We start from the raw sequence: 72,089 nt of genomic DNA, 5'->3' as shown, positions 1-72,089 counted from the left end.
CAATGAGCAATGATTGTATGTATTAATTAAATAATTGATAAATGTACAAAAGTTGATGTCATTCTTGCTCCTTAGTGAGTCACATTTAGGGGTTAATGGGATCAAGGAAAAATAAGTTGTATTTATCATGAATTATTGACACAGCCAGTGGGTGCATCAGTTGTATTATTCATTTATGCAAAAGATATCCGATAAAATAACATGTTTTTATTATTTCAAAAAATAATAATTGATCCAAATAGTGGGAACTATCTCAATATTCCCAGATTTTTAATTAGAATCCTTCCTGGGACAATAATCAATGAGATCCATCCGTCACAATAATTGTGATCATCCCCAAAATAAAAATATCATAATGTAGTATCCCCATAATCATCAACAAGACATCAAATTATACCCATTATATTACCTTTCTAAAAATTATAGGACAAAATATTTGAAAAAATTATCCAACAGAACACCACATCACTCATTCCCTTTAACCACCTTAACCGCTTCGATCTCACCCCTCATCAAACCCCTCGGCCCTCTCCCAATATCACCTCTTACCTCACTATGCTCATTCTCTCAACTACCTTACCCTCAACCCATAAGTAAGTTCTCTACATTCAATTTGGATGCTAAATAAAAAATAGAGGACAAATTCTCAAGGTAAATTCTTTTATATTCAAAACCTGTAGTCCTAAACATTATAAGAAACATCTCATATTAAGTAGACTTTTATTCCACCTTGGTAATATGATGCAACACATCTAGGGAAGACTTTCTTCTCGTTTTAGGAACAAAAAGTCAAGAAATAAATATTCATACATTTTCTCCTACCAGATTACCCATTGATGAAAATGATGAGAGAAAATTTTAGGTATGTCCAGGTTCTTGTGGTCTCCATTAGATCTAGCATAGCACTAGTTTTGTGCTTGAATCTATCGGAGAGTCTTTACAAGTGATTTTGGGATTCCTTGTGTCATTCTCTTGTTCTCTTGGACTTTTTTATCAAATACTTGGACCTTATATTATCTGCAGTGGATTTTTTTGAATCTCTGGTTGTTTGTTGACTGGGATTTGAGCAGCTAAGCTCATCTTGGTATCTATATGGCCATGTGTTATTATTGAAGTTGTGAGTTACAAAGCTCACCTTGAACAATTCATATATTGTGCCTGCCGTATTATTCTCTTAATGGTAGAAAACTTTAAAAAGAAACATATGAAAGGAATAATGTGATACATAAATGTGGTATCGAAGAAAAAATGATTTTCTGAGGGTAAATAAAATAACTTCTGTAGTGGCAGAAAGAAAATAACATCATGATTTTTTTTAAAACGCCTCTCAAAGCATATAGAAAATTACTTTAAAGTCAAGTAACGTCCAAGGAAATTTTGAAACTGAAGATATATTATTAACTTGTAGAAAGACAAATTTTAAATACTAAGGTGGGTGGATGAGTGAGGGACTGAGATGGGGACGCTGCCCCCAGTGTCACAAAATAATGGATTTGGCTTTGTAATGAAACGAATGATATCAAGTTTGTGATGAAATTAATTATCCACACATTCTCCTTGTCAAAATCATCTTAAGAGATGTGCTCAGCTATTACCATTGACTTTAATTTCCAATAAATCATTTAATGTTAACAGGAAACCAAATGTAGACTTGCTATCAACTGGATCGAATTGAAAACCCTTAAGCTTCATTTATTAGACCGCATAAACTAGAAAGATATCATAACAATCCCTCTCATATGTTTCTCTAATTATTCTTCTGCATCAGCATGGAATATGCTCATAACACAAACAACATAAGCTGTTTCAAACCTTGTACCAAGCATGATGTACATGATGGACCTGTTTGTCGAGGCATAGGGTATTATTCTTATACTTGCTTTATTTTAATGATTTTATGGATAATTCCATGTCTCATTGATATGAAACCTCGGAGTTTTTCTAGTCTACTCATTTGATGAAGATGTCTATGTACATGGGCTGGGAAATCCAACTGACTCCTTGTCCATCTCAATGTATTTGTAATCCTAAATATGTGGGTTTGATTATCCTGAACACTTGATGGGGATGGTTCTTTGACAGCCATGCATTTATTGAAGATAACATACCCAAAGGTGCCACACCCTCCGAAGGATCTACAATTTTTTGTGTGTGTATTTGAGCAGGTTTAGTAATGGGATTCCTTATCCAATTAGATTGTTCTTATATCAAGTTTAAGTATTCCTTCCAATATATTTGATTCCACTCTTTGATCATACAAGGTACTCAACTTTCAACAAGCTATCCCTGTTTTCTAGGTAACATGTCTACTTTACTTGCACCTTCTTCATATGTATATCTCCAAAGGAAAGCTATCAATCTTGAGAAGCTTATCATGGATCAATCCAAGTCTATCAAGGTGTCGTTCCTCCTCCCTAATATGTCATTCATCTAAGGTGTATATGGATGGGACAATTGAGTTAGGACATCATTATCCTTCACACATTTAGTGAATTTTTTACTTAGGTATTCACCTCAAGCTGATTGAGAAGTGTAAATACTCTTTCTGGTCAGTTTCACTACCCCATTCTTAAAATATTTGATTTATCAAAGACTTCATATTTTTACTTCATTGAGTACACCAATCCAAATAGAAAAAAATATTAATAAATGAATAAAGTATGAATAGCCTAATACATCATAACATACCAGCTACAGTATGACCCATGCACAATAACCATTTCCAAAACATGAATTCTTGAGTATTTTATCCACAATGAAACATTTATTAGTTTCATATGATTCAAATAAAATATACCAAGGTAGGTACATTATAAAACATTAATTCTCCATTACCAATATCCCTGTCTATATTCACAAAATAATTTTTCTTCTTAAAAATAAAAATCAATTTGGATACTTTATCTAGGAAAATACGATGGATATTGTCCATTGACATTTTTTGTTAAAGCAACCAATGTATTTTGAAAATAAATAGAAAATTGATTGTTGACAACAATCAATGATTAAACTTTTCAAATATTTCCGAGCCTAAACTCTGCATTATATTTTTCTCAAAATTGGCGGACTTAACAACAACTGAAAGATCTCCATGAAGTCCTTGCTTTGAGATATCTAATCGGGTAAATTATTGTTGTTCCTCTTCCATTGAACTTTTCAACCGAGGTGAAAACATTCATCTTTGGCGCATCTGACCTTTGGCATTTGAGAAACCTTAACATGCTTCGTCATCTTGTCCCTTTTAAGGATTAGGGACACACTTTTCTTCTCATTGGTCCTATAAACTAAGAGTACTTCGTGTCTTACCTCAGGATTCTTCACAATGGTCTTGAGCATGTTAAGTGGCCTAGCAAGAGAGACTTAATTTTTTTTATGAGGAGATTAATAATGAACTATGGATATGAGTTAAGAATGACTGAATGATGAGGTTACTACTTGTTTTAGTGGAGAATATATTTCAAAGCATATGAGACACCCACATACATTCAATCATCTTCATAACATTATCCTGTACTAATTATCCTTTTACCATATAAATCATTAAATATAATCTATTTATCATATGCCTTTGTTGTATGGTGTCTCATGGCCTCAGGTTCCATCTATTCACATAACCTCAAAAGCTTCTGAATCATCAATGTCAGTGTGTAAAATTCAACCTCTCATATTCATCCTTTAACTTCTGGTTTTTCATCATAGCCCATCAGTGACTTCCAATGACAACTCTACACGAATATTGCTTTCAAAGACATGTTACTTGATCAGACATTTGTGACTATCTTACCTTTTTAAGCTATTCATAAATGATTGGGATTGTAAATAAATTTCATCTGATATGATATACATGGGGTTACTCGCCAACTTTTTTCTTGTAATATATTATATCTCTTGCAACCCAGGATCTTCAATATGTTCTATTCATGCAAAGGGTATCCGACTGAACTTTGATAGCATATAAAACCCTAAGATTTATAGAAATAGATCAACCGACAACTTCCCAGTGGGGATAAGACTCTCTAAAACTTATTCTGCAAGTTTATAGTAGCACTCATCTAATGGGATTTTTTAGATCTTTCAATATCAAATCATATCTTGGCACCCAAAACTCTAATGGCCTTCAGGTAGAACAATAAACCGAAAGTTTATTCTTAACATTACCCTCCAGTACTGGATGGCGATATAGTCAAATGTAACTCTTGTGGAATTACAAAAAACCTGCACCATTCCTCTCACAGACCTTGTGCATCTCATACACTAGTATTAATTCTTCCTTCAAAATAGTAGGGAATTTTGGTATCACAACAAACCCTATTATGGTTTTGATGTTTTATTGGTAACAATAGAGGACGACACCTTGAATTTGTAGCTGATGTTCTATGACTCAGAGGCCATATGGGGGTTTTTATTTCAATTTGGGCTCCATTTTAGTGATAGGCACTATCAATATCCTCTACTTGTATCTAAATGATTTTGGCTAAAAGCCGATTTTAACTTTGTGTTGGTCAACTATGGATTGTTGCACCTACATTAGGAGATCAATATTTTTACAGTTCTTTTCATTAAATACAGCATTCCTCAGAATATTTTTACAATATATAAATATAAAAAATATTTTCAACATAAAAATGCTTAAAATCCATAAATATTCATTTCAACATTTTATAATTATATACAAATATTTACTAAATTGAAGAAGTTAAATCTTGAAATTATTGAACTCTATAATTCCATAGTATATATATCATGATATTTTAAGATTTATTTGATATTAAATAATTTAAAATATAAATTATTTAATATCAAACTTATCGGGGGATCACAGAACTTATTGGGGGATTTACATTCAAGCATAAAGAGGAAAAATGAATACATGTAAGATAAATTGGTTTACTTAGTTTGGTTTAATATTTTTAATGAAAGATATGGTTAAGTGTAATATATATTAGAAATGAGAAATAGATATAGAGTTTTAGTATATGTTATCAGCCAGTTTAAAGATAATAATGAATATAAAATATTAATAATACTTACTACTACATTTTCAACTTCTGTAATACTATAATTAAATGAATTAAGTAATTATTAACTGATCAGCAATGTCGTAGGTGTCAGGTGGGGACATCGGGGGTGTGCTCAGTGCATGGGTTTGTGGGAGACGGGGTTAGTTGATTTGGGGATCATAGAACTTATTGACATGATCAATGACAAGAAGGAATCAAAAGATGAGAATGAGAAGATATATTGTATAAAAATAAGAAATATGGTTAGATGAGAAAGATGATAATTAATTTTATAAAAATATAAAACTTAATTTTAATATTGTTTTGAAAAAAATGGGATAAGTTGGAACAATGAATAATGGTGGCAGGTAAATTAAATAGTGATGGATGATACATACGGATCACAAATATATATGTGAATGGGTGGATGCTGATGGATAAATATGGATGATAAAAATGGAATTTTCAAGAAGATGAAAAATTAAATTCATCAAGACTCACCATATATCCATATATTCTACCTGAATCAGGCATTTTGTGATAGTGGGAGGGCATCTCAACTTCTCTTTTGTCTTCCAAGTTCAATCAACAATTGGAACCAAGGAAACTTGATGGATATTAAATTCATTTATTTCAATCTGTATATTTATATAGTAGAGTGTGGATGGACAGAGGATAGAGAAAATATACTCAAATTTTCAGGTCAAAATTCCTAATGTATCTTTAGTTATCATGATTTGAAGTTGAATCATTCTCCAAGGTTAGATTTTTTCTGTGTATTGATCCACATGCCGGATTCCCAACACTTAGAAAATCAATGAAATTTGTAGAACCCTTAATTAATTCCAAAATTATATTTCAATTCATAAAATTCCTAAGAATACATATTAGGACTTCAAATAAATCTCCAAATATAAAGCCATAAAATTATACAAAAAATTCTGACTTCAAAAATTATTTTATTACAGATTTAATTGCATAAAGTCAATATATATTTTCTTGTAAAATTATTTTCTTAATGAGTTCCATGTGAAAAATTTTCATAAAAATAACAAAAAATTCACAAAAGTTCTAATATAATTATTAAAATAGATTAATCATTTTAGGCTTGATATATTACATACAACCATTTTAAATAAAATAGTCATGATAAAAATATGATATTATTATAATAATTACATATGATTAGGGTGTTATCATAAAAAAATATAAGAAATAGGGTCGGGGGGAGAAAATCAAGGTATTATTAAATGAATTTAAGAAAGAAAAATTAGAAATAAATTGTGGTTCTAGATAAAGAAAATGTCAACATCTGGAGAGTTAAAGTGTAAAAGAAGGCGATAGAAAGAAAAAGTGGTAAGCAGGTGGATAGAGAGAGAAAGTGAGGACAATGAGAGGAAATATGGAGGGAGTAGATAAAGATGATGTATAAAATGTAGATTTAAGTTCCTAAAATGGTGATGATCGTTACCTGAGGTCCCAATGCCTCTTACTGAACTTGGATCCTTGTACTTATCTTGGATCGAGTGTTTTTCTCTGCAAGAAGATGATGAACAGAAGATAAAAACTTCAAAATTCCTTAGAGCCTTTTCCTACTAAAAATCACTGCTATAGCAAGTCCAGAGTGGAATAGAGAGAGAGAGAAAGAGAAAATTATTCACATGCATGACTAATAAAATGCCCTTCCATGATTTCCCAATTTCACTTGATGCCTAATTCTTCCACTTTTCTGATTGATTCAAGGCCCCTCAGCATATATTCGTGTTATTCTTGAAGCAGGAAGTTTGAGAAGTTAACTCATGGATGCATGAAATATTGAATTTGAGGCATGCATTCAAGCTCATTAGATGTATTTATATGCATGTCTTAGATTCAAAAAATGATTAAATTTCTTGAAGTCATTGTGTATGCCTGAATCAAAAATTTTTTGAAAAAACAACCCTCTTCAATTGGCAGCACATTCTCTGGTTTACATTTTAATTTAAATTTAATCGGGTTCAAGTGTTATACAAACTCTTAGATATTGGTATTTTGTGATATGGGAATAACCTCTTCGTATCTTGGGGGATGTCACTTTAGGTTGAAATGAAGGAAAGAGAGTGTCCTTCAATTTGATGACTCAATTGAAATAAAAAGGGTAATGGTCGACTTAGGGGTAATTTTCCCCTAGGCCTGCCTCATAACACTCTGTAAAAAATCATGAAATAATCCTGTCCATCCAATCTTCTTTAAAAGTACTTGATTTTGTGATTAAAACAACTTGTTATTTTCTTTTCCAGTCAACAAATCAGAGGTAGGGCCACAGGATGACTGGGCTTACGGTCTACCGATCAAACTAGGGGTTCATAGCTGATTGAACTATGGACCATTTAACTACCAGCATGAAGATTGAACAACCTCAAGTAAGGTTGACATGAATCCTTCTCTAGCCCTGGTTTCGATGGCAACTTTCAGCAACGACAAGGAAGAACATGGATTCTTCTCTGATAACAAGTAAACAAAATTGAGCTAATTCTATGCAATTTGCATGTTTGTATGCCTTAAAATGATTTGACATGCTCATAATCAAGATAACAATGACTAAAACTATTTATAGAGTGATTTTTTTTGTATTTCTAAGGAATTTTTAGACATTATATTTATCATCCTAATTTATGTGATGTGCATTTTTTGACAACATATCAGGAATGTATCAATTTTATAAGTATCTTAATCTAGAATCTATATATTATTTCATATCTAATATATGAATTATATTTTATTTAAATGAAATTTATTTAAAAATTTTAAATCTTAAAATTAACATGTCGCCATTAAATTCGATTGGATGGTGACCAATCGCAAGTTTTTCACAATTATTAGTGCAGCCAATTTTTCGTGAAAAAGTTGCTACTATGAGCCATTGATTAGCTCAGGCCTTTATATTTTTTAAGATCTTCAGATGGCATGGACCAATAGAAAAATTAAGCAATTTAACAGATTTTTGAAAGTGGAATAGTCAGTAAGAAATATCATGAATATATGGGGACACAAGATTTGCAGATAAATCATTAAAGAAGAGAAGACTATGACATCTAGTGAATCTGTATGGACAAATCATTCCTTAGATTCATTTGTGAATGAATTTATAAAAAATAGGAAATGTGTATGCATCGCACATGGCAATGCAGCACCATCACACAATGATTATGATTCAATTGGCTTTTTCTAATGATAATGTCACACAACAGTATGTAATTTAGAAAATGTATCTTTATCTTCCTCTTCCATGCAGGACACATGACGCTCTTTGAGCTGCCAATCACAAAGGCCAAGGAGATCATGTCAATCATAAAAGAGAAATATTTTGGGATTTCAACCAGGAGATTGCACTGCGGACGAGAAGAGAGAAAAATCAACAAACAGGATTTCTCTAACATTAGAGCTCAATACCTGACAATCCATAAAGCCTGTTGAGCTGAACTTTGAGGGTAGCTTTTCTTTACCCCATTTTTCAATCTGAGCCTTTTGATCTATAAATTGAAATGTGGATATTTGTGAAAATCATCCTTAAACTTGCCACTGTATCTATGTATGAGAAGAAAAAAGTCTTACTTGATGTCTTGGGTGTTTGAGAAGTGGAAACATAGAAGAGGGGGAGCTTACTCCCACTTGCTAATTTTTATGAGCCTAGCGGAAGGTAAGGATCCACAGTAAGCCCCCTCACCATACAATGGTTATTTTCATCATCGTTTTTATCTTAGATCTATCTAGTCATTGTATCTTATCCTGATGTCACATCTTCACACCAATCAATCATGTCTCATGTCTTTCATGTCCCCATGTCTTCATCACCTTACAGTCATACCCCTTACATGAATCATTCTTTTCATCACATGACCACTATCTACTTTCTTATTGTGTTATTGTCACTCTCTTTGCGTTAACATCCTCATTATGACTAACCACTATAATGATCTTAATCTTATTAATAATTATCATTTTCTCACATTATATTTTCATCATCTCTTGACCCCTTAGTTTTTATCTCCAGTCCTCTCATTAGTTTTTATTTAAAGAATATTAAAGATTAATGTGTGTTCCTAGTGGAGATGATCCATATTTATCACTAACTATATTTTTGAATTATGTGGATAAAATAAAAAAAGCACGAACGATGAATTAAAACCATAATTTTAAGTTTATCATCCTCCACAATAAACGGGCTTTATTTGTCATATTTTTCTCTTCCTTACATATGCTTAAATCTGTTTCTTGAAGTAAAAATTATGCTCGAGAAAAGAAAATTTGATGAATTAAACTGAAACATATTGAGGAATAATTCTCTTGATTTCCAGATTTCTCAACAGTCAATCAAAGAGGGATTTAGCCAATCCTTTAGTGAGACTATATGCCACCTTATTAGCTGATTTTACATGCTTTACCTGAACGTGCCCTTGATCAATCTTCTATGTGATTCATTGCTTGTTCAGTTCTATATGGTTTGGTCTGTCATGTAGGATAGGATTATGAGCTACATCAATTGCTGCTTTATTGCAACAATACATAACTGTGGGATTTTTTCTGGCATAATCCCAGTTTTGCCATAATACTGATTATCTACAGAATCTCGTTGATGCCTTTGACAAGATCCCTGTATTTGGCTTCAGAACTAGATAATGTAATTGCTGGCTGTTTCTCACTCCTCCATGTAATCACATTCCCTCAAAGAAATGAGCAATAACCAGTTGTAGACTATCTATCGACCACTGACCCTCCTAAGTCTGCATTTTTATACTTCTCAACATTTGTGCCACCTCTTGACTAAAGACAATACCATGGCATGCTGACCCTTCCAGTTATGCCAATACACGATATGCTGATTGCAAATGGGATTGTCTGGGACTCAGTAATCAAACTACAAAGGATATATCCAGTCACACATGGTTCAAATAGATTAGTTTCCCTATCCACCTCTGGTATTTCCCTTTGTCCACTCAAGGATATATTTATGTTCCAATATAAATATTCCAAGGGAGAGTAAGTTACTTCAATCCCCATGAAATATATTAGTCTTCCAAAAAATTTAACCTCAATTGTCTCAGATAAGTTGACACTTAAATTGTAGTTCCCCTCCTCATCATCGCTTGTAGTAATAATTTTATCTACACATATCAACAAGAATGATAACTTGTCGAAATTGGAGTGTTTTACAAAGAGTGAATGGTCACCATTACTATGAAAGTAGCCAATATTCCTCATACTACATGAGAACTTCACAAATCATGCTCTAGGGTATTTGCTTAAGTCCATAAAGAGATTTCCTCAGTTTCAAAATTGTCTTTCTTGATTCCTCATAATACATGGGGGCAACTTCATATATATTTACTTTCTTAGATCTGTATGAAGGCATTCTTCACATCATACTGTGATAGTGGCCAGCCTATACTTGAAGCTAGAGAAATGATTATCTGTATTGTATTAAGTTTCACAACAGGCACGAAGATTTATCCATAGTCAATCCCACAGGGTTGTGTGTAGCCTTTGGCTACTAGTTTGGCTTCGTATCACTCTAGGCTATCATCTACTCTATATTTCATAGTGAACACCCATCTGCGTCCCAATGGACGCTTACTCGGTGGAGTTTAGGACAATCTCCCATGTTTCATTTTTTAATAATGTTTCCATTTCCTCGTCCATAACCTTCTGCCAATTCAGATCCTTCACTGCCTCATAATGTGTTTTCATTTTGGAAATTAAATGTAGTGTTTTCATGAGGGATTGATACTCTTATCCAAAATTTTCATACCCAACACATTAGAGAGTGGGTATCTAACACCCTGGGTACATTGGCTCCCACCCTTACATAGGCAATTCTCCACATGACCATCATCCTCATCAACTCCTTGTGGTCAAGGCTCAGCTTCATCTGGTGTTTCTGTACCATTCTCACCCTCTTCAGTTGCATCATCTTCACGCAAAACAATTACTCTAGCAGGTCATGGTTGATCAACATGCATTGGTGTCTCCCAATTTCCACATTCAAAATCCAACATTGACTCTAACAAGGTCTACCGATCATTGAGTGCTATAACATATTCTATTTGTCCTTCAGCTTCTTGAGAACCAGATACTTGATGGTGCCCCCTCTCAGCTGTCAATTCTGTTATCTTGAAGAAGCTTTAATTTTCATGCAATGTCATGTCCACATATACAAAGAAATTTCTCAACTTAGGATGATATCATATGTTCCCTTTTTGGGTTTGTGAATAGCCAAAAAATACACTTCACAATAATGGGAGTAAATTTATTTCCTGTATTGTCAACATGTACAAAAGATGTACACCCAAATATCCTTGGTGTAAGACCAGTTTTCCAACGGTGATTACTGTAAAACTTTATCATCAAGTATATTAGGTTTTTCATAATCTACTGATCTTATGGAAATTTGTAGATTATACGCACAACTGTGAAGATAGCTTTTCCCCAGAATCTCTTGAGTACCTCGTACTAAAGAAGTAATGACTAAGCAGTCGTGGTCATAGGACCTACCTCCTTTCGGCTACCACATTTTTTTGTGGGGTATATTTGATAACATACATTTTTTGTACCTTAATCTGACCATATTTACATGTTTATTTGCATTGATTCAACTATATATGCATGTTATCAAGCTTAAAATCATTAAATTTCTGTTTATAATGATATTATGAATTTTTGGCATTTTTATGTATTTGTAAAGATTTTTCTGACAATATATTCTGAAAGAATATAAGTCAGAATATGATTTTTCTGGTTTTCTCGACATTAAATTTGTAAATATATGATTTTTCTAAGTCAAAGATATATTTTTTATATTTTTTGATTTTATTTTATTAAAAAGGAAAATTTGAATATATTTTAGGTCCTTTATTTTGTGATGCCACGTGCGACGAATCAGAATTGAGTATAAAGATTAGCGTCAGCCAATCATTCAACGAAATCATTATGGCATCGTGATTAGCGATGCCATAATCGCATTTAATACTGACAAAATTATTTTTTTGACTTTTCTTGCGCAGGTGACATGGACCAATCAGAAAAAAATGCTTTTTTGCAATAAATGCATGTGTGGACTGAGGCAAAAAAGACAAAAAAGAAAGACTTTTTATTCTCTCTCTTTGGAATGATCAACAATGACTAACATGCAATATGGCAGCACGACATGGTGCCACTTGTACACGTGGCACGTGCATGTTCACGTGACGCACACATCTCAAAATTTTTGAATGAAAAGGGGGAAGTTGTTGACTTGGCGCGCTTTGATGTGCCACCACGTTAGCTGCGAGAATGTTAAAGTGAAACCTATTTAAATAATATAATAAACTATAACCCATTTTACCTTTTTCCCCTGCAAGTACACGTGGTGACTCTGAAAAGCGTGAGTACAAAAGACAAGAGGATGAGGAATCTCAACGATTTGACGGTTCAACTGAACCAAAAAAAGAGAAAGTGTTAGTGTTCATGACAAGGAGAGAGGAAAAAATCAAGGACCATGATTGCTCCAAAATTAAATTGCGTTATCTGATAATCCATGAGTCTGATTGAGCTGAAATTTTCAGCGCTGCTTCGTCTCCCCCTCATCTTTCCATCTATAACCTATGATCTATAAATAGATATCTGGGTAACTGTGAAATTCATCTTGAACTTTCTTCATCTTGAAATTCTTTCTGATTGAAATATAGTGAGTTTTGAGATCCATCAAGTGTGTTCCTGGTGACTTGAATGTGCGAGAAGAAGCATTAGAGAAAACAGGGAGCTTACTGACACTTGTAAATTGCCGTGATCCTAGTGGAATGTAAGGATCTAAGGTAAGCATCTTCACCTTACGTTTCTCTTTCTCGACATCGCCATTAGCTTAATTAGATTCTACTATCATATTTTCACTTTCACACCACCTCCTTACGTCACCATAATCTCATCTCTCCATCATCACACCATTCATTCACTCAATCATTCTCGTATCCAACACATTATTTACCTCATTCACGTAACGCTTCGCGTAATTCTTCTTTCATTTACTCTTTTCTTTGCTAATTGTAAGTTTGAATCATAGTTATTTAGAACCTTTTACTCGATATCACTATCACTCCTAATAATTGTTGTCTTTATATATTCTCATATCGATAAACACTACAATACTAAAATTGAATCCTTAATCATCGCTCCCTGTGGAGATGATCCGTACTCATCACTAGCAAAATATTTATAGGCAAGTACTGGTATATATTTATTGCATTATCTCGATCACCAACAACGAGTTAAAACCTGAAAATTGAGATTATCAATATACGCAGTTAAGATTCATAAATCACAACATACGACTTAAATAGAGAAAGAGTTTAAGTAAAGAAGTCCCTTGCATTATTTGAGTAAAATATTTTATGGAAATATCAAATTATTCTTCACCATATAGAGGAAGTCCTGAACTACTACTGAGATGTCTGATTTAGATTTCAAAAGAAGCCCACATCAAAAGAGTACAATCATCAACACAAATAATAAACCACCAGACTCTTATTACGATTGTAATAATAGATGGGCCCCACACATCACAATGACAAAATGCAAACAACATCTCACTTCATTCACTTCTTCCATTGAAGGAAATACAATTATGCTTAGCAAATTGGCATGTTTCACAACTAAGATTAGAATTTTTCACATCTTTGAAAAACTTAGAATTGTTCAAATGAAGGATGCTAAGGTAAAAAATGCATCAGATTGATTTGATCCACTCGTCTATTCCACTTTGTGTCTCGTACAACCAAATAAGTCCTCAGACCATCATCGTCCATGTCGCTTACATACACGCGCCCATTTTTTACCTTAAAAGTTGAATTCCTATGGTTCTTTGCCTTGTCATAAAAAAAAATCATTAAAAAGCCACATAAAAAAAACTAAATTTAAATCTTTAACATTTTTTTATGGATATATGAGCTGCACCTTAAGACTAGGTACAAGCAGGATGTGCTTAAAAGACCAAAGCTTGATATTTTCACATCTCCAATATCATTGACAGGTAGAATCTTCCAATGAATACTCATCTATCTACTTTCAGAGGAGTGTAATTTTATAACTCGGAATGATAGGGAGTCATATGGTCTATTGCACTGGTATTGATGATTCGATCAAACAAATAATGGATGATATCTATAGGCAGATCACATGTTATTACCATGAACTTAGAACTTATCATGGCTTTGATTGTATCAAGCTCTTCTTTTAGGCTGATCTAATCTTTTATACTGACTTTGGGAGGCTGATAAGCCTAAAAATACACGTAAATATGTCGTTGATTTGGCGTTAGACTTATACAATAAAATTTATAATTTCCCTTAATCACTAAATATAGAATATAGAGTAAGCAAGGGGTAGAACCACAGGGAGGCAACAAATAATAATTTTTATCCAATTTCAATGAATTAATTCAAAGATGAATTAATTTTGCAATTAATAAATCTTAATTATGCTTAATAATGTTTTTAATTAATCAAAATTAAGTAAGACTTAATTTTGATTTTAAATATTTCGGTCAGAAACCCCAAGATAGAAATATTTCAATTTTAAGATCAGATTAATTCGGATTATTACTTTCTCAATTATTATAAAATTTTAAGACATTTTTTGTGAATTAAAATTGGGAATTAAATAATCAAGAAAGGGAGTTTTAAATTGGACTTCAAGATGGATGAATTTTCGAATCAATTTTTTTTAAGGTTTTTTTATATATTAAATTAAATTCCTAATCAATAAAAATCTAAATCTAGAGAGAGAAACTAGAAAAATCAACCTGGAGAGAGAAAGTGAAGAATTTGGGGAAAAGATGAAATCTGACCCTAAATTAAAATCTAATGAAGCAGAATTGTTCTAAATTGATGTAGAATTAAGTATAAAAAATCAGATCTTGAATCAGAATCAAAATGCAGTGCTAATTTCATTCAAAACCAATTTCTAGGGCATGTACATTTCGCCCATGCCTTGGCGTTTTAGAATCGTTCAAGAAGAAGATTGAAATACAAATCACAAACTTACGACTTTGAGTGCAGAATCAAGAACTGTCGACTTCCAAAGCATCCATTGTGTCCTTCCTGGCCAAATTCTTGGAGAGAGCTTCAAATAGTAATTTTCGCCCATTTCCAGACCTCCATTTCAAGATCCAACCATCTGGATTGTAGAGGGAGAAAAGACAAACCTATCCTCAAAATTTGAGCCCAATCGAACGTCTAGATCTCAAGATATCAAGGTTTTATTGAGGATTAATCTAGGCCGTTAGATTTAATTTATCTCTCCTCCAATAAGTTAGGAAATGGCGCTTTTATATTGGTCGGAATGCCTTTTTCTCATTTTCCCCGTCCTCGGATCATGCGCTGTCATGTGGTTGTCCGCGTCCGCCGTCGGCAATCATTAGAGAATAATGCGTCTCCTTGAACGGCTATAAAGAAGCCACGTCACTCTGAAATAAAAAAAAACAAAAGACTCTCTTTTTTGAATATTTTTTTAATCATTCAGCCGCAATATTTGACCCACATGCGCCGTCGATTCCGCATGCATTTAATGCACGCGGCGAATCGACGTCACATGCACATTCATGTGTGTTGGTGGCTTTTACAGCGTCGATTTCTGCGTACATTCAATGCACGCGGAGAATCTACGCCATTGAGCGTTGATTTCCATAATAAAAATGTCAGTTAGTGCGTGCATTAAATCCAAGCGTTAATGACTTAAAAACAAAAGTAACATATGCCATGCACGTGCGTGACGGTTGCCGCGTGCATTAAATGCACACGGCTAACTGATTCACGTGCATAAAAATCATGCATGTGGGTTGCCGCGTGCATTTAATGCACGCGGCTAACCGACACGATATTAAAAAATACCTTCGCCGAAACGCCGACTTAGTCTTTTTCATATATATATATATACATATAAAAATGCATCCACGTATTTACCAGAATTTCGGGCGAATGACGTGGATGCCCCTTGATATATCTATATATATAATACTAAATAAAGAGCATATGTAGTATTTAAATATACATAAAAATCATTTCTTGGCTAAATAATAGTCAAAAAATTATATAAAAATATGGAAAAATTCTAAAAAATTAGGAAAGTACTTACAAACCTTTAGCCAAGTATTTAAGTCCTTGTAAAAAAATATTTCTTCACTGACATGAGGTTAAATCCCATAAAGAATGATAAAAAATCAGAAATAATAGTAAAATCAAAGTGTAAGTGATTTATCTTCATTTTAATATGATAATATGCAAATATAGTCATTAAAACACATAAATATAATGTAAAATTCATCAATTAATCATGCTAATTTTCAAGTTATCAGAGGCTCATTTCATTCACATGAGTTGCCTTCTTTGGAGTTAGTGGCATAAGATTCTGCCTTTTTAGGGGGTAGCCCATGTAGAATCCATCAGGTGTTTTTGGTGAGATTCTTTTTTTTGCAATAAAAGTAGTGTAGGTTGGATCTGTATTGAGATTTATCCACTAGCACCTTTTGGTCAAGACCTTCTTTTGGCCTTCTCCAAATCTCTGCTATTTTGCCTTCATGAGTCTTGACCCTGCATATTATTTGAGATTCCTATAAGTCCTGCAATTTTTTCACTCAATATTAGTTGAATTACTTCTTCCAAGTCTAGAATCACTCTCAATTTGAGGATTTGGCTTCAAAGTCCTTCATACTCTCTGTTCAATCCCATAAGGAGCCTAACCATATGGTACCAGAGTGAAGATTACCTTTCTTCTAGGTTCTTGATAGGTCTAAGATGATCAATTTCCCACAATACAGACTGAAGTTCCTCCACAAAATTAGTGATTGACATATCTCCTCTTATGAGTGTGATGGCCCTAGTCACCAATTCAAAGATCTTCCAAGAATAGCTTTTCCCCTCTAGTTATGTGTAGTTGATGCAATATTTGCTTGGTTGTCTTCAGGTTCAAATATTTCTCGAATTGATCATCTGCCCTGCTGCCCAGAAACCATGCATGGACACTTGCATATTCCTTCTTCCTAGTTCTGTACTTTGAACCATTTGGACCCACCTTTTCAGTGAGATGGTGAACTAACCCTTTACTTTCTAGTATTTGATGCAGGACGAACGTCGTCGACGTCCAGCGGCGGGAGTCGTGATCCATTCATCCTCCTCGTGGACGGTCGTCTCGCATTGCACGTCGCGCTCTTGGTGGGGCGGTGTCCTGGAAAGATAAAGTCCTGCGCTAGGTCCTCAATTCGAAGTAGTCGAAGGTGTCGTTATCGCCACAAGCTCCGCACTCCATGGATAGTCGTCGACGCGTGGAAGGCCCGATGACCGGTGGGCGAGGCTGTTCAGCCAGCTAGATGACGACGGCGGCAAACTTTGCAGCGGTATACGCCAACGGGTGCAACGTCGTTGGTAGGTCGGGGTGGCGATGGTGACGACCGAGGGGCTGCGAGCGGCAGCCAAAGGCGGCGGCGTGCGGCGGGCCAAGGGCGGCAGCGGCAATGTCGGGGTGGCGGCAACAAGTGGCGGCAGCGGAGCGAGCGGCGATAGCGGCGGGCGGCGGCGGCGGAAGCAACAGCGGCGGCGGCGGCAGCGATGAAGCAGTGGCGGCAGCGGCGGTAACGTCGAGCGGCGGCGGCGGCGGCCAGGCCGGGCCACGGACTGGGCCGTGGCAAGACCACGGTCTGGGCCGCGGTCCTTGGTGGCCTCGCCCAGAAGGCCAACTGGGCCGGTGACGGCCCAATAAGATCAGCCCATAAAGGGGCTCAGGGCTGACGTCACAATGTCTCGAGAAGCGGGCATGGTGGCTAGGGCTGACGTGGTGCCTTGGGGCGCGTGCATGGCGGCTGGAGCTCGCAGCGCTTTGGGTTGCGATTGCGGTGCCTCAGGGCGCGTGATGCGGCTCATCGGGCTGCGGGAGCCTGGCCGACGGGCTGGGACTCGTTGGGCCTGGATAAAGGCATCGGCCCAATGGGCTCTGGCCCATTGGACAGGCCGGGCGCGGCGCTGCTCTGGGCGCGGCGCGGTCCTGGGCGCGACGCGGCGCTGGGCGCGGCGCGGCTCTAGGCGCGATACGGTTCTTGGCGCGGCGCAGCTGGGCGTGGTGGCGGCGCGGCTGGGGGGGGTGACGGCGTGGCTGAAGCGTGGACAGCGCCTTTCTGGTCGCGAGGCGCGGGAGGTGCGCGGTGGCACGAATCAGGCGCGCGGTGGCGCGGTGTTTGGCGCGCGGCGACGCAACTCAAGCCGCGCGACGGCACGGGATGGGTGCGTGGTGACGCGAATCTGGGTGCCCGGCGGCTACTGGCGCGCGGGCGGCGCGGCTTCAGGGCGCGCTGGTGGCGCAATCCATGGCGCGCGGCGGATTCATTAGCGGCGGCGTGGGATGGCGGCGTGGCTCGGCGTGCGAGGCTTGGCGCGGGCGCGATGGCGCGCAGCGCGGCGCGCAGCGGCGCGGCAGCACAGGGCGTGGGCACTCGGCCGGAGGGGGGGGCAGCGGCGGCGGCGGAGCCGCCTCTTCCTGGTCTCTCCCGACCTTTAATTCTTTCCAAAAGGTTGTATCTTAAAAAAAAGATGGGTCTGTGTGCATATTAACCTAGGGGTCCTTTATATAGGCCCCATGAGAAAGAAACATGGGAAGAAACCCTATCTAAAAAGATGAAAAATTAAACCTAATCCTAGAATATAAAACCTAGATAATTGAGGGCTTCGCCATCAGTATTGGCTCAACATATTGGCTCCAATCCATCAAATTGAAGTCATTAAACTTCACAACTTTAGGATCAAGGGAGAAGATCTCCTGAGTCATTATCTCCCTCTCTTTCCCATCCAATTTTGGGCCTGTTGAAGATGTGATCTCCGCCATAGTCTTTGGCGATCTTTGTTAGGAATCTTCCCCGTGTTTCAACCTTCAACAATCTTGGTTGATGTTCATTTTCCATTGTTATTGAGTTGTAGGTTTTGCGTACAAATAATCCCCATAGTTGTCCACAAAATCTTCACTCATGCATCACCTTATGCAAGCTTGGTAGTTGCCAACTCGTAGGTGTTGTAAAAGAATATTCCTGTACCGTACTTCCACATCATGAACCTCTAATCCTCTCTTGATATTCAAGTGGGTGCAGGCATTGCTCGTGTTCATGGTCTTAATAAAGTAATGGCAGGTGAGTTAGTAGAATTTGGAATCAAATAATGTTGGTGTTGTATAAATGGGGGATCGTTTGCTGATACAAAAAGGCAGTTCTCTAAAAGCAACGGGAAAAATTTCTAAAAAACCCATAAGTGTTGGTTATTTGGGTTGTGCTCTTGATGTAATACGGGATCGGCGGCTCGTATTGCATCACAGGATGACGATGAATAGATTCATAATTAATGTTTTGAAATGAATGACTTTTAAAATACTCTTAAATGAGCAATATGGACGGCCATGGAAGAGGAAGGATGATCAACGTCGTTCACTGGGGAAGATATTGATCTGACTAAACTCCCAATGACCCCTTGGACCAACTAAGACGTCTAAGGAGTGAGGGGCATTTGACGGCCCAAAGGTGTTCGACGCCTAAGGATCAACGGTTAATCCTCTACCACAAGGAAATCCTACCTCTCGACAATGGTGGCTATCATGTCGATGAATGATGAAAATCTGGCAGAGGAAGTGATAGGGGACGACGGCACTGGAAGACGTAATAATACCAGAGTAATGGAGAGGAGACGAATAGGTACCTGATTTTGAAGATAATCCATGACACGATTGATTACACTGGATGCTCGATGACAAAGATGACTGACTGGCAAGTCCGTGGCAGGACGACGGCCTGCGTGTGGCAGGCTGAGCGAGCAGACGAGACGTACGAGTGGGTGGGCAGAGGAGGCGGAGGAGGCAGAGGCCTGGAGGGGCGTGCGGGGGCCTCGAGTGCAGGGCGCATGCGGAGCCCCGAGTGCAGGGCGTGAGCAAGCGCCTGAGGGCTCGCGGTCACCTAGCAGGGTTCACGGTCACTGCGCACAGGGTTCGCAGGTGCAGGGCGGCAGAGGCGCCTACTAGGGATCGCGCGGTCGACGATCGACCGGCGTGCATGTGGGAAGCCTCGCGTGTAGGCGAAGGCGGGCGCCTGGCGCTCACAGGCGCTAAGGCCGGCAGGCTACAGGCAGAGGCGGCCACACGATTGTCGAACGGAGGGTGCACGCGTGGTCGCGCGTGCAGGCGAGACGACACCTGGGTGCCCTGATGGCGGACACCGGATGGGCGCCGGTTGGCGGCACGCGTGCGGAGTCGCGCGGGACGGGTGCAGGAGGGCGCCCGGGCGTGCACGAGCAGCGGACTGCGATGGGCGGAGGTGGCTCGGCGAAGGGCACCAGAGGGCGGGCGTGCAAGGTGAGCTGGGAGGGGTGGAGAGGGCGACGGTGTGCAAGGCAGGAGCTTCCAAAAAGAGGCCTTCTTGAAAGTAACCACCTAAGAAACCTCTTGAGAATAGAGTTCTTGAGTTTCTTGAGGAGTCGAGGATGGCGGTGGCGGGATCTTGGCAGACAGTGACAGTGGCACTTCTTGAGTCCTCAATCACCTTTCAGAGTAATCTCGACGAAGGGGTCTTTCCGGCTTCAAGAAGTGACAAATCTTGAATCTTTAGACGACCTCGGAGTGATCTCGACGAGGCGTTGGAAGACGTCTTCACGGATTGATCTTGACGTGAAGGCGCGGGCTCTAACCACGGAGTGGTCTCGACGTGGGCGAGGATAGCCAATCCTCTCTACTCTCTAGCTACGATAGGGTGGAGACAAGAATTGGAAATTTCCTTCAACAAATGACTCAAAATTTCACTTGGGCATGCTATCCCCTTTTATAATGAGGATAGGTGCCAAGTCAGAAAGTGGGGGAGGATGAACCGTTGCGAGACGTGGTTCGGCCTCTCTTACACGGTTACAATTGAAAGTAAAAACATGACAAGGACGAGGCCCAACACCGGCCCAGTCCATAAAATCTAGAAATAAAAATAACGAAAAGATAAAACAAATAAAAGGGAAGATAAGATGCTTACGCGGAGTACTTCAAGACCTCCACTTAGGTTGAGGTAGGATCAGGCAAAGAACTATCCTAGACACTCTGATATCATGTCAATGGCCTGATTTTCCTCTTCTCCCACTAGTGGCAAGCTTATAAAGAACTAAGATTTTGGGTTAGAGAGTTTCAAAGACAACAAAATGACTTAATCTGTTGATAAGACTAAAATTGGTTTGTAAAATATGTTGTTTTTTGGGCTTTTAGACTTATGCAATACAATTTATAATATCCCTTAATCACAAAATACTATGTATATAACAAGCAAGGGGTTGAACCACAAGGAGGTATTCTGTAAGATTTTTTATCCTATTTCAAATGAATTAATTCAAGAATGAATTAATTTTGCATTCAATGGGCCTTAATTGTGTTTAATTTGTTTTGCAATTAATCAAAATTAAGCAAAAGCTTAATAGTGATCTTAGTATTTTCGGTCAAGACACACTAGTTAGGGTAATTTTTTATTCTTATATCAGATTAATTCGGATTACCAATATTCATATCAAGATGATTTATGAAAACATTTTTAATGAATTAAAATTGGGAATTATTAAGCAAGAAAGGGATTTTTAAAATTTGACTTCAAGATGGATGAATTTTTGGATGAAATTTTGGATTTAGGTATTTTAGATGTTGAATTGAATTTTAAAAAAATCAATTTTTAGATCTAGAGAGAGAAAATAGGCAATCTAACCAAGAGAGAGAAAGTAGAAGGAATTGGGGAAAAATGAGTTATAGATGAAATTCGACCCTAATCTAGAGATCTAAGATGCAAAACAAGATAAAATCAATGTAGAACTAATAATTAAGAGTCAGATCTTGAATCAGAGTCAAATTGTAATGCCAATCGCCATTCAAATCAACTTCAAGGATATGTACATTTTGCCCATGCCTTGGTGTTTTAAAATCATTCAAGAAGAAGTTCAAAAAATGAAGAAGAAACTTACAACTTTGAAGATTGAACCAAGATCTATCGACTTCAGAAGTAGCACCTGTGTCTTTCTTGGCAAATTTCTTGGGGGAGAGCTTCCTCGGTGAATTTCCCCTTCTTCCTGACTTCTATTTCAAGATCCAACTACATGCATCGTAGAGGGTGAGAAGAAAAACCTAACCTTAAAATTTGAGCACAATCCGACGGCAAGATCTCAAGATATCGCCATTTTACTGGCAATTAATCCTGGCCGTTGGATATTTTATCTCTCCTCCACGCGGTAATAAAATGCCCATTTTTCTGATTCATCGCCTTGTTTTCTCTGCCCTCGGACCACGCGCTACCACGTTCTTGTGCGGAAAACAAAGCATTGGTTTTTGTGTTATGAAATGAATTAAAAAAACATACCTTTTGAGTAGATAAGAATGTGCCATGTCGCCGCGTCCTTTTTTTCGTTTTAATAAAAGAAGGTAAGCTTATTGTTTATTAAATGCACATGGATTTGATTGCCACGTGCAATTAATGCACACGGCTAATCGATTCCGCGTGTATGACTATGAGGAATATTCTTACTTCATAAATGCACACGGAGATCGATTCTCCGCGTGCATTTATTGCATGAAAAAGACAATAAAAAAACAAAGCGTACCTTTTCCTCGCTGCCGCGTGTAGTGATCATCCACCCATGATTTACTCATTGCGATGCCATAATGAGCCTATAAAAGGCTTATTTCCGTGCTTCCAATCATTCTCCCGAATTTTTGGGCGAATGACGTGGCTGCCACAAAATTAATTAAAAAAACATTTTTTAAATACTAGATAAATCATAAAGCATTTCTTTTAATTCTAAAAATCATTTCTTGGCTATATAATGGCCAGAAAGTTATAAAAAATATGGAAAAATTCCAGAAAAATTAGTAAAACCCTTAACAACTTCTAGCCAAGTATTCTATCCCCTACAAAAAATATTTCTTCAATGCACTGAGGTTAAATGCCATGTCAAAATACTGAAAAATTAGAAACAATTATAAAATCATAGTTCAAGTCATTTATGTCCATTTATGTATGATAACATGAAAATATGGCTAATAAACACATATATGTAATGTAATATTCATCAATTTAACATTATAATTTGCAAGTTATCATACCCCCCCCCCCACTTAAATCATTTCTAGTCCCTTAGCAATGTACCATTGTTACTTTAGATTACCTCTTCACCGATCAATCCTCATTCATTTGCATGAAGTGTTAGAGATATCAATAACATGCTCAAAAGGAACTCCCCTAGATGATTTGGATTCCACCTTGTCAGGAATGTGGGTGCCATCCCTCTTAGTTTGGGTAGAGCTAATGAAATGAGATAGAAAGATGTACTTCTCTCCAGATTTGACACTATGATCTAAAGGTTCCTTATTGCACTCTTTGAGTGGTGGGCCTCTCGCATCTCATATCGAGGTCCCTCTCTTTGGGGTAGCGGGTACCAGATGTTAAAATTCTCCCACTAACTTTCCTCCTACTTTTATGAAGAAAGCTAGACATTCTCCGCCTTCCATTTAGCACAGAATATCAAAATGTTGTGTTGGGGAGACATGTGTGAAGAGGTTTACTTCATAAAGGATGACATGGTTAATAGAATAAGAAAGAGAAGGAATGCTCAAAAGAAAGGAGATGGATTTGGACTGTAAGGTGATATCATTTCAGGTTGCCTTCTCCCAAGACTTAAATGAAATCATATGTGATGCCCTCACTAGATTCAATGAGCAATATCTTGTATCCAGATTGATGCACTAGAATGCCTACCACAAGACAATCCTCTTTTTAACATGTTTTCTGTTTTTTTTAAAAAAACCTCAGATTTTTATTGAAGTTGAGGACCCTTTTTTTTGTAAGGGGTAAAGAACATACTGAAGAATTGTATATGAGAAGAGGGTGATCATTAACTCTAGTGAGGGCATTATGCAAAATCATGGAAGAGAAGATGAGGTGTTAAGAAGTTAAAGAGCGAAATTAGACAGAAGTGGTGATAGAGGTGGGATACAAATAATCCCATAGAAAGGAAGATATAATGGCTTGGGAGATGGCTACCATCCATGAAAGGATGTGGTTTAGAGAAAGGTTCATGAGAATGGAATGATAGGTGTATGGCATGTGGAATGGCAAATGGGGTGACAAGTCGATAGAGAATCAAGAAACGGGAAATTCTGTGCTTTAGGACTTGGAGAAATGCCTATCTTCCACCCTAAAGTAGGATTGACTCAATGAGAGAATAAAACGTTCAAGTAGGATCGGATCAATGAAATGGTGGCGTAGTGGGCTCCTCAAATCACTCAACTATCTACCTTTTTGAGTCATAGTGCTTCAGTCCTTTGATTTTTATATCCCCTACACACCCAATAGGTATCCTAGCCATTTGGAAATCGACTCCCAAATTATCCAAAATCACAGCTTGTTTCATCTTTGCATGGTCATGATGCGCTATAAAGCCAAACTTCCCTACAAATGTAATTCAGATTAATGGATGAAGATGATCTCTTAAAGGTGGGTTTTGGTTTGCAAATGGGATTTATGAGACAAAGCCCCCCAATGCTTAGATTATGACATAATGATTCCAAACTGATGTTTGCAATTCTTAAAACATGAAATGTTCCCCCCCACTAAATTATGCAATGTCCTCAATGCATATATAGAACATAAATATAATTCAGAAGTTCAGAATTGCAAACCTTAGTATGCGTGATCCTTTATTTTTGAAAAGCTTACTAATGTTGAGCCGACATCTCGTTGTATTATGTAAGAATTGTGCTTCTTCTTGTTATTCCTAGAAAACTGAAAGCAAAACAAACAAAATGGCAAGCTTTTTACCTATTAAATCTATTAATTATAATCCATAAGAGTTGTGGAAAAAGAATGAAGCCCAACTCAGATAAAATGGGATGTCTAGACCATAAGATGAGCCTTGACTCAGATAAGATGGGGTTGAGAACCATGAGATATGGATTTTATGGATATCCAAATTAGAAATTTTGGATACTAATTTTACCATCCTAAGGAACAAAAGTGTTTTGTTGGCTAAGAATTATCTTGTTGGAAGACACATATCTTCTATGAGAAGATAGTTAGAGCTAAGGTAGTCTCGGAAGGAATTCCAGATCCAAAAATCTCATAATCTCATTTGATGGGGACTTAGTCTTAAACTTGTTCAGAAGTATACCGAATAAGTTCATATGTTTAGTAGAAAGGACTAGACAACTAGATCATAATGTTGGACATCATGATTTTGAGCTATATGTCAAAACACTCTATCTAAGAGATGGTGATCTCTAACATATGAAGAGTCTATTCTAACTTTTGAATGAGCGAAAACATATGGATTCTGAAATTTGATCCACACATTTCAACCAAGTTTGGAACTTAATTGACAATCTCAAGGGTATGGTACCCATCAGGAGTAAGTGAATCTTTTGATAAAGATTAGATGCTAATGGACAAATTAAGATAGTTCAAAGGGAACGTTCATGGAGAAAGGGTTCGCACTAGCTTCCATGATACAGTCCACCACAATCGTTCTCGTCATAGAAGCACACTATCATTATGGAATCAAGAAATTTATGGAGGTGTATTTGATACAACCTAAAATAATACATCCAACTGTGCATGCTGCCAAAATCCAATATGGATTGAAGCAGGCATTCTAAAGTTAGAATATGAGTTTTGAGACAATGACCAAACCTCACGTCTTCATCAAAAATGAAGAACAAGCCATGTGAGTATACATGAAGACTAGTGGGAGCGCAAATACAATCATGATTATCATATTCTTTATATCAAATACATTCTACTCATTGAGAATGATGTAGGAATGTTATCCTTGATAAAAGAATGATTGTGAAATATCTTATCCATGAAGGGATTTAGGAGAAGTAACCTACGTATTGAGAATATAGATCTATAGAGATAGGTCAAGAAGTCTATCATTATTCTCCAAACACATAAACATAGATATCATCACCAAAAAGAGTTTTCGGATGGAGAGCCCTGAGAGAGGTTCATTGTACCTTAAAAGTGGCTTATGCTCTAACTGTTATGAGTACTAAAACAATATGAAATATGTTCTTATTGTCCTGAGAAGACAAACGGAAATATTTTATTTCATGGAGAAAATGAATTGAAATTCAACGGTTACATAAAATTGAGTTTTCAATGATGTTCAAATGATAGAAAGTCTATATTTGAAGTTTGATTATTGCAGTATGGAAGTATTGATAGGCCCAATGTCGTTGTGTGCTTGAACCCACAAATTTGTTATTTGTATATAGAAAACTGTTGTTCTTGTGAGGGGTATTGTTGTATAGGTTTCTAGGTCGATCCTTAGGGATTTCAAGGTGTGGTAATATCAACTAATGTGGGGAGATAGATGAATTAGACGAGAGAAGAGACAAAAAAGAGAGGAAGTGATGAATTGGACGAGGATAGGGATTGAGAGATAAGTTCACAAACGATGGGAGATGCACATTGTACTTCAATTACTCACTATCCTTTCAAAGTCAATCCTTCAACAAAAATACTCAATAGTCAAAAGAAAGAAGTTCCATGGCATTACAGGTTCGATGAGCAACGGGAGTCCACAGTTGACCAGCGAAGGAGGGAGGGCTTGTTCACCGATCTGCTGAGGACAAATAGCAGCCACTGGATTTCACAACCACAGGGAGGAGAAGAGATTGGAATAGAGTAGATAAAAGAGATTTCAGAAGGAGCGGAGTGATAAGATTCAGAGCTATAAGGGAGAGAAGCAATACTACAGAAAATAAGAGTAATTAGAACAGGTGAGAAGAGAGGTTTCAGAGAAGAGACACAAGATTAAGAGAAATTATAATAATAGTGTTTCAGATGTGAAGTCCAGGAATAACAGAAGATCGACGGAGTAGAAAGAGCCGAAAGACAATAAGAGAGGAGATACGACCATATCAGATATGAAAGCGCAGACAAGAAAATGCAGGGGCGAGAGAGAAAAAAAACAGATTAAGGAGGAGAAAAATAGATCGGGAGAGAAACAGGGAATGAGAGAACTGGAAGAGAAGGGTAAAAACTGGATGACATTTGCGGAGGGAAAGAGAGGAAGAGAGAACTAGGTGTGACTGTAGAGAAAGAGATGGAAAGAGGAATGAAGAAAAGTTAGAAAACAAAGAGGGGAAAAAGAGAACAGAAAAAGAGGAAGAAAAATGAAGCCAGGCGAGGAGGATGGTAAAGCCGAGAAGAGAAAAATGCAAGAAAGAGAGATTAGCGATGAGAAAAGAAGAAGGCAGATTTGGAGAGAAAAAAAAACAGAAGAGGAGAGGAGATCGAGAACAAACAAGGAGACAGATCGGGAGAGAAAAACGCAGAAGAAAAAGAAGAGCGAGAGCAAGCAGGGAGAAAGAACGGGAGAGAAAAATGCAGAAGAAAAAGAAGGGGTGAGAGCAGACAAGACGAAAGATCGGGAGAGAAAAATGCAGAAGAAAAAGAAGGGGTGAGAGCAAGTAGGGAGAAAGAACGAGAGAGAAAAATGCAGAAGAAAAAGAAGGGGTGAGAGCAGACAAGGAGAAGACAGATTTTATAGTTTTGGAGTATCTCTTCTCTTCCCTCCTTTTAGGGCTTTTCGTCTTCATCTCCAAGCACGTTTACTTCATTCAACTGACGTCCTTTGACTGCTTCTCTTCTGTACTCCCAAGAGGTCTTCCTTGTTGGTTTGTGGTTTTCTCTAAAACAAATAATTCAAGAATCATGTAGAGAAGTTCATCTTTTCATGGAAATATACCATAATAATACCAAAGTGCAAAAATGATGAGCTTAGAGGAATATTTATTAGATTATTGTAACATATAATAGCATTTTTGATATACTTATAGATATTTATTATGCTATTATCAAGTATAATCTATTGGAATGTTTTCAAGTAGGTCAACTTAAAACTTGATGAGGAGAAAAGGAGTAGATCACTATAGCTGAAGTCTCGAAAGAAGAAATAGTGATTGAAATGTTCATCAATAATCTTGGATTCATATTTGATCATAAAACTCTATTCCATTATTGTGTGACACCAATGGTGTTATTGCACAAGTGAATGAGTCTAGGTCTCAATTGAAGTTAGAGAACTTCCTACGACACTTCACTTGATTAGGAAGATCATCTTTAATAAGAGATAACGTAATGGAAGTGTTCCATTGATGGATAGTATTGCAGATGCATAGACGAAGCCATTTGCTCAATGTATTTTGAGCATCACTTGAAAACAAAGGGTTTTTTCACTAAGAGTGATTGGCTTTTGTCCAAGTGGGATATTGACGAAAATATATGTGGTTGACAAGCCAATCACACATTCTCTATCTCATTCCATGTTCATTAATAGACCATATTCATTATAGTGCACATGTGATGCTTATAATTAAGTCCACGAATACATGATCTGACTTAGTGAATTATGATGGGATCATAATACAAAGATCACTAGTCTTTAAGCATGTGTTCTAAATATTCATATTCTAAGGATATGCAAAAAGGACATTGAAGTATCCGAATAAAATAACTCTATCATAGCCTCACTCATATGATGAGTATGGTCGTTCCCATAACCATTAGTGTGGAGACACTAAGGATAAATAGTTGGTGCTCTTTAGTGGAAAGAGTTAATTGAGTTGATCTGTACGAATATCTGAATGATATTATACCGAACTTTCAATCAGGTTGATTCACGTCACAATTTTGCAAGTGGTCCTTAGACTTGAGTCACCAAATACATTTTATGAACAAACAATTCTACTTTGACTATGACATACGTGTGATAATATGCATGTTTAGTGCTTCAATATGATCATATTTACATGTATATTTGCATTAAATCACTCATATTTGCATGTTATCAAGCTTCAAGTGATTAAATCTATTTTTAGAATGATTTTCTGAAGTTTTTGCATTTTTTGGGATTTTTATAACAATAGATTCAAAAATAATATAATATTTGAGACAGAATATGATTTTTCTGGAATTTTTAGACATTAAAATTTGAAAGATATGATTTTTCTAAGTCAAAATATATATTTATAAGTATTTTTTGGGCTTTTATTTTATTTAATATGAATTTTTAAGTATTTTTGGCTTTACTTTTTGCGCAGGGTGACGTGGCACACTCATATCCACATATTTAAAACAAAAAAAGATGAAGAAAGAAAGAAGAGGGTGATGTGGCACGCTGACGTGCCGCCACGTCAGCACTCGCGAAAGAGTTTTTTTTCAGTGCTTCTTATTTTGTTTTCTTTGTCCTTTTTTCAGGTACACGTGGTGCAGAATACGAAGAGCGCCCGCATGGAATACGAAAACCATGAAATATCATGCGCTTTGACTTCTTAACGAGCATACAAAATGAGGACGCTGACGAGGAGAGAGAAGGAAATCAAGGGCTAGGATTGGCTCAACTTCAAACGACCATAACTTTTGATCTACAACTCCGATTGAGCTGAAATTTTCAGCCTTGCTTCGTCTTCCTCTCCTCTTTTCGTTTGTACCTCTGATCTATAAATAGAGGCCTGGATCAATGTGAAATTTATCTTGAACTTGCTCCGTACTTGTGCGGGCTGATTGAAAGATAGTGAGTTTTGAGATCCATCAAGTGTGTTCTTGGTGTCTTGGGTGTGTGGGAAGAAGCATTAGAGAAGAGGGGGAGCTTACCGGCACTTGAAAATCACCGTGATCCTGGTGGAACGTAAGGATCTTAGTTAAGTGTCCTCGCCTTACATTTTTTCTCTCCCGACATCATTGTTATCATAAGTACAGGTTGTTATCATCTTTTCATTTATCGTCCTATCTTCACTCACATTTTACTCTCTTATCTCGTCTCTCTATCCTCTCCATTGTACTACTCCACATCCGATCTCTATCCTCGTGCATCCCTTGTCCACTATCGTATCCGTCACACTTCGCGTGATTCTACTTATATTTCCTCGATTAAATCACTATCTCACCTATTCTATTCTTATATTTATCTCTTCTTGTACCGATAACCACTATAGTGAGAAAATTAAATCCTTAATCATCGTTCCATGTGGAGACGACTCGTACTGATCACTAAGTATTATTAAGTACAGTTAAATATTTTTTTTAATTGAATAATCTCAATTACCAAAGACGAATTAAACCCCTCAAATTGAGATTATCAATATGTCAGTAATCATGGGATTCTAAATAGTCTTAGTTCAGGTGCATCAAGAAGTTCACGAAGACGATTGAGTGGTCAAGATGGGATCATCCACCCTCGATATAAGAGGTGACAACAAAGGAAGATGATGCAATGAAGTCCTTGGCCAAGGCAGTAAAATATTGGGAGAAAAGTTCTTCGATGATTTTCAAACACATCAGTACTAACTCGGATGACCTATTAGGATTTCACAGTTGACCATACCCTAAGTCATCCTAGGAGCATCAAGTGAATGAAGGACTATACATACACGGTAACCAATGTTGAACATGTTCCATGAGTGAGTTGATACACACTCATTTGTATCTTTTAGAGCACAAGATGTAGCTTTGCATCCAACGTGTCGAAGACTCAACCTATCGATTGGGTTAAATTGAACCAACTTTAATTAATCTATATGATGATATAGTTAACTAATTTGGAACACCAATAAAGGTTATTGGGCTGTTGGAGTCTTTAACTAGACTCATACATGGGCGTAAAGGGTCACACGCAAATGGGCTTTTGGACGTTGGAAGATATACTTAAGTTTTTGAGTTTTTTATGGAAAATACCCACTTAGTACAAATAGAGGAAGACCCTGAAAAAAATTCACCCAGGCCAGAATTGTTCACGGGCCTTCCCTTTCTTCTCCCTTCTCCCACACCTCTCCACTTCTAATGCGATAGGGTCAGTGTAACAACGATGACGGAGATCGAACGGGGCTCGTAAATGAGAAGGAAGAGATCTGACATGTTGAGGATCGCATGGATACTTCTAGAGGCTGAACACATGAGCAACTTGGCTCATTTCACTAAGGAATCCAAGAAATCACGGATGCAATTTGTGCACAAGTTCTTCGTTTCAATATTTTATCGATGTCATTACGATTTTGCTAAAGTGTTCCACTGCGAATCGCTATGAGTTCTACATCCAGATTTAGACCTCTAGAACCCAACACTTCACCCACTTCATCTTTAAAATTCATGATAGAGGACATCTTCTATAATGTCCCTAACTAGTTTTGTCACTAAAGCAGGTCTATCCCTCAATGGCTCAATCAAAATCAATTCATGTTTGAGGAGGATTAGGACTGTTTATATGAACAAATAATGACAAGGACCCATCATTAATCTACAAAGCCTACATGGTTGCTGGCTGGGCCAAATGCCTAGGTGACTTTTTAGCTAGTGTGTTAGCCAATTGCTTGGACTATGAAAATTATTTGTGCATGGCGATAACATCAAATTAGGTCAATAGCTTTTATATTTCATTTATCCACTAACTTTTTGGTTTTCACTTGAATTATTCGCGTTAATGGTAAAATGAGAAATTTATAATTTATTTTACTTACTTTTATTTATGAATTTCATAATTTCTCAGACTAATCTATTTGACTTTTTAGAGCCAAATAGGTTATTCTCAGATCTTCTTAGAGTTTTATTTGAAATATAGGACTAGAGTGAATTGGATAGTGATTTTTAGATGAAAATGGAAGAAAAAGAAAATTTCAAGCCATGTCGTAGATCAGTAAACCAAGCTATGGCCCAATTCATTAAAAATAAAAATAAGAAGTTTATTTTTAAAACCCATTTAAGAAATTTTAAGAATCGGGTCAAATAAAGGCAAGAATTATGGAACTGATTCACCTGTTGAATTTTAAAGGTTTATGTTTGAATATGGGAAGTAAGGGTTGTAGATCTTGGATGTATATTACCTAATCAACGGCCCTCCAAACAACTAAAATTAAATACAAAGGCCAAACCCCTACAGTTAAATCCAAATGATGGGAAAGTTAGAGCACTTATATTTAAACGCTTCTTCCCTCTCTTTGTATCTCATTCTAGATTTTTCTATCCCAAGTTGTTGATGGTAGTCTAGAGAGGCTTTTCACTTTTTTTCTAAAAGATTATCAGAGAGATAGTTCAAGTTCTATCAATAAGAGAATTGCACCATTCATACTTTGGGTGAAGTGACAATGACGTTTGTGTGATCTCTAGTTTGTTTGATTTAATTTTGTATCACCTTTTTATCAAGGTAAACATTCTAATGGGTAACCTAAATGATCAGCCTTTCGACACATCAAACCATAATAAAAAAAATCCTCATGGAGTAATATTTTTTTCCACCACACGCTACTACTTGACTTCCCTAGCCGCCATCCATAACTAGAGCATTAAAATGACATAGTCAAATCCAAATTTATGGTTTTTCCTTTTGTTGGATACCTTGATGGCAGTCTAGACACTCGATTGGAATCTTCTTGGATGGCTAAATAGGTAGTCTTCCTGGGCTCTGCAAGTTCAACCACCTTAATGACTAATTACTTGGGTTCTTAAGTATCTATTGGCATTTTACTTAACAACTTGACAAGTGAGGTGCTTATGGCCAGCCTAGCCGGCTCCCTGACTAGTGTCTTGGGCTCTGGCATGCATCATAGTCTTAGGTATTTTGAATACGTGTCAAAATTCTCCACAATAAATGATGAACATGGTAGATGATGAATGGAACTCCACTAAGGTCAACTTAATATTGACAACTGAGGTTGCTTTCACTCTAGGAATACAGTAACTGAAGGATGTTTCCTTTTTAAGTCTAAAATAAGAGAAAACTTAATGAAATTTAATCGAGATGATTGGTCTTGCAATTTGTATGAGGACCAAAAGTTGAGGAGGAAACATGTGTTACAACATAATAAGTGAATCGTTAAAACTAAATTTAAGAGACAAATGTCAAATTACAAAAATGCGTATTCAATGACATAAGAGAGTTTATTTTAAATAATTTCTCGGTTCAGGACTTAAGAACCCATTAGTTTCATTGGAAAACTCTATATAGAGTGGGATTCCGGTAGAAAGGGTAGAGTACTGGAATGGTTTCTTTATACATACAAAATATCATGGCAGATGGAGGAGCACCTGAACTTCAAATGCAAGTCTCATTAACATGCAAAGTCAAAACTTAGATTCTATCTTTTGAATATAACAGTTCACATTAATTGAAATTTCTATTAGGATCTGAATAACATTGTCACAAATGATTTTCAAAGCACACGTGGTTTCTTCTTGACAGTGGACACTTGAAAGACTTAGAAAAATGACAAAAATCTGGCCATCAGTCTCCACCAAGTGAAAAGGACTGGACCTTACAACACAATGTCTTGGGCACTCATCACCCTCTAAAGCGTTATTTGGGGATGCCATGGATTGCATCATCTAGGTGGCACTTGATGAGTTTGGCCTTTTGTTGAAATTGTAGCAGCATTAATCAAGAACTTGTGTAATATATTTCTGGTTACATTGACTTGTTAATATCATATTTATAATATCACAACTAACAAGGCCTACAAAATAGGTAAGATGACCCCATACGTTGACGTAAAATAAACACATTTTGATTTGTTTACCTATGGTAACAATTATCAAGTCAAAAATTTTTTTATTCATTTTCTATTTAATATAAAATGAGCAAGAACTTACAAAAAATCATTTAACCAATAGTTTATATAAGAGTTAGGCAAAGTGCACGGTTATGAATTAATTGAGTTTCATTTAAATAGATAACTTAGATGCATTCAAAACCAAAGAGATTTCATTAAACTGTAATTATAACTTTTTCTAACTTATATGATTTGAAATTCAAGCTTATAAACCTAAAAAATCATTCAAACAGAATCATAGGAAAAAAATCAGTAAAAATTATATTCTAATTTTAAATGTACAATTGTTTTCATGATCAATTTAATATTTCTTCACAATATCCATTATACACTCCATTATCATTATTATTATCCGCTAAATGATATCAGTATTCAACATCGTTATCCACCTAATTTTATATATCATCAGTATTAATGAAGCCCCCCAAATCATTGTTAAGTATCAATATCTGAATCGGATATCGCCCATGCTCCTGATTTTTAGAATAACATACATCAGATCTGCATACCATTAGTAACATCCCAGAACCCTGACATAAATTAACCTGATTGATAGTAAGGTATAAAATATCATCTAGAAATTGATATGAATCATTTCAGAGAACTCTTACCTTAAGAGCACACACTTTCTACCCTTAGTATCTACACACTAATCACTGCATGATTGATCATACTTATCATATGAATGGGATTGGATAGTGATATTATATCTGGATATCAATTATCATTTGAAAACGGAAATTTAGAACATATGTTTAAGGACTAGAGATCTCCACATTATGATCTTAATATAATTCACTTAGCCATTGATTGCATTATAAGTATCATATGAATATATACTATTAATAAATATTGAATGAGACATGGAATCTGTTATTAGCTTGTCAACCACATATATTTCCATCTGTAAAGTCAATGTGAAATGCAAAGAGGATGATGCCAAAGTGGATGAAAGTGAATAAGAGGATGAAGAAGAGGTAAAAACATTTTTGATCATGTTTTGGTAGCGTTGTTATTTTTTTGGGATGTCTTTTCCTAATATCTTTTTGTGATCATGTTTTGCCATTAATCATGATATGGTTTTACAAATTTGGCTATGCTATGTTGTAATAAGGAGGCAATGGTCCAGCTCATCAAATGAAGTCTATGACTGGGTTATTTCAGCAGGTAATGGGGTTACTCCTTGACTATATCTGAGTATGTTATTCCCTTCATCAGAAAACCGAAGTCATCACGAGAAGCTTGGGAGAAGTTAGGTTATACATTTTCCAGATAGAACCAATCAAGGGTGATGTAACTTCAATGATGATTCTACAATATGAAAAACTTTCAATGACTACCAATGAATATGTAAAAGATTTTATATCTGTAGTTGATTCATTGTAATCAAGCGGACAGAAGGTGAATGAACCATCTAGAAACTTTATTTTCTTGAGAGGACTTTGTTCTGTATATTCTCATGTTGTTGTTAATATCAACTCTAACATAAATTATTTAAAGTTTGATGAGATTATAATTAATTTGAAGGCACGTGATGCATTCCTGATTTCAACAAGATGAGAATGGAACTTATTTTGATATCCTCAGAACCAAGAGCATTGAAGGGTCTGATGGTGCCAAATCTGCTCACAATTTTGAAACAGGTCAAGGAATGTCCTGACCTACAAAAAATTTCAAAAATAGAAACCCATGAATCCCAACACAACATCAAATGTTCAAGCTTACATTCAAAATTCATCTGAAAATCAAACATCCTATCCTAATAATGGAGAAATTTATCAAGTGACTTCTGATCAAAACATGATTACTCAACATCAAGAATACAATGGAAATTATCATCTACAGATAGGTAATGGCACAGGGTTGACAATTTTATCAATTGGTTCCTCAAAATGTTCAACCTCTAACATAACTCTTTATTTAAAATATATACTGCATGCCCTTGGGATTAATTAATACTTATTGTCAATTCATAACTATGGAAAAAAAGTACATGCCAAATTTCATGACTTTTATTTCTTTGTGAAAGACAAACCAACCCACCAGATCCTGCTCCAAGGAACAATTAAAGACGGCCTCTACTACTTGCAGCCGTGATCCTCATACAAAGCTACATTCCTTGGAGAAAAGGTGTCAGCCGAAACCTGTCACTTTATACTTGGACATCCATGACTTCACAGTTTATATTTGGTTATGAGAAAATTTGGACTTCCTGTTACACACTTAGCTAAAAAAAATCATGTGAATATTGAAATATTTCTAAATCTCGTAAACTTCCTTAATCTCATACGTGAATCTTGTACCATTAGCAAATTTTGAGTCAAGGTGAAGAAGAGCGGACGGGCAGGCTCAGTGGAGGGGGATTGTGGCATGTGGAGTGTGAATTGAATGATGTTCTGACATGGCGATGACATCAGATGTCCAGAGCAAAGTAACGCTAGATGAGGAGGATCAAAGATAACAAGGCAATGGTCAAGAATTGTCTGTTGGATGACTGGGCCTGACCATAGGTGATGAAGAATTGAAAGTAGTTCTGTACAAGATGAAGGTGGTGGAATTTCTGGGGCATTCAACAACAATTGTTCTTCAGAACAACAATGGGCCTTGCTCTCTTCTTGCCATTTGCAATGTCCTGTTGCTTTGGTATGTCACTGAATTAAGCTTGGATGATCTTGAGCTCTCCCAACAAAATTTGATGTTTCTTGTTGCTTAAACATTGGCAGATTCAAGTAGTAATGAAGAGGGAAGCAGACAAGAAGATGGAGGGGCATCTCAAAATCCTCAATCATATAGCCATTTAGGCTGGTATATATATATATATATATATATATATACAGTGAAGAAGCGACGGCGCGACGAGCGAAGAAAGAAAATTTACGGAACCGGGAAAGATGCGGAGATAAGAGTACGGGTTGTATTTCAGAACGAAACTTACTACAACTAGAACTCGCATCAGAAGAATCAAAAAGAGGATATATATATATATATATATATATATATATATATATATATATATATATATATATACAGAGAGAGAGATCAGATGATGGACAGAGTGACAAGCGGAGCCACCTCCCTAGGGGAAAAATTATGATAAGAAAAGCCTTGTCGAACCAAGTCCATTACATGGCTATTTATAGCCTCAAAATGAGACTGTTTCACTACCGATCATTTCGTTGCCGACCGCGGTCCTTTAGTCATAACAATGGATCTTCACTTCCTCTCTTGAACGAGGCGGCCCGTTGTCTCCTTAACATGTTGGATGCTATGAAATGACCAAATGGAGCCAAGGCGAGCTAGGAAACTACACCTAATTGAAACTTTTATTTTCCAAGATGGACTTTATAGATTACTTTTAAATAAATTATTCCTGTCACAAGAGATGAATGTCAAGTTATTTTTAATTTTGACTTCTCTACTTTGACTGTGATGTCGGACACGGGACGGGACGTGGACGGATTGGCGTTCCCCTTCTACCGGTCTTATAAGGGTTCTTGGCGGGCTCAAAAGGGCAGACTGTGGCCGAGAAAGTTGGAGAGACAGCGAGAAAGGATCGACATTGTTGCTGAGATCGGCCTACGAAATCGCCCTCGTCCGGTGAGGGGATCTGTTGTCTCTATTTCTACGATTTCGCCATTTAATCTTCTTCTTTTTTTTTGATTTTTTGCTGAAGAGGAGAACGATTAGGGTTTCGCTGATCCGGTTGAATTTGTTTATCTCGCTTTGTCGGCGTTGTTTTCCCGGTATTTGGTCTTCGGATGGGTTCTAAGGTGCAGTAAGATGTTGGATTATGCCTCCCGAGTGTAAATGTCTGAGAAATCGCCTTCTTGGCATCGGTTCTCTGTTGGATTATTTGTTCATGTGCACAACTTGATGCCCGCGATAGGATAATGGGTAGGGCGATGTAGGAAGAGCTGAGTTAAAGCAACGATGCATCTGGGAAGCTCTGATTATCTCCACTGTGAAGTTCTTCTTATTCTGATTATAATGAGGGTTGCGTCGCTATTTGTGCTCCCGATGTTCGTCGTATATTAAAGACGGGTGGTGATAGTTTCATTAGTCAAGGAACTGGGCTTTAATATTTTTCTCTTTTTGGATCTTTGTTTGTTCCCCGTTTGTATAGTACTTTGACTAGGGCAACTAAGAAAGAAAATTGATCCAGAAGAACCAAATAGGCCTGTAGTTTCAGGTACTTAATGTTGTTTTCAGTTGTTTGCTATCCGTATCTCTCAATGAAGAAATACCCCCTAATAGGACCCTTATTTCCATCGAAAATTTGAAGGTTATTTGCAGTCATAGGATTTTCACGGATCAATTAGTATCTTATTTAAAGGCTCTTTGATGATTCAGATTGGCTTTGTAAGATCCTTTTAATGTTTAGGGAATCTTTCTTCCTGTATTATTTTCTATTTGTTTCTTCTCTAGCAGCATTACGTTTCCTTTTGACAAAAAAAAAAGCATTGCGTTTCCTTCTCCAGAGAGCTTTTCTAAATATCACTAATTATCTATTATCCAGATATGGCGAGTTACTCAGGAAGAGGCGCGTCTTCTAATGGAACTGTTTATGTTTCTAATTTGCCGCCTGGGACAAGTGAAAGTATGCTGGCGGATTATTTTGGCACTATTGGATTGTTGAAGGTAGAAACTTTACAATGCCGGGAATGTCTCGGTGAATGTTCGTTCATCCTGTTATAGTAGGTCATTCTTTATTTAAGTATGTAATATTGAATATTTTCTCTTCATTTCTACCGTGGTACAGAAAGACAAGAGGACGGGTCAACCAAAAATTTGGATTTACAAGGATAAAATCACCAATGATCCGAAGGGTGATGCCACAGTCACCTACGAAGATCCGCATGCAGCATCAGCGGCTGTTGAGTGGTTTCATGACAAGGAATTCCATGGGAAAAATATTGAAGTTTGTATTGCCGATTCAAAGGGAAAAGACTCATTTGATCATCAAAATATTCAAGTTTCGGAGGCCGTCGGCTCGTTCGGTGGACAAGAAGAGAACCTGGATTTGAAGGGATGTAGTTTAGGAAGAGGCAGAGGGAGAGGAGAAGGAAAACCTTGGCAGCAAGATGGGGACTGGCCATGCCCAAATACAAGGTCTGTTGATGTGATATTGGTGAGCAGCCTTCTCTCTCTTTAAATTATTTAATATTTACAGATGTATGTAGTTATATTGTTTCTTGTTTTGTTCCTGAGTTTTTTTTTTCATTTTCTGTGCATCCAGCTGTGGAAATGTGAATTTTGCCTTCCGTGGTGTTTGCAATCGATGTGGGACGGCTCGGCCTGCTGGGCACGGAGGTAAAACTTCGGGAGCTGGTTTAGGAAGGGCTCAACCTGGCAGCGATGCTGGAGGACGCGGTAAAGGTGTCGGTGGGCCTACTGGCATTTTTGGCCCAAATGATTGGCCCTGCCCAATGTAAGCATTTTTTTTTGTTACTTTTAACACAAATTAATCCTCGTCGATTTGTCTGTCTTTTCAGTTGGTACAGATGTTAGCAACTAACTCTCTTCTAGTATGTTTCAATTCTTACTCTCACTGGAGTGGTGTCTGTGTTAGTTTGTCTAGTTGTCTATCGTTATTTTTCTATCTGGTTCTTGTTAGTCGGCCACCTGTGATAAGTGGCCCGTGCCCTTCTGTTCCCTCCATCTCTTTACTCTTTTTATTGTAAGTGCAGCTGATGTTTTAAGTGGCCCATGTCCTCCGTTCTTTTATATTATTGTAAATGGGCCCCGTCTCAGTAAGTGGCCCACTTCGCAGAACCTCTCTGGGCCACTTGTTTCTCACTTGAGAAATGAGCGAGCCCATATCGTGTCAGCAAGTGAAAAAAACTGGCTGAAACAAATAACATTGTTAATGTCGTTTTATGTTTTGGGTTTCTCGTCTAACCTTGATGGGAGAGTTGGGCCAGTAACTGGAGGTAGATGCTTAGCTTATCGATAGTCTGAAACTGCTATATTTGTATGCTTTTATTTTGGCCTGTAAATCATGCTATCAAACATTGAGTAATGTCCTTAATTCTTTCAGGTGTGGAAACATTAATTGGGCAAAGCGATTGAAATGCAACATTTGTAATACCAACAAGCCTGGTCAGAATGAAGGTGGTGTGAGGTAAATGATTTTCGCATGCTGTGCATTATTTGCTGTCTTTTTTTTAGAAGATCTTTTATTCGCATATTCCTTTTTGCTGTGCATTATTCCCTTTTGCCTCCTGAATTTCTGTTCCCTGCTGTAATTTTGTATGCTAGTTCTGGCCGATTCTTGCGACAACTTCAAATTATTTTGAGCATGTCATGTTTTTATTGTGTTGTGCATCATTTGTTGTATTTTTATGTATGGTCTGATTATCCAGTCAGCCTTTATTTTAACGCTGATTATCTAGTTTGATCAATATGCTTCTTCCATGGATTGTTTTTCCTGCTTAAGGGGAGGTCGAGGGGGAGGTTACAAAGAACTTGATGAAGAAGAAATTGAGGAAACTAGAAGGCGCAGACGAGAGGCAGAAGTGAGTTTCCAACATGACTGATACGTTGAAGTTCATGCTGGTTTTACATTTCTTTTGTATTTTCTCTAGGACGATGGCGAGATGTATGACGAGTTTGGGATTCTCAAGAAGAAGTTCCGAGCGAAGATGCAAGAGAGTGGTGGACCCTCTGCTCCTCCCCCTGGTACCGGTCGTGCTGGTTGGGAGGCAGATCTAGGTATGCTAGTTCATTTTTTAGACGTTAATCTTTGTTTCGTTTACTTGCTTATTATTTTGTAAAACCAATTTAGGCTTCAGAGAAAAATTTGCTGAATTCAGAGGAAGATGGAATATCTTACTGATTCTAATGAAGATAAATCAATTATAAACCCTATAGGTCTGAGTTAAATACCCCAATTAACCTGTAATTTCCCCTCAATCAATTTCCCCCCAAAAAAACCCTGTGTTAACTAATATTTTATCTTCTCAAGTGTTGTTCTACATGGGTTGTGATTTTGATTTGTGTGGAGTAGGTAAAGACGCCAGAGATAGAGAAAAAAACAAAGAGAGGGAGAGAGAATCCAGCAGGAGCCGTGACCGAGACGGGCATGGCCTTGATAGAGAGCGAGATCGGCCCAGGAGCCGGAGCAGAGAGAGAGAGAAGCCCAGAGATCGAGCCGGAGACCGAAACCGAGATCGAGAACGAGAATTTGACCGCCGAGACCATGGCAGAGATCACCGCGACCGTCATCGTGATCGGTGAGGCACTTATATGTTTTATCGTTAATCTATGTTTTCCATGTTTTTCTCTACTTGTCTTATGAATCCATGCTCGGGAGATGATCTCTCCGATACTCATGTATCTTTCTTCACCCTTGTTAACTTGAGAAAGATTGGAGTCCCAACAGTAGAATCTCTTTTTGGGAATTTTCTATGATTATGAAACCCAACATCTGATTCCTTTTTATGATCAGAATCGTGGGAGACCCAAATTCTTGGGATTTTTTAAAACCATTCGGTATTATTACTATGCCAAAGCCATGTTCTCCACTTGTAATGAGTGTGGAAATAACGATCACAGAACTTGCAATCGCCCTGAAATTTTATACTTGATACAATCGAGTTGGGTTATTAAAAATATCAACAAAAATTCCATACTTGTCTAATTGATATTAAATAAAAATATCCTGAAACAGGAATATCCATGACAGGTTTCGAGGTACCCTGTATTGTGTTAATTTAATGTTTACATTATCTATCTTACCATTTATAAATTAAGATGTCATCTGGAACAAAAGTGACCTAACACGTGAAGTGTAAAATGCGAAGAGTAACTTTAGCAGGGGGTTGTGAGAGGTTCAGCAGAAAACTACCAGCACATGAGGATGGACTTTAGATTTATTGAAGAAGATAGAGTACACGGTGTGCTTAGTTTTCTGCTAATATTTCATGAAGGGTCAAAGTTAGAGAGGGATCTGCAAGTGTTAACTTTACAAGGCCTTAGTGACAATGGAAGGAAGTTAAGTCAACCATAGATGTAGAAGATTTGGTGGAGTAAACTGGGTGACAGTTTAGATTTTATTTCTTTGATTTTATATCACCCATATTCATACGGCTAAGGGTTCGATGCGTAGACAATTGATTGAAACCCAATATGTAATTAGAGAATAACCTTAGTATATATAATAAGTTGACATTCCATGTCTTCTACCACCATATATCACAATGTAGCTATCTACTTTGTATTTGTATATGATCATTAAAATATGTGATTCGTACTAATCTTATACTTAACCAACATAGAAACCAACAAAATTTTTACAACCTTAACCGTATGAGTTTGTGCCTTTGCAGCTTTTAATCTGGTCCACAGTCTAGAAGTCTCCTATCCATCCGTTTGATCCATGTCTCAAAAATAAAGCTGTATTCTTCTGAGTTTTTTTTGGGAAAAAAACAGACTCTCAATGGACCTCATTCTTCGTTGCTGCCCCTAGGGGTGTTGGTATATATGCAAAAAGGTGAACAGTACATGCTGAATGAGGAACATCCTACAAATGAAATCAGGTGAGTGAAAGGAGTAAACTAGAGGGTGCCCTCAATGCAATGTGAGAATGGGAAGCAAGTAACATATATATAGCCCAAGGATGAAAGAGACAAACTAGGGCCATGGTTGAACTGGTAATCGCCCCAGTTCCGAATGTCACTGCCTATGACTCCGTGCTTCAGGGAGCATTAACTGCTCATGGTCTAAGAGCGGCCACTATCTAACAACTTGGGGCTGGGCGGAACTGGTGTAACACCCTGGTTCAGAACAGAACCAGACAATGTTCTGCTTAAAGATGATATGTGATGTTTGATCAAAGGAGGTACTCCATCCTTAGTGATGCCCGAGTAATATGCCACAATTGTAGTCACTCAATGGCAAGTGTGCATCGTCATGTCAATATGGTTTGCATGTTGAGATGATCAACACAGCGTTCCCCACATGCATCAGGAGGCAAGTCTGCCATGTCGAGAAAATAATGTCTATACATTAACATACCATATAACTAATGAGTGCATCGGTAATGAATCCTAATAAAGACACGCAATCATACACACTTAAAGTCATTTTTGGCCCTTTTATGTGTATTATCTTCAACTTTACACATATCTTCAATTCATGCAATAAATGGAGAAAGCGATAAAACAATGCATTTGAATGTAATTTTTACATATTTTACAAGTCCAAGTATTTAACAGTAAAAATGTGTTTAAAACATTCTTAGTATTAATGAGATTAATGCTCTCTCTATTTTTTCAATCTATGCGTTTGCAGGGAGGATATCAAAGCTGAAGAAAGAAGTAAAAGAAAGAAAGATAGAGAAAGAAATAACATATATAAAGAATAATTAAAAAAATTAGGTTAGCTGCTAGGCTGAGACAGGGCACAGCAGCCAAGTCAGCCACAGGTGAGCAAAGGCATGGACGCTCAAGCCCACCCGTCGCCGGCAAGCGGTGCGGCCGGCACAAGCTTGAGCACTTCGACAAGGAGCCCACATAGAAACTCACATAAGGCCCATTGGGAGGCCCCATAAGGCCCGCACAGAGGCCCGTGCACGTGCATGAGAGGGAAGACTTTATTTATTTCATTCCATAACATCAAGCAGGACTGATATAGTGTTACATATTTCAGAATACTCCGATATAGGACTGAATTCATCTTTTAAGTTTGAGCTCCGCACGGGCTGGGCCTGGAATTTTATAAGAAGGACAACGGGCCAATGAGCCGTGAAATGAATAGAATCTAGAAAAAAACATAACCAGGCTTTGGGCCAACCTGGCCAAAAGCCCTTGTAATATTGGGTCGTTTTAAGTAAACGGACATGGTCTCAGCTGTCTGATTTTTTTGAGGAAGATTGGACTGTGAGATTTATTTTGTTGTAATTAATCTGTCTTTCTACTTCCAGGGCTCTGATTGGCTGCGGCGGCTGATGGGGACAGAGGGACCTCCTCTACAGGCGAATCACGCATGTGGATGGTGACAGGGAAAGCTGATGAGGATGCTGACATGGCAAAATGGGTGCACCATATTAATCAAGGTCCACGGCTGTGATTTTATCGCAGCTGTTGGACAAGATATCACGGAGATCAGACAGCAGATTCCGGTGAGAAGGGGAGGACAGAGACCATCCTACAACCATTGGAGGCCCCCCTTGGCCAGAAAGCTCATACATTGCCAGAAAAGGCCCTCCAAAATCTTTAAAAGGGGTTTGCAAATTCTGTATCTTCCGATCCTGATGTCAAGCAACGGCGGAGGAACCTTTCAGTGGCTGTGGAAGCAAGAGGAGGGGTGTGACACTGCTCGAACAGCTCTTAGAGCTCAGGATGGCGCCATAGGAGGCTGAAGAAGACAAAGACCTGTGCCAGCACAAGAGAGAAGAAAGGGGGAAATCGCAAACCGTCATTAGAGGGCGGCAATCAGAGTTCCCACCCCCTGATCTTCGATTCAATGGCAGAATCGGTACTCCTCTTCACTTAATCTGGATGATAAACAGTTAATAACTTCATTAACTTTTGATATTTTGATTCCAGCTTAAAGGTCGATCGAGTTTTCATCGAGATTTGTTGCTGTGTTCTCTTTGAGGCATTTTATCAAATACCTACCTTCACCAAGGGATTTTCCCCGAATTTTCTAAGTTCTTACTGATTTCATCCAATAAATATATATATATATATTTAAAACTGTATCAAAACATATTTAATATATATATATATATATATATATGAAGTATTACATCTATCTAAGTGGTACTCTTTTCTTATAATCTTCCTACAAAGAATATAATATTATAAATATCCACTATTAATTAGTCTAATTAACCCTAGCTATCCTTTCTTATCATTTCTCTTAATATCTAGTTAAATAAATTCATATGAATTAGATAACACATATCCATCTATTTTTATTAATCTTCAGCCCTTAACATATATAATTAGTTCTCTAGCTCACTATTCTATACCTAGTTAAATAATCTCTCATTATCTATCAGAATTCCACTTCAATCCTTCACTCTTACTCTTACCTCTTATTATAATAACTATTTCTATTATTTAACTTCTTAAAAATAACTAATGATAAAATTACTTTTCACCATCTAATTAAGACTTAATATTCATTATTATTATACCTATCTCCTATCTAAGATACAACTTACTATTAAGTAAATAAATAACCACCTATCTTCTATCAATAGTCTCTTACTCTTGTATAAATCTCATTAACCTTCTCTATTTCTTCCACTGTCTACTTTAACATCATCCACAATTATTATATCCTTATTTATTTTTAATTATCTTTCTTCTCATTATCTCTAGCATCTATAAACATATATAAATAACATATTGTGTTCTCTCTTTCTCTAGTTCTCTCCCACATCATCCACCAGTCATTACTATTAAATATTATCTTAACTCTTTGATCCATTAGATTCTACCCCACCTACTGATTACTTATCTTCTACTATATTCACTATCTTCATTATTATTACTATCATTACCCTTAACTACTCAAATATTAAATACACCTCTAAAGGCCAGTCCCTGTGGAGAAGACCATGCTCCCATTATATATTTGAGTGAGTTTTGGAAATATTTGATAGTAGGAAAATTAAAATTATAACGACATTACAATTATATACATAATTTTCCTTCTTCGATCGGCAATCTAGTTCCCCTTGCACAGCTGATGACAAATGAAATTGAGTGTCTTTTGGCACCTCATGTTGTCCGACCAAATAGAATCTTAGATACAAAGCATATTGACTAATAAGCTTGAGTCAGATTCTAAGATGATTCAGTGAAGGTTTTTCTATGCACAAATGCGTCAACCTTTCTGTATATGTACATACTTGATTGCATTATTAGTATGGATCTCATAGAAACCAAAAAAATTAAAAATGGTTATTTATTTATTTATGATCTTGTATCTCAACCACTGGTAGGTACCAGGTTCTTCTTACCTGCACCATTAATGTTGAGCTTTAGGAGCATAATAGGTGGAAGTTACCATCAGAAAAAACACATAGTGTCATGGTTAGGGTAGGCGTGACTGGGATTCCCATGACATAAGACCCTCATAGATATTAAAATAGGTCATAAATTGTGGGGAACTAGATGGTGGGTCTCCTTGGTCACTAAGTAACTTGAAACATGGCCTCTGATCCTCGGATGGACTTTCCTTTAAAAATGAGAGGAGGTTCATCTCTTCCAGACCTCCCAGAACAAGCATGTTTTTTTTATATAACATAGGTATGGGCTTCCATTATAGCTCTGCGGTGAGTCAAAGCATTGGTTGAAGATCTCTGGTGGTAGCATTGACGTAGGGGGTCAGAGTGCTGTTGACTAATTCAAGAAAAAATGGAAAAAAAACATGTCATGGATTTTTTAATGAAAAAAGAAAGGATCCATAGTTTCACCCATCAACAAGGTCATGTGATAATGTGTAGGGAGCTGTTAATGCAAAAGTTTATTGAATAAGAATAATAATTTGGTGAGGTTTTTTGGATGCCAAATGAAAATGCCCAAAAAATAGTTGGTAGACTTCTCTAAAATGGTTCCTAGATACACTATTTTAGATGTTTCATTAAGTGTAAGCGTCACTCATTGGCGCGTATCCACCCCCATCTCCCTCACAATCTGAGATTGTATTGCGTTCATCCGCTCCACCCCTCTCGTGCCATTGCTCTCAACCATCACCCAACACTCCCTAATTGCAAGTAAAAGTATTTTAACTAGAATACATGAGTAATTTCAACTATACCTTTTTTTAAATTTCTAAAATAATTTTATAAATTTAGAATAAATTACGTCAATATGATCCATATTTTATGAATTTCCTAAAATTATTTGAATTAATTTTCACTAGTTTCATTTCATTAAGCTAGATTTCATCCTTAAAATAAATACAAAACAAAAAATAAAATTAAAGGTCAATTTTGCTTATTCAATATCTGTTCCATGTGGGTTTGACAGTTACTTGATCTATGCTCGTATGAAAAATTATGTTGTCGCATAAACTACAAGTGTTTAATGATGTATATGACCCGAATTTCTTGATCATCAGTTATCAACAACCATATTCTACGGGGTGGAATAGAGGAAATAAATCCTCTGATGTCGAGGTCGGTTGAGAGACGAGAAAAGTATGGAAGTGCTCAACTCTTACCTCTTGCATCTTATGATGGTCTTGATTATACACATGTAGTAAGGATGTTTAGTCAGAACATGATCAATGTGATATTGAGGCATTAAAGAAATATGTGTTTTGATCACCCTCGTGTAGCCATAGACTGCACGATTTCTAGTGATAGTAGATCTCTTCTTGATGTAGGGTCTCATCTAGCTGCTTCCTCACCCTAACCCTCCACGCCCAGGTTATGTCAGTCCATTGAGACTACATTACTCGTTCAACGTGCTTCAACATGGATATGGGAATTCTCAAATACGCTTTTTCTGTCAATAAGGTGGATTTTCGATTTCTTTAATTTATGGATCTGTTCCACCACATAACCTCCAAAATATGTACCTTTTGACTGCTTTGGATGCCCTATCTTTCTCAGTCCCACAATATCATTATTGTGGAGCTAGTGGGATGGAAACTCCAGCTTATATCCCCGAAAGTCGCATCCGATTAATATGTCATGTCTCATAAGTGCCCCATTGCACTTCATAGTGTTACGCCTCAGTACCTCCAATTCCTCTATGCTCTATAGAAAGGATGTTACCAAACCTCTGTAGTGGCCAGTGGCTCTATTAAGGCCGACTGATGTATCAAGCAATTGAACACGTTCATGTGTGGAGTCCTATCGATTCACCCTCTTTGGCATTCACTAACTGCAAGTATACAGTTTAAGTCTCCTCCGAGATACTAAGGAAAACCAACCAGGCACGTGTAATCCCAAGTATGTTGTACTAGTTCATTGCATATGGTCTTATGTTCCTGGTATCCATGCATTATATAAATGACTGACAACATGTAAATCCAATGGGGAAAAGTAATATCATCAATAAACAAATGAAGTGAAACTCTTATCTAAGTTACTTAAATAACTCAAGCTAATCATTCGTATCTTAGAAAATTTTCTAGGAGGGGGGATATTTCCAACACAAAAGAAGTAATTCACTTGCTAATTAATCAATGTAATAAAATTTTAAAATATTTAGGCAATTTTTAAAATGTACTTCCTAAGTTAATTTTGCGAGAAGAAATAAGGGAAGTCCACTTTTTCTCATGTTTAGTTTCTCAAATGCAATAAAATACAAATTACCTATTTGTTACCCCATTAAAAAATATATAAAATTGATCTCAACCTCACAATCACCCAGCACAGAAATGAAAAATATATCAATCCTTGATCACTTAAAGAAATAATTTATATCTCAGTTATTAAAGAATTCCCAAGTTTTTTTTTCCTTATATTTACTAGGAGTATAGTTTTCAAGATATTAATGGTAGTTATCAGAAGTTACTAAGGTAAGATCGTTTCTCATACGTTACTTCTAATGGCGGTTATACTGTAGAAGAGAACTGACCAATTTAATCTAGATCGTCGTCGTAGTTCAATCGCGCTTACTTTCCTCCGTCCGCCATGGCGAAGGTAGACCCGGAGAAGCTCATGATCAAGGGCGAGAAGCTGTACGCATTGATATGTTTTGATTGTATTGCAATTGTTATAGATCTAGATCCATTTCTTTCATTTGTTGATTTTTTTTATTCTTCATGTTTGCAATCGGACTGTCCGAGGTTTGTATACATCATGTTTGCAATCGGACTTTCCGAGGTTTGTATACATCATGTTTGCATCGATCTGTTTTGATTGTGTTGCAATTGTTATTGATCTAGATCGATTTCATTCAGTTGTTGAATTTTTTTTATTCATCATTGTTTGCAATCGGACTGTCCGAGGTTTGTATACATCATGTTTGCATTGATATGTTTTGATTGTACTGCAATTATCATTGATCTAGATCGATTTCTTTCATTTGTTGATTTTTTTTTACATCATGGTTGGAATCGGACTGTGCGAGGTTTGTATTATTAGGTTTACTCGATTTCTGCTTTTGAAATTTTCTCTCTTTCTTCCGGCGATCCGCTGTTGATCCTCTGATTCGAATTGCCGTAGTTTATCTGTGGATCCTTGGGAAGAGAAATTCCAACCTTTGGCGAACGAATTTGATCTAGTAGTGTGTTTACCCTCTTTGTCTTCGCGATCTCTTAAGCGTTTGATTTTAAATTGCGACGAGAGGAAGTAATCTTCTCGCTTTGAAGTAATTTTTTTCTAAATTGTTGAACCTGGAGAATGATTCTCGATGACGTTTCCATCTCATTTCCAATTCTAGAACAAAACTCAGCTTCACGAGATGGACTTCTGACTGGAAGAATGCTGTATTTCTGTATGAGCAGGCTGGTAGGTTTCTCCTTTTGTCTCCCTTTTAGAGCGTTTTGGAATGAACAACTTTCATTGGTTTCCCCTCTTCATTTACTTATAAAGTTATAATATTCCCTCTTTGTGAAGCCAATGAATTTAGGGCAAGGAGAAGTGATGAGAAGGCCAAGATTGCATTCGAGAAGGCATCAAAGTGCCACGAGATGATATCTCAGTACTTCCCCCGACTCTGGAATTCACTATCTTGTGATGTTCACTTCTTTACTTCTTTGATTTTAATTGGTTATCTCTTCTTCCACTTCAAATTTGACAGGCCTTGGGATGCTGCCAAGCATCTGGAATCTGCGGCAAATTTGGCGAAGCAACTTGGGCAGTGGAATGAGGTTTTGGACTTCTTTAGACGCGCTTCAGAGCTGTATAACGAATGCGGGAGATCGCAACCAGCAGCTGATGCTTTAGCTAAGGGTGCTCGGTATGCCCCTGTCTTATTAATGTTCTATTAGGGTTTGGCACATCCTGACGATGCTTACATATGGCGTTGGTGTTGGTTGGTGGCATCGATGCGGATGTTGTTGTCAATGTCAATGGGCGTCAACCTCTTTGTCACCATCAACTGTATGTAATTAAGGATGATTTCTGTCAACATCATCATGGTCAACTAGGCCGGTTATTGTTGATGGTGACATTGAGGTTGATAGGGATGACTTCTTTTTAACTTCAAATTTTCTAAGTTGATGCCTGACATTGACGAACAGCGCAACTGTCTGTGTTACCTTGCCATTGTCAACATGAACTTCATCAATGTCAATGTCATTGTCACCACCGTAAAATTCATCATGGTCAGCGTTGACAAGGTTCAATGATGTCCACTGTAACGATGAGGGGTGCCAAACCCTATATACAATTAGTGTGTTAAATGATATGTTTCTGACGACTCACTTTTGAATTGGCGGTTACATCATTAGCCTTTTAGCTGAAGTCAACCCAGAAGAAGCTATTAGGCTGTTTAACGATGCCTGCGGGATACTAGAAGAGGATGGAAAGGAGCAAATGGCTTTTGATTTGTACCGCGACGCCACTGATGTTTACATCAAGCTCGAGAGGTGAGCTTTCTGCTACTTTTATTTTTAGCGGTCAATAATACAGGAAACTTCTTTGTAGATTAATTAATTCAGTATCTCCAAAAAAGAGATGCCCAAAACCTGAAGATTTTTAAATGTGTATGATACAATCGTCTAAGGATCTATTGAAAAATTGTGAAGAAATTGGTGATTGAAAGAACTTGTAGAGACTGAGGAGAATTCTCTTCCATTGGTCCTCTCCTCGTAGAGTATCAAATGAGAAAGAGAGGACGAACAAGATCGATATCATGAGAAAAGTCGAGTCTCCATGGAGGAATTGAAGTGCAAGAACAGGATGGAGGAAGTGGAAGAATTGAAGAACGAAGGAGAAGACTGGATCTGCTCATCTACTTCTCTGGATTGGGAAATATCTCTCCGAGTCCAGCCGTAACAGCTGCAACTGAATTCTTGATTCCTTCTGACCTGACCTTTCCTCCTTATATTGGATCAATATTTTGGTCAGAGCTCTTTGACCCACCAGTCAATGCGAGGTCAAGACATGCTCCCAGGAGGATATCGATGTAGAGATAGACCAATGCAAGTTGTGATTCAAAATATCCAAGAGAATACCAGAGATTTCCAAGAATAGCAATGCTGCTCAAGAAATGTCATGGAAGAGGACAAAACAAGGACAATGTGCAAGAAGAATGGAGAGGGAGAAGGGAATCAATGGAAAGATGAACTATGCTCGATAGATGAGGTGAATCGCTCTCGTCTCCTTCTGAAGGAGAGGATCTATCGCTCAGCCCATATGCTGCAACCATTTTTCCAAGATGGCGAGTCATCCCTCTTCTTTATTAATAGGCAGGGTTCCCGCCTATTCTTCTTCTCGTGTGTCGTCTGACTTGGCATGTGTGCGATAACAATTTCACTTCTTCTGCCATTTCTCCAGGTAAGTACGAGTGGCACTTGTATCACTACGCTTGGGTCATTAGAGTCTTCTTAGCTTGTTTCTTCTGATAGGACCAAGGGAGGTTCCTATCAGTATATTTGTACATTTCTGCAATAGTAGTTGGTGACTTAAAATCAAATATCTTTTCATACATTGTGCATTGTAGACAATACTCCTGTTCTTACACAAAAATCAATTCTCATTTTCGAAACCTAGATTTCTCGTGGTTTGCCTTTTGTTGTCACCAGCTTATTTGTGCATCATTGAGGTTCCTGGGGGCCTGCTGTAAATTAGAGTTGTATCTATGATTTTACTATTTTAGTATTCTCATATTTTGAAGTCTCAATCATTTAGGTACACTGACGCTGCATCAATTTTGCTGAGATGGGGTCTAGCAGCAGATCACTGTAAAGCCGTGAACAGCCAATGCAAGGTATATTGTATCTCTTACCTTTTCATCTTTTGATTGATCTTAGTGGTTTATAATCTTGATCCTGCATTAACTGAGGTAAATGGTGAGACATGTGGAGCGCATCTTTGAATATGGGGAACGTGGATAAATTTGCTAGCAGCCTTTTTGTCCATGCCATTAGTCATTTCATGACATATTAATACTAAATAATAATAGGGTTCTTCCAGCATTGCTTGTCTAACCTACCAGTTTTGATGAAATTTTCTGACCAGAACTCAATACATTTTCTCATGAAAAACTCAAAGATTCTAGATTCTTTTCCGTAAGCTAATGAGCCCAAAGGAAAGTTTCGGATTCAGATCCTCTACCTGTGACTGAGGAACTTCATCAAGATCTTTATGCTACGTTTAAAATGTTGTTCCTTACAGAACACGATTTGAATCATAAATGGCGTCAGGTCATAAGCTGATTTAATCATTTTGAGGTTTTGCTTTATCAAGCACTCCAAAGATTATGTTCCAATTTTTGTGTGTGTGTGCATGTGAGTGAGAGAGAAGGAGAGAGAGGAATGGTGGAATGATGATGGCAGATACTGATTCAACGACTCAGGTCAAGGCTCTCTGTTAGATGATGTCCATGACCTCTCTCAGAAATACTAGTAACCGCTTGTGTCAAAAGTTGAGTATCAGAACTTTCAAAGTTAATCAGTATTATTATTCCAGTTTGTTTTTACTCTTTGACCTCCTGTATAAATTGCTTGGTACTTATTTATGTGCATTATTGAACCTTTTTGAACTTACTGGGCGTTCAAATCTTTGATTAATAGGAGTAAACTGTGCATCTCCTTACATATTTTTATGTACTCGTGTTCAGATGTGATATTTTTTCATGTACGCCTATCATTTTATTATTTCTCATGGTTTTTTCTGCAGGAAGTATTTTGTCTGTTTATTAATTATTTTGATTCATTTCTCAAACAGGCATACTTGAGTGCAATTTTAGTTTACCTGTATACACATGACTTCAAGCAAGCGGAGAAGTGCTATAATGATTGCTCGCAGTTAGTTCAACCATCAAAACATTTCTCTTATCTTCGTGGCAAATATCCGCACGGATTTTGAGATTTTCTGATGGTCTTTGAATTTGATCCTATTTTCCTTTTGTTTCATAAAAAAAAAAACAGAATTGACGCATTCCTTTCAAGTGATCAAGGCCGGTGCTCGAGCAAACTTCTTGCCGCATACGAAGAAGGCGACGCAGAAGAGATCAAGCGTATCTGTCTGTCCAGCACAATTTCTCATCTGGATCATATGGTAATGGGGTGTTGTTATTGATACTTCATGATCTCCAAGCCATTTGACGATAACTGGATTTTCGTAATAACTGAAAATGTGGAATTCCATACATAATGAAATGATAGCTGCATATGTATTCTATTTAATAATTTTAATTTTAGCCTAGATGGTCTATAACCTTATTCCAAAATTTCAACAGTGTTTTTTAAAAGTGGCTTTTTAACCAATAATTGAACTATCACAGTATCTTTTCTTTTTCCCACTTTTTTTCCTGATTGGTTTAAGTGAGTCACACGATGATAATTAATGCGGATATGTCTCGATGAACTTTTTAACGTTTCCCTTTTTAGATTATAAGACTAGCGAGGAAGCTGCCGACAGGAGATGTGACGGCCATCGGTTCCAAGGGCGCAGAGGAAGCATTGGATGAAGATGATCTTACTTAGGCTGACTTTCTGTTTTGTACCCACTTTCTGTGGATGAAGATGATCTTATTTAAGCATTGGATGAGATTCCTACTTTCTGTTATGTGCTATTGACCACAATTATTTATGGCAGGTCCGCGTCGACGTCCGTCAATTCTCTCTCCTCCTCTTGGCTCCTTCTCTCCCCTTTCTCTCTCTTCTACCCCATACTCTTTATTTTATTTTTTTTGAACAATAAAAGGGATGAACACCAACTGACTCCAAGTCTCGTCATCCTTTAACCAACTGACTCCAAGTCTCCCCGATCCTCTTGAGCCCCCGGGAGCCATGCTGCCTTAAATCCCTCCACTTCGTATATAGCTCCATCTATAGAAGCCGTTCTTCCCCTGAATTGCACCTCGTTTCTGTGCAGCCGTACTGGCACAGCACGACCACATTCAATGCTGATACAAACCTGCTGGTTTGTATCGGGGAGAAGACGAGAAGGGAGGGAGAAGACGCCAGGATGGTCTACGGCAGGATCAGGGCAGGCGGAATGGATGTCATCTATGAGCCAGACCCATCTTGGTTATACTTCTTGGCTGCTCTCCTCAAGGGAGGGCTGCTCGATTTAAAGGGATTACAACAGGTCCAAATGACCTAAATACCCCTATTGGGCTGAATGATGAAAGACCTTATTCTGCAATTTCTGGAATAAATCCCAGAAAGACTCTTCAGAGGCCACCTTCACCCTTGATAATGTCTGGCTTGCCCAAACTGAGCGAGCAAATGAGCATTGAAAGAAAAGATGGTTGCAGTCTTCCTCCCCATTTGACCATAGCATGCATTGCAAGGATGCCTCTGGGTATAGCGTCTTGCAAAAGACCTTTGTCATTGGCCTTCTTCTTGCTAGAAGCCATCCATAGTCCCTTTATTTATATTTCTCTCTCATACTCTCAATCCACCTATCTCTCTATTTCTGTACCTCTCTTTTCGCTCACACTCCATCTCTCTACTTCTCTCCTCTCCCACTCTATTTATACTTGTCTCTCACACTCTCACAGCTTTTTGAAATGATTTAAGACCTGCCTACAGCAACGAACAAAATGGGAAGATCAAGTCCAGTCCTTCAATTGACATCCTCTAAAAAAGAATTAATTATATTAGGAGTCAGCACTTACATATACAAGGATAAGTGAAGGATCATAGTATACAAATAATCAGTCCAACAGATTACACCAAAATTATGGGGCAGAAGTACAATCCCCTAATTAAGATCATCTTGATCTTACTTAGAGGACTGTCAACTGGGTTTGCCCAGTTGTGATTTTCTCGCAAGCTTTGTGTTGAGTGAGGTGCCGACTTTATCCACACATTCTCCTTCTCAAAATCATCTCAAGTGATGTACTCAGCTATTATCATTGAGTCTAGTCTCCAACAGATTTACCACTATTTATAAGTATGAACAGGAAACCAAATGCGGACTTGTTATCAACTGGATCCAATTAAAAACTAGAGTTTGTAACATCATTTTCTTTTATTCTCTGATATAAACTAGAAAGATATCCTAAGAATACATCTCATATGCTTCTCCAATTCTCTGGGATCGGCATGGAATCTGCTTATAACACAAAGAATCTAAGCCATTTCAGACCTTGTGCAAAGCATGGTGCACATAATGGACCTGTATGTTTGTTTTCATATTTGCTTTATTTTTATGATTTTTTGGGGTGATTATTTCTCAGATATTTGAATTCCATGTCTCATTAATATGAGACCTCTCTTTGAGTTTTTTCAAGCCGAATTGTTTGATGATGGTGTCTATGTACATGGCTGGGGAATTCCCACCAAATCTTAATCTATCTCAAAATATTTGTACTCCTAAATCTGTAGGTTGCTTATCATAAATTCTTGACGAGAAGTTCTTTGACAGCCACACGTTAATTGAAGATAACATCCCCAAAGGGGCAGTCTGGCAATCTGAAGGAAGTCTACGAAAACGTTGTAGCCTTATATTTCTAGATTCTAGACTAAAAGTACAAATGATTTATCTGGGGACCATAGTTAATATTTCAGATACTAAACGCAGAAAATATTCTAACTTAAAGTTTACACAAAACATTTAACCACAGGTTTATTGACACCTCAATTTTTCAATTGATATATTATCTCCTCCCATCCATGCATTAGATTTCATGATCAAGTCATACGCATCTGCGGCATCACGGAAACACCATTTTTCATACTAAATCATGCAAAATTTGTGGGCTTCCTATAATTAAAAAGATTACAGGAAAAGTTAGAATGATCCGAAAAACTTAAAAAGTACACTCCTCTGGGTGTCAATCTATGAATAAATCATGCAAATTTATGGAAAAGTCATTTTTCATACTAAATCATGCAAAATTTGTGGGCTTCCTATAATTAAAAAGATTACAGGAAAAAGTTAGAATGATCCGAAAAACTTAAAAAGTATACTCCTCTGGGTGTCAATCTATGAATACAAAAACAAAGATAGGTGAGCTTGTTTACCAAAACTTTGATCATCATGATCAGCTCTATCTGCTATCAAATATTTGCAAGGGAGCAGATCAAATGGTCAGAATCAGAGCTCATCGTGGGCCTCATCGCCGTCTTTCGATGCGGGTTTATCCGACTCCTCGTCCGCAGCTGGTTTCTCAATCTTGGGCTTCGGCTTCGGCTTCGGCTTGGGTATCCTGCTAATGCTTTTTACCTGCATACACCCATGAAAGAATCTCATTGGATGATCCACAGATCGATGGATGGGTGGATGGAAGGTATGCATGGACAGAATGGCATATTTATGCATGGATGGATGTGTGGATGGCCGGATGGATGGATAAAATGAAGAATTTGAGGTATTTATGCATGGATGGATGAGCGGGACTGATGGAAGCGAGGTATCCGTGGATTGATAGGCAGGAGGATGGACATATGAATGGGCATAATTATGCATGGATCGATGGATGGATGGATGGGTGGACAGATGAATAGAAAAACAGATTTAAGGATGAAGGGATGGATGGATCAGCAGGAGAAATGCGTGGATGGAAAGACAAGTTTTTTAATGAATGGATAGAAGTAGCCATTGGAGGCATGCAAGGATGGAAAATACAGATTTATGGCTGGATAAATGTATGGATAGACAGATCCATGGATGAATGGATGCACATACAGGAGAGAGAAATGTATGGATGGACTGCCAGATTTATCAACGGATGGATAGAGAAATATATGGAGAAATCTATGGATGAATTGATGATTGGGGGCATGCATGGATCATTGGAAGTGTGCATGGATGGCCAGATAGATTGATGGATATATGGAAAGCATACCTTATTCTGAAGGCTTTGGATTTTTTCATGAACTTCAGAGGATGAGAAAGATGGAGAAGCAGAATCAGGAGTTCTGCATTGCAACAGGAAAGAGTAAGTGCGCGTTTGAGTAAGAGAGAAAAATGAGGGAATATCCAGTAAATGGGCAGCTTGTACGTTTTCTGGAGGCTCTCCTTGATCTCTAGCCAGATTTTGATTCTATCCGCTTCCCCCCGCAGCTGAAATGGGATTGAATTCATTAAATAGAAAAAAATAAATATATCTGTAAAAACTGTCTATGAATATCCGGGTACATTAACCAACTATATAAAGATAAATAAAAAGGAAGCAAGCTACAACATTAAGGAATTCGATTTATACTACCTCATCAACCCTAGATTTTGGAATCCAGGGCCTGTTTTCTTCCAAGTCTTGGATGATCTGCCCAAAAAGGATGGCGTCAAAAAATTTAGCCTTTTCTCAAGGGTTGGAAGGTGAAACTTTGATTACCTTTGGAAGGTCGCTCAGATAACTTTTAGCTTGTTCACAGGCAGCTGGCCGGGCTGAAAGCTCTGCCAGTCTATATATGAAATGATAGCCTTTAGAAAAAGGAAAACTGCCAGCCTATACATTTATAAATATAAAGAAAAATCTATATATATAGAGAAAACTTAGCGAAATCCAATACATGGTATAAAGTGCTGAACCCCATATTCTTTCAAAATTTGGGAACCATGTTTATGCCGAGGCTAGACGGCCAAAGGCATATCTGTCTGCCACCATGCTCCTAGTAATACATATATGTAAATATATGTATCTAATTAGAGAGGAGATAAAGGGGTCGAAGTTACCTGAAAAAAATAGGCTCTCCAAAGGTCTTTAGAGAGTTGAGGCGATCTTCAAATTCACTAGCGGCCGCATCCTCACCGTCCATGTAGAGCCATTCTTGCACCTAGAAAACGGCAGAAACTAAATTACCAGGTGATTATTTGTAATTATTGGAATTTTTGGCGCGAAAATAATCACAAACCTCTTCGAGTTTTTCCTTGAAGGATATTCTCTCTGACTCTGTGGAAACCTTCTCAAGTCCCGAAGACTCCTCCAACTGTCACCAGCGACGAAAATGAGTAAAAACGCTAACAAATACGGCATATTTTAGCGAATAAAGATACAAAATGAAGCGCTGGTAAAACCCATAATAACCTATAATTTGTCAAGTGGTTAGGTTTATCAAACCTTCTCCTTAGTCGAGTATATGTATGCCTCGAGATTGTTCTTGAGCTCAGCAGTCCGCCTCCTGTCAGAATCCTTCTTATCCAATCGCTCCAGTCTAATCTTTGCCTCAGAGAAAGATTCCGTTGAAAGCACTGTCTCAGGGCCCTCTGTTTTCTCCTCAATCTACACACCACCATACAAAAGATTTCCCATTATGTCCTCAAAAATAAATTAATTATGAAAAGGTACAAATTGATCATTTCAACCTTTAGAGGAACCCTAAAGGTTCGCTTCTTCAACTTCTTTTCCATGGGCACTTCAACGTTGGTCTGTGTCTCATTAGCTGTTATTGGATTATCAACCTTGTCTTCAGTGGGCGAAGTTTCTTTATTTTCCACATCGGCGGTTGAATTCAATTCCTGTGTCTGTGTAACATCGAGAGTGAGGTTCTTCTTTGGAACCTCGACCCACTCAAAATACTCGATGACAGCCTCTGCACGGTCCAATGAAACAATGCCGCTTCGGCTGAGGGAAAAGTGGAGGTTCGCCTTTATAGGAGATGAAAGATTTCTGGCCAAGTACCTAAAAGTAGAAGGTAGATTTAGACCTGAGTATGCAAGAAATGAAGCTAGGGTTGGCAGACAATGCTGAATTCATCATTTTTCATCTCTGAATGGCTTGTATGAATGATGATGATGATCACGAATTCAATAGATGGATGATTATGACAATGACAATGATGATGACGCTGATAGAATTGAATGCTCTATTTTAGATTTGAAACCAGTGGATGAAGATGATGATGGGGGCTCTAGGAAACCAGATACTGTTTCATCATTAACCAAGGATGTGTTTGATGATTATGATGATGAGGGCTCTCAGAGACCATATTATAATGGAGATTCCTTGTTGAGCACCATCATCATCACTGGCACTAGACCCTGCAGGAATCTTTCAAAAAAGTTATTGAAAGAACTCACCTCTCACTTGCCTCTGTCAGCCCAGATATTTCAAATTTGGCAATTTTGTGTGAAGAAGCTCCTCGTGGCAGTGGGTGTGATTTTTCATAACCGAGTGAAACTTCAAAATCTTTGTTGTGTTTAATAGATTTGAAGACCTGCACACAAGCATTAGAGAGAGAAAAATAATTAAGGTAAGTGGAAAGAACCAAGCTTAGCTACCTTGATGGGGAGTTTCTTCATCCGAGGAATGAGCAACTGTTCAGACCTATCATCTTCGCTAAGATCAGGGCCGTCCAATTGAATCACAAAGCCATAAGAGGAACCATCTATCATGCCCAATTTGCGGTTCAGCTTGATCCCGTCGCTCACGTTGGCAGCATGGAGGGCTGCACCAAGTGCTATTGCTTCATCTGCATCAAGATGCTTGCCCAGTTCCTTTTTCCCGAGAAATTCTTGCAGCTTAGCCTACGAAATGTGACAAAATATCACTACTTTACCACAGACCCAGATGATGAGATTTGGTGTTCTTCATAAGTCCAGCGCGATGATGAACCCGTCATCAGCATCCCCAAATTTCGTCATCAATCTTTGGTACAAGACGAATGACAAGACAATGACACGTCGATCATGTGGAAATGACGAGACATTGACAAATTTTTATCGGATTAATCGCAAGTATGATGATGATTTGTCCTCATCAAACTCATGAACGAATCAAAGACGCAGATAAGAGTGCCTTTTTTGAATATAAATAAATTTCAGGCTAATTGAGCATGATGCAGAATTGAATTACGTGAAGCCGTAAATGAAAAAAAGAGAAAAAAATACTAAAAGGGAATGCTATGAAGAAAAATACTAAAAATGAAATTTTAGAAGGAACTCTAGGATCTGTTACAAAGAATGCAAAGTGTTAGAGCATGTCACGTGATACGCCCAACTAGCCGTTATACGGCTCTTGTATATATAAACTGAGTAATGAAATATGATCTTTTTTGGGTTCTACTTCTCGTTGCCCTAAGGGCTCTCTCCTCCTCCTCCTGTTCTCTCTCTTGTCGAGGACCTTCTTCTGCTACTTCCTTCTCCGAAATCTTAGCACAAAGAATAATAAGCTAGGTTTCTTACTTAACGGTGCTGAATGCAAAATCCACACGTGAATCCAATTTTTTCACCCCGGTAGTTGGTGTATCCACAAGAAATATAGAATAGAGCGTATAACTTCAGTTGTACGATGAAAAATAAATTTCTTCTAAAAATTAAGCGTCAATTTAAAGCTCATGAGGAATCCGACAGTGAAATAACAGTGCAGTCCAACTTTTTTTGCCCGATAGGGAAGAGCGATCAGAGCTGAAACCTACAGAGAGATGGGATTCTGGCAATAATATTAATATCGTAGATATTTTGCGTAGTAATTCAGCCAAACTGAGAAACGAAATTATGGGAACAAGATGTAAAAGCAGTTTAAACCAATGTTAAGACAAGTAAACGCAAAAAGAGAGGCATATGAAATATATTATACGGCTCAGCAACTCGGCCAGAAAAAAAACTGACAGGCCCATGGTTTAATAAGTAAATCTGACAAAAGATTCTTCAGATTTTTAATAAGCCGATAATGAAATTGATTATGACGAAGTGCAAAAGAATCAATGAGAATGAAAAAAGGTGATACCTGTAGTTTTGGCACACGAGTTGCTCCACCAATAATCTCGACAGCATCGATTTGATCGATAGTTAACCCCGACTGCTCAAGCAGTTCTTTCAGTGGAACGATTGCCTTCTCAAAGATGTCTGAACAGAGTTCTTCAAATTTCTGCCTCGTAATTGTACTCCTGGTAATTAGTTAGATCTTTCAGACACTTCTTCACATATTGCTTTGAAGGATTATTCGAAAAACACATTTCTTTGAGAAGTGTGTATATTAGCGATGAATTCCAAGAGTGCAGTGGGCAACAATAATCAAAAGAATTGCTTAATGCCGAGTAGGGTGACTTGATTTGGTGCTAGTCAGATGATCGATGGGCTTATACCCCAAAAGGTTCTCCTTAAAGTGACATCTTCATTGTCAGGTAAGGAAAATGTGAATAAAATTATGAGAAAAAGGTTTAAACTCCAATTAAGAGCCACAATTATGACATGAATATCGATTTCAAGTCATCGTGTGAAGCATCCTAAACATTTGGCTTTATGGGCACTCTCCAACGTGTGATGCCGGCTAGACTAAGTATTGTAGGTTTTGAGTCCTACCAGCAACAATGCAAAACTTATGATCATCACCAAACATGGGACACAAACATACAGTTTAAATAGTCGTACCTAAAGTCCCTGTCATCATGGAGAGATTCAACAGAAATTGGAGCCGCAGTGTTCGCACTCAAAATTTCCTTTGTTCGCTTGACCTGTTTCTTTAGTTTAGCCATAGCCTTGGGGGATTTCCTGATATCAAACCCACTGCCTAATTGTTTATTGAACTCGTCTGCAAAGTGCTCGATGAGCCGGGATTCCATGGCGTAGCCACCGAGTTCCGTATTCCATCTAACATCTTTCACCTGGAATAATCGGAATACAAACCAAACTAAGAAACACAATCTTAAAAAAAGAAGCTTTAATAATTTTTCGCGGTTCATACTTCGACCCTGTTACCTGAAACTGATTGATTGAGACGGTTTTCCCGTACTCCTTTGCCTTGTAAGAAGAGAAATAAACCAAGGCCGCGTACGTACTTCCCGAACCCATGTCGTAAAGAACGACATTTCTGGACTCGTTGCTGAAGTCCTTGTCAATACCATACTGCAATGCAGCACCGGCGTGCTCATTGACAAGGCCCAGCACATTGAACCCAGCAAGCTCCGCAGCCTGAATAACCCCCTTCCTCTCTGCCTGCCCAAAGAAAGGCGGAACAGCGATCACCGTATCCACAACAGGAACCCGCGCCTGAGCATCCGCAAGGCCCTTCGCATACCCAAGAATCATCGCCAACAGCTCCTCAGAAGAATAAACAGTCGAATTCCCATCATCAGTTCGGATCCCAGCGGCTCCCCGCAAATCCTCAACCAAATCAAAGGACTGATAAGCCGCCTCAATCTTAGCCCTAACATGACCGCGCGATTTCCCGACCATTTCCCGGACGGCGGAGTAGACCTTCTCGGGGTACCTGGCGGCGATTCCGGCTGCTTCTTCGCCGACAACGCGCAGGCCTCCGCTGAAACCGATCAAGGCCGGAGATTTGCGCTTGGACATTTCGTTGATCGCGACGGAGATCGGGGCCTGACCTGGCTTGAGATTGACGACGACGACTTTGAGCCATTCCGATCCAAGATCTATGCTGGCGACGGCTGATTCCGCGATCGGAGCGCCGATTGAACTGATAATCAGCGCGATTAACAACAATTTGAGCGACATCTTCGAGCTGGAATCTACTCCGATCATCGATGAAGAACGCAGATCTCCCTCTCTCTGTTCTTGTTGGTTTTGAACTGAGAGGCGAGAGCTTCGTTCTGGTATTTACATATATTTTTTTGGTGCGATTTCGGCAGTAAAAAAGCGTCATCGGGTGGAATTGGGCCAGTGAGTGGGCGACACGTGGAGGGTGGCCACGTGGCGGCGTTAGCTGGGCTTGGTGTGTTGGGAGAGGCTGGGCCGTCGATGTGGGAAGAGGCCCGGTTGAAGAAAGTCTCTGCAGTCTCTCTTTCATCGTCTCTCTCTCTGCCAGTCTCTCTCTTTCATCGTCTCTCTCTCTGCCAGTCTCTCTCTTTCATCGTCTCTCTCTCTGCCAGTCTCTCTCTTTCATCGTCTCTCTCTCTGCCAGTCTCTCTCTTTCATCGTCTCTCTCTCTGCCAGTCTCTCTCTTTCATCGTCTCTCTCTCTGCCAGTCTCTCTCTTTCATCGTCTCTCTCTCTGCCAGTCTCTCTCTTTCATCGTCTCTCTCTCTGCCAGTCTCTCTCTTTCATCGTCTCTCTCTCTGCCAGTCTCTCTCTTTCATCGTCTCTCTCTCTGCCAGTCTCTCTCTTTCATCGTCTCTCTCCTCTGCCCGTCTATCTCTTTCATCGTCTCTCTCTCTGCCAGTCTCTCTCTTTCATCGTCTCTCTCTCTGCCAGTCTCTCTCTTTCATCGTCTCTCTCCTCTGCCAGTCTCTCTCTTTCATCGTCTCTCTCTCTGCCAGTCTCTCTCTTTCATTGTCTCTCTCTCTGCCAGTCTCTCTCTTTCATCGTCTCTCTCTCTGCCAGTCTCTCTCTTTCATCGTCTCTCTCTCTGCCAGTCTCTCTCTTTCATCGTCTCTCTCCTCTGCCAGTCTATCTCTTTCATCGTCTCTCTCTCTGCCAGTCTCTCTCTTTCATCGTCTCTCTCTCTGCCAGTCTCTCTCTTTCATCGTCTCTCTCCTCTGCCCGTCTATCTCTTTCATCATCTCTCTCTTTCATCGTCTCTCTCTCTGCCCGTCTATCTCTTTCATCATCTCTCTCTCATTCTCTCTGTGCCCGTCTCTCTCTTTCATCGTCTATTTCTCTACCCATTTTTCTCTCTCTACCCGTCTCTCATCCTCTCTCTCTTCCCATCTCTCATCCTCTCTCTCTTCCCATCTCTCATCCTCTCTCTCTACCCATCTCTCATCCTCTCTCTCTACCTGTCTCTCTCATCCTCTCTCTCTCTACCCGTCTCTCTCATCCTCTCTCTCTGCCCGTCTCTCTCCTTCATCCTCTCTCTCTACCTGTCTCTCTTCTTCATCCTCTCTCTCTACTTGTCTTTATCTTTCATCCTCTCTCTCCACCTCTTTATTTTTCATCCTCTCTCTATCGTCTTTATCTTTCATCCTCTCTCTCTACCCGTCTCTCTCCTTCATCGTCTCTCTCTACCCATCTCCCTCTCTCCCCCTCTCTCTCACCTAGGGATCAGGGGGTCGGACAGATCGTTCAAATGTTCAATCAGATCGGGCGTTCGAATGATTGAATCCAAACACCGATCTGTCCAGTTCAGATCGGAGCCAAACAAGATGGCTGTTCGGATCGAATGTTTGAATTCGATGCGATTTGATCACGTCGTTTGAATCGAATCGAATCGAATGTTCGAATCTGAATTCAGTATTCAGTTTGGCTCCTGTAATACTGGGCTAGCCAGAGGCTGCAAGCGACCGGCAGCACCGCCAGCAGTGCCCAGCGGTCGCCAGCAGTGCCCAGCGGTCGCCAGCAACCACCAGAGAAAAAGTCGCTGGCGGTTGCTTGCACTCTCTAGCCATTTGTTTGAACTTGTTCGAACAATTCAAACAGTTCGAACAAATGGCCGATCGAACACCAACGAACCAAATTGTTCGTTCAAAACTTTCAATCGAACACGAACACCGCTCCAAGATCCTTCTAAAGCCATTCATGCGTCTGACCTCTAGAAGTATCCACGCGATCACTCGGTGCTTGGATCTCCGCGAATTCTTCTTCAACTCTTCTTGAAAATCTAGAAGATCTCCTCACCATGAAGACACTATTCCTTGGATGAGTGGAGAATGAGGAGGGGCTCTGAAATCAGGCTTGCATGGGTGCTTAAAATGAGACCCCTTTTCCTCTTTATATTTCACTTAAGGTTTTTTCTCAAAAACCCTACAAAGTAAAATATATCCACCAACGCCCTTATGACCATGTGTGTGTGACCCTCTAGGCCCATGTATCATTCTAGTTAATAACTTTAGAGGTCCAATAACATTTATTGACTAACCTTATTAATTAACTATATCAACGTACAAATTAATTAAATAAAGATCGATTTAACCCAATCGAAAGGTTAAGTTTCAAGCCCGTGGGGTGTCAAGCTACACCTCGTGCTCTAGAAGATACTGAGTACTGTCGAACTCCCTCATGGAACCTTTACCGTCTTCGATTACCGTATAATATCTAATCCATCATTCGCGCAAGACTCTCGAACAACTTAGGGTATGGTTTATCATCAAACTCTAAACCGTCATTCGATTAGTACTGATGCGTAATGGGGATCATTGGAGAATGCCTTCTCCAATATCCTCACTAGACTGGCCAGGGATTTTTCTGCATCGTCTTCCTTGAGTCAGTCTCCTACATCTCCGTAAACTTATTTGAATCTCGTAAGATTAAAATAAGATTCTTACTACATCTCCGTAATATTCTTACTACATCCGAATTATAACTTATTTGAATCTCATGATTAAAGGCTTGTCAGTCATAGTCAAAACGTAGTTGTCCACTCACAAGATGTCCTTGGTGTCTCATGTCAGTGGATCACTTATTCTACTGTGACTTGAATCAACCTGATTGACGTTAAGGTATAATACTATTCAGGGATTCGTACGAATCAATTTAGTGAACTCTTTCTCTAAAGAGTACCCGTGATTTGTCCTTAGTGTCACCAGACTAATAGCCATAGGATCAGCTATACTTATCGCATAAGTAGGATCAGTTAGTGTTATTCTATCTGGAAAATTCGATGTCTGTCTCGACTATCCATTGAATATGAATATTTAGAATGTATGTTTAAAGACTAGTGATTAGTGTATTATGATCTCATCATAATTCATTAAGTCATTGCACGTATTCATGGACTTCATTATAAACATCACATGGAATAATAATGAACGCAAATATTTGATTGGCTTGGCGGCCACATAATATCCATCAATCTCTCTCTTCCACTCTCTCTCTCTGTCCCAAACTCTCACGTCCACTTTTATGAATTTCAAAAATATGAAAATTATTGACATTAATATTGGTAGTTCTCTTTCTCTTGGTCCAATCTGTCAACAACTATGTTAGAACACTTTATGACCTTTGATATCTAAATCATGATTCCTTCTGAACTTTATGAATGAACTGTGATAATACCAATCATATTTAGTATATAATTTTCTTCTTAAAAAATAATTCAAGCCATGGATTAATGATTAATGAAGCCTGTAGTAGCTTAAAGTAGATAAATATGTTAAATTTGATAATCATGAAATCAATCTAGAAATCAGATTTTCCTGTCACGCTGAGTTTAAGGTTATCCATTGAGATTTTTTAGAGGTGAGTATGTGTAATTAGGTCAGGAAGGTCGATGTATTGTTAGCAACACCATCAACACAAAGGAGGATATTTCAATTAAGTTTTATGTTAATCATGGCTCTAGAGCCCAACAATTACTTACCAAGAGGGATCTCTTCACATGATCATGAAAAGGTTAGAGTTTAATGTGATGTGGAGAGTATTCATACTAAGCATGTGATTGATATACTGAACACTTCATGCACATATTTTTTCCTTGTTTCAAGTATGCAGGGGCAACTTAAAGAGACTTGAAGGGAAATTGTTAATAAACTAACAACAATTTTAATTGGGGTTTACTTACCACATCAGTACAATGACTTTTATCTGTATAATTTTATATGAAGGACCTTTTATGTGTGTAATCCTAGTTTTAAACTATTCGACTATGTTTATTGTGAAGGGACGCAGACAGGACAGTTTTTTTGTCCCAAGACAAAAGGATAATCCCCGTCCGCGAGGTTGGACGAAGAACAGGACAGAAATCTTTCCCTAAGATGAATGACGAGACAGCTTTTTTGACTTGAGATGAAAAAACTGTCCCGTCCTGAGGCCTCAGACGAGGGACAAAAAAATTATGTTCATTTACTTGAATTTTTTTTCGGATAACTAATTTTCACTGACATTGACTTGTGAGATATGAAAATTATCTCCCCTTTTGTGAAGGACGAACAAACTGTCATTTTATTTTCTTCCAACTAATTATGTTTATGGATACATCATGTGTCAATTGCTGGCTTGCTGCAATTCTAGCCAGTTGCTAATGTCGAGTGCTGCAGAGAAAGCTCTTGGTGTGGCGGAGAGCTCTACCTTTGATGACAATGTCATTGCGGAAGATGTTTCTTCCATCTTCATTAGGATCTTATCTGCTGCTGATATTGCTCCTGTACACATTTTATTTCGTTCACGTCTTTAAGCAGAATACTAGTAGTGAAAAGACTCCCCACTGTTTGTAGTAATGTCAATTTTATGCAGCAAAAAAGTTTGGCGATCTTCCTGCTCCGCATTACCATTGGATATAAGAAATGTTATTATTTTCAAGGAATATCAATAAGGACACCACAGAATATCTAGCTGAAAAAATGCTCCAGAACCATTATTTTATGCACTAGAATAAATAAATATGCCCATTTAAATATAATAAATAAATGTGCCATATGCAAGCTCACGTGGGACGTGGGACAGCACAAGAAGATCTCTAACGGGACGATTTGGGCCGACCCTGGACATAGACGAATTGTAGTGGTATGTGACGATGCCTAGACAGTAAAACTCCAATGAATTTTAAAAATTTGGGACATAGGATGGGAAAAATCTTCGTCCCTTCTGCCCATCGTCCCCATCCGGGATGATCCTACACTATAATCGTGTTGAAATAACTCAAGTTTTTTCAAGATTTTATTTTTTTTGGTAAATTTTTTGATTTTTTGTTCATAATGAAATTATTATTTTATGGACTTATTTAAATGTTTTTGTGAAGTTATGTGCTTTATGTTGTATTTATCTCTCCACCTCATGGTGCACTCTCATTATGGCACTATGCTTTGTGAAGCTGTGATGTGACAATCATATAAATGATCGTTTCAATATATTGCGCAGGGAGGTGTGGAATATAGAGAAAATATATGGATTTGATTAAAATACTAATGCAATGGAATACGTGGACATATGGTGGTACGAAAAAATTCAGGGTTTAAAATAAAACTTAATCCTTTATAAATGGTGAAGGCCACCACACACCCTTAAACATGGTGAAGTGTGATTTGATGAAAGAAAAAAATGCATGCACATGGTTCCTCAACTCTTGTGGCATCACGTCAAATACTTTTTAAATGGCTTATCACTTTTATTACTATCATGGGACACCTGTTGGAGTGGAGCTGGCGCAGAAATATTTACATGGAATTTCATGTCTAATCATTGGTGACCTTTTCAGATATGATGAGGATGTGAAGATCGAACCTGATTAGGTAGTGGCATGGATAAGAGAAAGAATATCAAAGTCCCAGCTTTATCCAACTTCAAAGTATGACATCAGACGATCAAGGAGTTTGCAGCTGAAAATTTTACAATAGTTTTGTCTTTTTTCTGTTTTCATCCATGCCATAGGTTTCTTAGGGATGTGTCAAAACCCAATAAAAATTATTATTTCAAACTTACCTCTTAGTTAATTGTTCCACATGAAAGACGACATCTAGAAATCATCATTTGTTAAAACACTACCTTAAAATTCTTTGTTTAAGGTAATCAGAAATCATCACATGAAACAACAATAGTTCTAATCAGTTTCCTTCCTTGTTTATTGATTTTTAGTTTTATGATACAAAAAAACAATCTTGGGAGAATATACAAGTTGTCTGAATATTATAATCAACATTATCATTAAATTGGTTTTTATCACTCAAAAATACCAAAAATAGTCGGGGAGCTTTTGTAGTTGTGATATTCAATCCTTTCATTGTCATCATTTCACCTATCATCCATTTCTTAGATCTGGAATTTCATTTCACTAGATTCATTATAATATTCTCACCTTTTCACTCTTTAATCCACATGAATTATTCTCTCTTTCAGTGATATTAAAATTCAGATTGATACATCCTTCATTCTATGGTTCAACCCCTTATGTACTACATATATTTTTTACTAATTAATGTGAATTTAAAAGGTATTCTACCATAAGTTTCATTTTTTCACCGTACACTATAAGCGTATCTTACAGCATCCAATAAATCTTCTGTGTGACCCTCTACACCCATCTACCAGTCCAATAAATAACTCCACAATTCCAATAAACCTTTATTGGCTAAACCAGTTGTATTGTTTAATAAATTGATTGACCTAAACAATATAACATTTTGTGAACAATAGAAAATTTAGGTGTTTAACCTAGTCGATGTGTAATTTTGAAACTTATGCAATAATGATTATAATTAACCCTAATTCACTTATTACTCATGTAAATTGTTAATTAAGGGGTATAACCACAGAGAAGGCTTTGTGATTAAGATTGATTGATGGAGGACCATCCCGTTGGGCTCGCCCCGACTCGTCGTCAACCTCATCGCGAAGCCCGAGCCGACGTCAAGAATCCAACTTCTACTACCAGGTTTAAGTTCGCTTCCACATCGTGCTGTTTTATTTCGTATTCGTGGAGTTTTACAGTTTTTGGCAGTCTTTCGTTGTTTTACGACGGTTCTTCTTCGCATCGCCAGCTTTACTTCATCACCCGTGAACTCTAGGGAGGCCCCCTCCTGCATGTGTACGGGCCTCCCCAATGAGATTGCAGTATTTTGTGACTTTTGTTACCCTTTGGGAGGGGAGGGAAGCCATGCTTGGGTTTCTTCCTAAATAGCCTTTAGGGGAGAAGCCTACTAAGCCTTCTCCCCTAAAGGAGCCCATTAGGGCACTTTAGACCCCCCCCCGCTCTTTTATCACTATAAAGGGAAGGGGAGGTTGTCGTTTGGGATAGACTTGGTTTTTGACAAAGAAAAGATATGAAATTTTTTTTTACGATGTTGTAGACTCTGCTTTCTCCTCGATTGCCTAGGGTTTCCTATACCCTCTGGCGAGCCCTCCTTCCTGTCCTCTCCTTCTCGTGGAGAAAGCGTGATCTTGTTATCAGTTCGGCGACCAAAGAAGGACTCCAAGCGGATCAGTGCAGGGTTGTAGCACCACTTGTTTCTTCTCTTTAGGAGAGCACCCGTCTCACTCTCCCTCGAGTTCAGCATCTCCAATCAGTGGGGTCGTGCAGAATGGAGGTTCGCTGTGGGAGCTTCTCACCACGCCGTGTGATGCCATAAGACGGCTGCATCCTCCTGATCTTCAGCTTGCAGAGCTTGGGAATCCTCCCGATCTTCCCGCCGATTTACTTGAGGTGCCCACTGCTCCGATCTGTTGGCCACGCGGTCGACGGTTACGGCAACAGACAGGAGATTCGCTTCGGTCCACCCTCTACACTGAACGGGAATCGCCTGCACAAGTCGACCAACCGTTACTGCAACGGTCATGGGATCCTCCTTGGTTCCTCTCTCTATGCCACCAAACAGGGATCATCTGCACCTCTCAGTCCTCGGCACCTGTGGCTCCAAGTCGAGACGAACGACCGAAATTGCTCTTAATTCCACCCACGACGAGCCCGCGATGACCGAATCTTCTCCAGTGTGAACGCAACACTTTACGTCCCTGAGTCCTCCATCACTTGAAGAACTTATTTCACCACTTGAAGAATACTCCCCCAGCTTCTCAACAACGCTGGCATTCATTCAACAGCTTCTGTTGGGGTGATCGGCGCGGGCGCCCTCTTCCCCTCCCCCCTATTCCTGCTGTAGCCTCTGTCAAGTCCTTTCCATCAACAAGCGAGGTTCCTCCAAGGAGAACGGTCACTTCATCCAGACCTTGCCAGTCGCGCCTTGCCGACGGAATCATGGTCTGCCTTTCACAGGTCACCCCTCCCTCCCTCTCCCCTTCTCAATTTGCAGTATTGTTATCTTTTTCAGTGCCATCCTCATCTGCACAACTGCCCTGAGAGAACTTTGATGACGATATAGGGATAGCCACCTTCTCGTGTTAGGAACTTCCTTGACGGTAATGGATTAGCTGGTCATCGACGACGGTACGAATGCCACCGGACGGTGACACGTCCCCCACTCGTCGGTCTTCGAGCTGGTCCCTTAGGTCATTGGGAGCCTGGACAAGGCTTGACGTTCCCTGTGTCGTCTCCTGCCCTTCGTTCCATGTCGGTGGTCGCTGCATTTTTCTCGTTCAATTTTCCCCTTAAATTTACTTGCAATTCAATTACTTAGCATTCCGCCCGTCGTAGTTACTCCAGTGGTGCAACGCGACGACCTGAGCACGTCATGTTACATCATTGATATTTAGAACAAAGTAATGATTAAGAAAGTGGTTAAGATGAGATAACCTGGAAAGAAGAGATACTAGATATATATTAAGATTTTAATTAATTTAATTTATATGTATAAGTTCTTAATTCTTACTCATAAGAATTATGAACTTATAACAGAGATTAGGATAGTACTAAAATCATGGAGTGAGGATAGGATGAGGGGAATGAATGGATGTGATGAAGAAACTCTAACTAGGAATGGGTGGTCTAAGCCATTAATCTCTACTTAGAGGGTTTAATAACTTATAAAAAAGAGTGAAGTGATATGAGAATGTGGAATGGATAGAAAAATGGCGGAAATGGAAAAATAAACCTAATTAAATATTTAGGACTTACCTCTTCCTTTGGTGATGCTCCCAAGCATTAATCTCCCTTCATGGACCCGTATATTGTGCCTAGTGCCTTGGCGTGTTGCAATAGACACAAAGATAGATAAAGAGAGGGAAGAAACTCACTTTTGGAAGAGGAAAAGCCCTAAATTGGCACTAATACACCTTGTTTCATAAGGTCTCCCACATGGAGAAAGGCAAAATGAAGTAAAACACGAGCCTAATCTTTGGATCTATTTATAGGTTCAACCATAGGTCATGGAAAGAGAAATAAGAGGTGGCCATTTGATCCAAAAATTCCCATGGGATCAGCAGTTATGGCTATTTGAATTTTGAGCATTTCTAGTCATTCATTTGTTTGACTAGTTCCACCAAAATAGGGAGCCACCATAGCATGCCACATCATCCATCCTTGTAGGGTACAAATTTGACTTGTTCTACAAAAAGAGAGAGCCACCATTTTTTCCTTATCACCCCTCTTTGTAGAGCACAAAGTTGACTTGTTCCACCAGAAAAGAGAGCCATCAGTTGTTCCACATCATCCCTCCTTAGTGGGCCTTATTTTGCCATTTTTTAACCTGAAGAAAATTACTTGAAAAATATCAAATAATAATCCAGAAAATTCTCAAAAATTCAAAATTAAATATATCTTTGTCTACAACTTCTTTTTGGATGAAATTTTCAATAAATTAATTCTTTTAAAATATATTATCCATTTCATCATTATAAACATCAAAATATACTGATTTTAATGCAAGAATAATTATTTAGTGGGCATATATATTTTTGTTGAAAATTACATAATATTCATGATAACATGCATAAAGTTAGCTTAATTAAGCTCTAAAATGCATGAAATAAACATGACTTATCATGCTTATTTTCATGTTATAACTATGCTATGTCGCATGCTCTGGAATAAATAAATGAGCTTACTTACCCTTGTGTAGAATCTTTCAATCATCATTTTCCATGTATGTATCATCCATGTGACACTCTTGGATGACTAAAGGTATGGGAAACTATAGCCTATCCACCTGGTTAGGACTGATGTATTGAGAAATCATTGGATAAATAATTTTCCAGTAGTGGTCAAGTACTTCATTGCATCATCCTCATCGAGTATGTTTCCTCATCTATCTA

At 38.2% G+C, this 72,089-nt stretch overlaps 3 protein-coding genes across 3 annotated transcripts; 2 read left to right on the top strand and 1 right to left on the bottom strand.

Moving 5' to 3' along the window:
* The first annotated feature begins 37,154 nt into the window (after positions 1–37,154).
* Positions 37,155–41,101, top strand: TAF15 (TBP-associated factor 15). The gene is made up of 8 exons (XM_078572622.1): positions 37,155–37,241; positions 38,161–38,282; positions 38,404–38,753; positions 38,881–39,072; positions 39,682–39,765; positions 40,081–40,159; positions 40,229–40,355; positions 40,651–41,101. The coding sequence occupies exons 2-8, from the start codon at positions 38,163–38,165 to the stop codon at positions 40,878–40,880; spliced, it is 1,182 nt and encodes a 393-aa protein (XP_078428748.1). The 5' UTR covers positions 37,155–37,241; positions 38,161–38,162; the 3' UTR covers positions 40,881–41,101.
* A 7,039-nt stretch (positions 41,102–48,140) lies between these two features.
* GSNAP (gamma-soluble NSF attachment protein) lies at positions 48,141–53,292 on the top strand. The gene is made up of 9 exons (XM_078572621.1): positions 48,141–48,293; positions 48,998–49,065; positions 49,174–49,258; positions 49,358–49,516; positions 50,010–50,147; positions 51,412–51,490; positions 52,450–52,529; positions 52,653–52,782; positions 53,115–53,292. Exons 1-9 carry the CDS (start codon positions 48,247–48,249, stop codon positions 53,208–53,210), a joined length of 882 nt encoding a protein of 293 aa, XP_078428747.1. The 5' UTR covers positions 48,141–48,246; the 3' UTR covers positions 53,211–53,292.
* Positions 53,293–55,567: 2,275 nt separating this feature from the next.
* LOC144700991 (heat shock protein 70 (Hsp 70) family protein) lies at positions 55,568–62,162 on the bottom strand. The gene is made up of 14 exons (XM_078572620.1): positions 61,318–62,162; positions 60,991–61,223; positions 60,347–60,506; positions 58,900–59,145; positions 58,699–58,835; positions 57,985–58,300; positions 57,740–57,901; positions 57,534–57,608; positions 57,355–57,455; positions 57,014–57,083; positions 56,888–56,944; positions 56,681–56,742; positions 56,525–56,597; positions 55,568–55,902 (listed from the first exon to the last, which is right to left on the bottom strand). Exons 1-14 carry the CDS (start codon positions 62,101–62,103, stop codon positions 55,774–55,776), a joined length of 2,607 nt encoding a protein of 868 aa, XP_078428746.1. The 5' UTR covers positions 62,104–62,162; the 3' UTR covers positions 55,568–55,773.
* Between the last annotated feature and the right edge of the window lie 9,927 nt (positions 62,163–72,089).

The sequence above is a fragment of the Wolffia australiana genome, chromosome 3 (assembly GCF_029677425.1).
Source record: "Wolffia australiana isolate 7733 chromosome 3, ASM2967742v1".
In the NCBI taxonomy this organism is placed as follows: Eukaryota; Viridiplantae; Streptophyta; class Magnoliopsida; order Alismatales; family Araceae; genus Wolffia; species Wolffia australiana.
This window is presented reverse-complemented; position numbering and strand designations above follow the sequence as displayed.

Excerpts from the sequence above, each read along its gene's own strand:
- TAF15 (XM_078572622.1), top strand. The coding sequence starts at position 38,163 with ATGGCGAGTTACTCAGGAAGAGGCGCGTCTTCTAATGGAACTGTTTAT. Across the intron at positions 39,073-39,681 it reads AATGATTGGCCCTGCCCAAT|GTGTGGAAACATTAATTGGG; the intron begins GTAAGCATTTTT and ends TAATTCTTTCAG. Across the intron at positions 40,356-40,650 it reads TGGTTGGGAGGCAGATCTAG|GTAAAGACGCCAGAGATAGA; the intron begins GTATGCTAGTTC and ends TGTGTGGAGTAG.
- LOC144700991 (XM_078572620.1), bottom strand. The coding sequence starts at position 62,103 with ATGATCGGAGTAGATTCCAGCTCGAAGATGTCGCTCAAATTGTTGTTA. Across the intron at positions 60,507-60,990 it reads CATGATGACAGGGACTTTAG|GAGTACAATTACGAGGCAGA; the intron begins GTACGACTATTT and ends ACTAATTACCAG. Across the intron at positions 57,456-57,533 it reads TCAAGGAAAAACTCGAAGAG|GTGCAAGAATGGCTCTACAT; the intron begins GTTTGTGATTAT and ends GCCGTTTTCTAG.
- GSNAP (XM_078572621.1), top strand. The coding sequence starts at position 48,247 with ATGGCGAAGGTAGACCCGGAGAAGCTCATGATCAAGGGCGAGAAGCT. Across the intron at positions 49,517-50,009 it reads GCTTTAGCTAAGGGTGCTCG|CCTTTTAGCTGAAGTCAACC; the intron begins GTATGCCCCTGT and ends TTACATCATTAG. Across the intron at positions 51,491-52,449 it reads CCGTGAACAGCCAATGCAAG|GCATACTTGAGTGCAATTTT; the intron begins GTATATTGTATC and ends TTTCTCAAACAG.